General features: G+C 38.4%; 9 protein-coding genes and 1 non-coding gene across 11 annotated transcripts in view; 5 read left to right on the top strand and 5 right to left on the bottom strand.

The window, feature by feature from the left end:
* The first annotated feature begins 1,192 nt into the window (after positions 1–1,192).
* Positions 1,193–3,712, top strand: LOC110043797 (uncharacterized). 2 transcript variants are annotated; one of them, XM_089286590.1, is made up of 3 exons: positions 1,227–1,637; positions 2,197–2,457; positions 2,965–3,712. In XM_089286590.1, the coding sequence occupies exons 2-3, from the start codon at positions 2,220–2,222 to the stop codon at positions 3,048–3,050; spliced, it is 324 nt and encodes a 107-aa protein (XP_089142716.1). In that variant the 5' UTR covers positions 1,227–1,637; positions 2,197–2,219; the 3' UTR covers positions 3,051–3,712. The 2 variants fall into 2 exon arrangements, with proteins under 2 accessions (XP_089142715.1, XP_089142716.1); XM_089286589.1 differs by lacking the exon at positions 2,965–3,712 and having other exon boundaries at positions 1,193–1,637; positions 2,197–2,651.
* A 451-nt stretch (positions 3,713–4,163) lies between these two features.
* Positions 4,164–6,870, bottom strand: LOC110043762 (uncharacterized). The gene is made up of 3 exons (XM_020749265.2): positions 6,794–6,870; positions 5,698–5,977; positions 4,164–4,923 (listed from the first exon to the last, which is right to left on the bottom strand). Exons 2-3 carry the CDS (start codon positions 5,948–5,950, stop codon positions 4,805–4,807), a joined length of 372 nt encoding a protein of 123 aa, XP_020604924.2. The 5' UTR covers positions 5,951–5,977; positions 6,794–6,870; the 3' UTR covers positions 4,164–4,804.
* Positions 6,871–21,211: 14,341 nt separating this feature from the next.
* LOC110043645 (adrenocorticotropic hormone receptor-like) lies at positions 21,212–22,810 on the top strand. The gene has a single exon (XM_020749124.2). It carries the CDS (start codon positions 21,212–21,214, stop codon positions 22,274–22,276), a length of 1,065 nt encoding a protein of 354 aa, XP_020604783.2. The 3' UTR covers positions 22,277–22,810.
* Positions 22,811–25,708: 2,898 nt separating this feature from the next.
* On the top strand, positions 25,709–31,468 carry LOC149113945 (dopamine receptor D1-like). Its single transcript, XM_089286588.1, has 3 exons — positions 25,709–25,821; positions 28,333–29,212; positions 30,184–31,468. The coding sequence occupies exons 2-3, from the start codon at positions 28,517–28,519 to the stop codon at positions 30,676–30,678; spliced, it is 1,191 nt and encodes a 396-aa protein (XP_089142714.1). The 5' UTR covers positions 25,709–25,821; positions 28,333–28,516; the 3' UTR covers positions 30,679–31,468.
* Positions 31,469–32,850: 1,382 nt separating this feature from the next.
* Positions 32,851–36,894, top strand: LOC149113944 (small integral membrane protein 7-like). Its single transcript, XM_089286587.1, has 5 exons — positions 32,851–32,984; positions 34,040–34,081; positions 35,406–35,461; positions 35,736–35,826; positions 36,468–36,894. Exons 1-5 carry the CDS (start codon positions 32,953–32,955, stop codon positions 36,481–36,483), a joined length of 237 nt encoding a protein of 78 aa, XP_089142713.1. The 5' UTR covers positions 32,851–32,952; the 3' UTR covers positions 36,484–36,894.
* A 2,926-nt stretch (positions 36,895–39,820) lies between these two features.
* On the bottom strand, positions 39,821–42,520 carry LOC110044020 (phospholipid phosphatase 1-like). Its single transcript, XM_020749538.2, has 2 exons — positions 41,792–42,520; positions 39,821–41,064 (listed from the first exon to the last, which is right to left on the bottom strand). The coding sequence occupies exons 1-2, from the start codon at positions 42,429–42,431 to the stop codon at positions 40,796–40,798; spliced, it is 909 nt and encodes a 302-aa protein (XP_020605197.2). The 5' UTR covers positions 42,432–42,520; the 3' UTR covers positions 39,821–40,795.
* A 25-nt stretch (positions 42,521–42,545) lies between these two features.
* Positions 42,546–46,570, top strand: LOC110044028 (NADH dehydrogenase [ubiquinone] 1 alpha subcomplex subunit 11-like). Its single transcript, XM_089286586.1, has 4 exons — positions 42,546–42,722; positions 43,821–43,928; positions 44,786–44,905; positions 46,174–46,570. Exons 1-4 carry the CDS (start codon positions 42,620–42,622, stop codon positions 46,287–46,289), a joined length of 447 nt encoding a protein of 148 aa, XP_089142712.1. The 5' UTR covers positions 42,546–42,619; the 3' UTR covers positions 46,290–46,570.
* A 6,155-nt stretch (positions 46,571–52,725) lies between these two features.
* On the bottom strand, positions 52,726–61,158 carry LOC110043656 (hydroxysteroid dehydrogenase-like protein 2). The gene is made up of 9 exons (XM_089286584.1): positions 61,006–61,158; positions 60,757–60,920; positions 58,689–58,857; positions 57,397–57,441; positions 57,135–57,238; positions 55,707–55,808; positions 54,898–55,095; positions 53,818–54,066; positions 52,726–53,309 (listed from the first exon to the last, which is right to left on the bottom strand). Exons 1-9 carry the CDS (start codon positions 61,017–61,019, stop codon positions 53,110–53,112), a joined length of 1,245 nt encoding a protein of 414 aa, XP_089142710.1. The 5' UTR covers positions 61,020–61,158; the 3' UTR covers positions 52,726–53,109.
* Positions 56,420–56,675, bottom strand: LOC149113943 (small nucleolar RNA U85). The gene has a single exon (XR_016206637.1). It is a non-coding gene; the product is annotated as a small nucleolar RNA U85 (small nucleolar RNA).
* A 3,433-nt stretch (positions 61,159–64,591) lies between the features above and the next one.
* Positions 64,592–67,500, bottom strand: part of LOC149113942 (uncharacterized) — an 8,809-nt gene continuing 5,900 nt past the window's right edge. Inside the window, exons 4-5 of the mRNA XM_089286583.1 lie at positions 66,971–67,223; positions 64,592–66,330 (exon numbers count right to left, since the gene is read on the bottom strand). Coding sequence (XP_089142709.1) covers positions 66,130–66,330; positions 66,971–67,198 — 429 coding nt within the window. The 5' untranslated portion in view covers positions 67,199–67,223 and the 3' untranslated portion in view covers positions 64,592–66,129. The remainder of the gene's footprint in view (positions 66,331–66,970; positions 67,224–67,500) is intronic.

Raw genomic sequence — 67,500 nt, 5'->3', positions numbered from 1 at the left:
TACAGACAAATAAAACTTTAAGTCGAAAATTTAGCAAGAGAGTGAGTACAAATAAAGATTGATTGATTGATTGATTGACTGATTGATTGATTGATTGATTTACTGATTGATTGATTGACTGATTGACTGATTGATTGATTGATTGATTGATTGATTGATTGATTGATTGATTGAAAATGAATCACAGTCTTCATTGATTTTCGTTGTAGAGACCGTGACAGAGAACCGGTGCGAAATTTGGGCGTGTTCACGGGGTAAGGTCAAACTTCATGACTGGTCCAAAAGTGACATCTTAACGGATGTATCACAATTGCACTTCTAAACAACTGTTCTTTAATAAACATCCGGAATGCAGATTTAATTTAAAAAGAAAACTAAACTTGAATCATTGTGTATAACATTAACAATGGAAAGATGAACATAGCTGATTTAAGTGGCCGTATAAACGGGGTAAAAATTATGAAGGATTATCCAGTTTGGGATTTCCGAATTTGGACATATTAACAGCATGGCCGCATGAACGGGATTTTATAAGAAAACGTATGGGCGTTTCGCCTGGACATAAAAGGCGGCCATAATAACGAGGTGGCCGTAAGTAATTAATGCTTTCAACAAGCTTACTTTGTTTCGCAAAAATGCATAAACTATTCCTCTAGTCCTGTCGATACGACAGTTTCGACAAAATCATAAAATGTCTTCGGGAGAGCAGATCACATCACCGGACAATATCCAGTTAATGATTGCTTAGCTTTATTCTCCGATCTGTTTGCTAAACTTTGTATCAATTGTTTAAAGAGAATGTAGATTTTCATCAGACTGGCTGCAACTGAAAAATAATGCCCCGCTGTCTGATTCCTTAACGTGAGTATGAAAACCATTCTAGCTGCAAGGACCTGGAAACAGACTTGCAAGTGATAGCTTTTATGACTGAGTGATACATTAGCTTTGCGAATACTTGGGAATAAAGTTAAAATGTAAAGATTTATTAATATGGCAGTGTTTTGATCGTTAAAAACATTTGTTTCCGTACGTTTCTTTCATTTTAATGATTGCTAAATGTATTTTCATTGAGTTTCGCCGATTTTGTGTTCATATTTATATTAATTTATCATCACATGAGGTCTAACACAAACAAAGGCGGTAGTCGCGAATCTAGTAACCGTGATTGAAATAATTCATTTAAAGCCGTCCTTCTTTTATTGCTGTTCATTCCTGTCCATCACTTTACAAGCTGTCAGCTAATGCAGCTTTTTAGTTGACAAAGGTTTTGTCCTGATTTTAGTTTGCCATTGTGTCTTGTACGACTGATTAAATACGATTCGTGTTTTGAGCTTGGATGACAAGCATACAGTAATTGGCATCAGTTCGCCATTTCAATCGATCAATTCCTCGTTTTCCTTTCCTTCCGAATTCGATCATTTTATTAGTTATAACCGAGGTTTTCATTTTCCGCGGTTAGTAACTACAGCTGGCAATCAAAATAGAACGGCCTTAATTAATCGAAAAGCAATACGTGATACCTTACACCCGAAACTTGCTGAAAAAACAATAAAACACTCAGGCAGAAATTCAAATTTATTTCTCGTGCGACAAAAGCTGTGGACATCGAGTTGATGCCGGAGTCCCATATTTATCAGGTGAGATTAAAAATTATGCAATATTATTCGAAATAAGTTTTTGTTTAGTTTAAGTTTAGTTTAGTCTTGCTACATGGATGAAACTGAATGATATCCACACTGTATATATCATCGAATCTTACGATAAATTCTTTTTTTCTTCTCATACATTCCTAACACGCGGACTGAAAATCTTATGACACATTCGTTTGATTGAGACGAAAATACTATATTTTAACGGAATATTTAAGATAATCAATAGCAATGTGTATCGCGGCACAAAAAAGGAGCCGGGGTAGATCTTTTTGTGTGATTTTGTTTGAAAGTAAACATTGTAAATTGCGTGCAATTACGCCGTGGCGATGAATTTTAATCACAAAAATCTTTATTTACTGACCTCCTTTGTTATTTTTTTTGCTAAAACTACAATAGAACATACTGTTTATTGCTGTCAGATGATTTAGTTCACGCACTAATCATAATTTTTAACTTCGAAATATACACAGTTTGGAATGTTAGACAAAGCAATTGATACCACAAGAGTCTAGACTCATTGTTCATTTTCCGTATTTTATCACAGTTAAAATCCTTCAATCCTCTGACATGTCCACGGATGGTGATGTGCTGCACCCAGTCTCTGCTCGTTCGCGCAGCACTCGCTCCCATTCCCTCAAACAACAAAGTCAACCCATGGTCCTATTTAAGCAGCGTTCCAAACGCACCATGAGCCTGCCATCCAAGCCTGTCTTGCTGCCGCTGATCAATATTCAACGCTGCCATGACAACTGGGATGACGAGAGCGATGAAGGTGAAAATGAAGATGAAAATGAGGAAGAAATGGGTATGATAATTTTAGCTGTAAAAATGCATGATTCTGTCCTTAATGACAGTGTCAAACGAACACAAGAGGGTTTGGAAGAATTCGAGACAGTTATGCAAACCTGAGACGCAGTCAAGGGTTTGCATAACTTTCGAAAATTCTCCCAGCTCACCCGAGTGTTTAGATGAGACTATGAAAACACGGAAAAAGTCTTCTATTACTTTGATAAAAATTGCTATTTCTCAAAAATACGCGCGAATCTAAAACGTTACAACTGTGTTTACATACTCTCATATAAACACACCTATTGACCAATGAGAGCGCGCGTAGTATATCAATTATGTTATAAAAAAATTTATGTTATATGATGCTTTGTTGTCAGATTTTCGGAGCGTTTTATGCTGTACGCACAACGCACGTCAAGAAAAGACTTCCTTTCGTCCTATCTTGACCTTGGTTGTTTATTGATCAGATTAGTCCAATTAAACCTAATAGATTTATGTACTAAAGCATCTCATTTGATTTCAGCGTGGTACACGCCAGTTGTTGGATTAACCTGCAGTCTTGTGATGTATTTCTGGTCCTGTGTGCTGGCCTACTACGCCAAGAAATAACGACTACCGAAAGTTTTCAAGCGTTTGTCGCTGGCGTCTGTTTAACAGGGAACTTAAGCAATGACGACGGCCAAAAATTGGAGTTATATTTTACCTTTGAATTTTGCAGAACTGTTCAGTACGCCGAGAGGTTTAAAATCCTGATCAAATTAAAGATGTAACGCCAGCGATCAGTTCCAGAGGAAAATACGAAAAATTAGCCGTCGTGCCTCGCGTTCTTCAAAATAAGCAGAACTTGGTCATTTTACGTTGTTGCTTTGCAGAGGACGGTTACTCATTAAACCTCTTGTTTAGTGACGTTATAGTTGTCGTTGTCGTCGTGGTTTGCTTAATCTCCCTAATGTCTATGACCTTAAGCCTTGGTCAAACGGTGCATCAACTACCATCGACTATCATGCGTTTCTTGAGTGTCAAGAAAAGTTAAAGGAAATTAAACGTCAGCACGCTTGAGTTAACACTGAGTAAGCGCAAAGTGGACTGATGTAAGAAAATTAATAAAACTCTATGAAGTTCTCATACTTTATCATTCTGATAAAGGCAAAGTAGAAGATCACACATTCGTAGGAGGTCAAGATTAATAAAATTCCAGACAATATTACACAACAAAAAATCTTTATGTTACAATCAACGGTAAAATAAATTCACTTAGGTTGTGTTTGAAATATATTTTGTTTACTGAGCTAATTTCATATGACCATTTTCATCCATTCTAATAATTATTAAGCTTGTTGCAGTTCTGAATGTTAACCATTAACGTTAAAGGAGTAATTCAGGGTTTGTGCTTCTTGAAAAATTTAGCCTAAATTTTTCAAGTTCGTCGTTTGTAATCCGTGTTAATCTTCTCCATCCTTAACCATTCTTGTTCCTTTATGGTTTATTATTATCTCTTTGGAATTTTTCTATCTACTTCTATTTTCAGGCTTCCCTTAATTTGAAGGTAATTTTGCATATTGACAGAATAAATCAAAATACCGTGACTGAGCTGCAGTTAGTAATAGTGAATAGGTTGAACTGATGTTCTATTGTCTCAGGCTGGTTGAAACTTACGCGGGAAAACCCTATAGCGAGCAGCCACTAATCAGAAATAACATGTCAAGCCCTGCCAGATAACACAAAGATGACAGACAAACAGTACAAGAAATGAGTTCGCGAGAAGAATGACCATTTTACACAAACTCCGCAGGGAAATTGTCAGCGAAATCGAATGCATTCATACATACATTTTAAAACTGTTCCATATTTGTAGTCTGTTTCATGGTAAATTTGGCGGAAGTACTTACAAATCAGCTAACTATTCATTTTGAAATGGTAGTAGTTATATTTTTTAATTTATTTATAATAACAGGGGTCTTCTTCAAGAGATGATGAAGAGGTAGAGAGAAGGGCACTTATTTCCTTGGTAATTCCTCTTACTTTTTTTTTAGACATAGTACCCAGTTCTTCCGTGGATAATGTTACCACGCGCAGATGTCTACGTGGACGATGAGAACGCGGCTGTTCACGAGAGCAAAATTCCGTCCAATTTCCAGTCCTCCTGGGATTTCCAAACCCGGAAGTAACCTTAAAATAGATTGAGAGGGATTACTTTGGGAGTAAGGTCTATACAAAGAATTAACTCTCTCTCCATTCATTTTCTCTTGCCTTGGTATATACGTTTAAATTTAAAACTTACATTTTAGTTTAAAACAACATACAGCCCATGTACATGAAGCTGGAAAATGTTACTTCATTAGCTATCATTGACGACTCCTTTTCTACTCATAAGTGAAAATATCATAAATAACATTTTTATCGCCTGAAGATGAAGACAAGAGACATGCCCATGTATATAACAGCAGACTCACAAGTAATCCCACAATAGGGGTATACCAACCTGATGGAAAAAAAGAGAGTTTACAAGTTAACTGGCACAAATTCCAGCCACAACGAAGTGATTAAAATCATTTAATGATCATGGAATAAACTAAATGACCTTGTCATAGTTGTACTTAATATTGTTGTGCTAACTGATTCGAAACCGACAATGTAGGTAAACTCAAAATGACCACTGTGGAAAAAGTTCCAAACTGCGGAATGTTGACTAGTTAGGGAAGCCAAAAAGTTGAACTCACGTTAAAAGTGTCCAATGCAAGTAAATTTAGTGGCCATCCGTGGAGCCCGCTCGAATTTGGTCGAAACGTTCCTACACAGTCGACATTTGCACCCAACACGTGTTTTTTAAGGTGGTTCTAGGTGACTTGTATTTCAGCAAGGCAAAAAGGCAGTAAGACACAGTCGCCGTCAAGCATTATTTTAAACATCGCTCCCAGTTCATACTCGACCGTTCCTGGACGTGCACGTGACCTTTTATTAGTACGCGGTACACAACACTATTTATTTAATTATTAATTAATTAGTTAATTTATTTATTAATCTTATTATTTATTTAGTTAGTTTTCAATAATTTGCATTTATATTTTATCATCATTAGTACACCACACTAACAGAACATATGGTTTGAAAAGAGGAAAAATTCGTCTGTCTTGGCCTCGCAGTTTTCAATTCCCAAGAAAGAGAAGATATCCATAATTTTTATCCCATTGAAAATACGACAAGAGACGTCATCTTTCTCAGAGTACACTTGCAGTCTTCAGGAATGTTTACTTACGTATTTCGTCATGATCATAGTTTGCTTCCAAAACATAGTTTGCTTCCAAACATATTTGTGGCCGTTCCTCCGATTGTTGTTCACCAGTTACTTCAGGAGTTTCTGAGATAGCAGGCGGAATGATTGGTTTCTCTCGAGCTGGAAGACTCAGGGTTCTTCTGGAACGATGTGAGGTTAAAGTTGAAGAAGGGTTGAAGGAAGCGCGAGTTTGTGTCTCGCTCGTGGGCAGATACAGCGTGACGTGGTCTGACATTGCGTTACTTCCGGCTAGAATCAAACACTGTACAATAATTAAGAAGATGAGTGAGGAAGTTTGGTGAAAACAGAAACAGCGGCAACACAAAAAAGTATCTGAAGTAATTGTTACATAAGAGGTTTATAAATGATGGATAAGTGAACGTTAACAGAACCTGTAGACTACTGGAATACTGTGGATATTAATATTTCCTTCGTATTGGCCTTTTTTGGTCGTGGAGGTTTGCAATCTGCATTTCAAAATGATATTCCCACAAAAGGTCATTTGTCTACACAAATACGAAAACATTTGACGTCGTCGGCGTGAAATAATATCAGAATCTATTGCTACTTAGTCATTAAAGGCGATACCATAGAGGATTCGAGAGACAAATTTGAAAAAAAAGGAGCGAGAAAAGAATTGTTAGAAACAACATAAAGTATAACAGTACCAAGAAATGCAGCAAGCTATGACTAAAAGGGTGTGACAAGCTAGAGCGAGAATCAAAAATTATGTAAAATCTGCTCGAATGTGACAATATATATTTCTGATGTCTCGTTTACATCCGGGAATACTGGAGAAATTTTTTTTTCTCTCAATAGAATTGGATTTATATTCCTTTATATAAGCAGTAAATAAATATACAGCTTAGAAAGGGTTGTTTCGTTTAACTTTCGAAGAATTTCCCCGCCATGAATTTTTTAAACTTTTTCCAGTCTGTCTATCAACTATTTATTGCTCAGTATCCCGGTCTTTGTAAGAGAAACAATTGTTAAAAGAGGATTAATTATTAAAAGTTCACCACGTTGAAGTCCTCTTTTTGAAAAATAAAAAATATATATTCTTTAAAGATTTTCCTACCTTACAATGCTCAATACTTTCTAATATGTTGAGTTCGAAGATAAACTGCACTTTATAAGCCTGCCTTCTGCTTCAAGCATCAACCTCTTGAGTCAAAGCTCAGCGGAGCATATGTTCGTCGGAAAATATTCACAAGGGATATGACGTCACGAGAACAGTGACGTGCAATAAGCGATACTCATCAAGTAACAGCTGATAATTAATAGTATTACAGGACACCGCCAAGAAAATATCCGACATTTACTGAGCAAAGACTTTTATTAATCGTAAACAAATATACGTGTTTGTCGTTATCAAGCTAATGGCATCCCTGCGCGATTATTTTTACGGTCTTAATGCTCCATAATTAACCTCAGAAAGAGTTGAATTTACATTTAATACATCAGATAAGAGTTATATTAGTATTGAGTCACAAACTGAATCTTATGCAGCTTGAAAGTAAGTCCGGGTTTTCTTTTAATTAGCATTAAGAACACTTCATTTTTTAAGTGTCCACTAGCCATCGGCAACTGGTGCAATACGCCATTACCGAGTTGCCTTTTGCCTCTGTGTCAAAACTGGTCTTGCGAAACCATTCATATGAAGATGAATTCCGCCTACAGATTCGTTTTCATGCAAATCAAACTTATTTTCGCCGTCAAACTGAAAGGTTTTACACGAAAACTCGTTTTGAAACAGAGGCACAAGGTAAGTCGGAAATGGCCTATTTCTCACGTCTTACTCCCAGAAAGTATCAAACTGAACTGTCAATAAATTATTTTTATCAATTTTGTTATCACAGCTATTGATTTTCAGACCAAATCTTAATCAGCGAAACACACTTAAGCTATTGCTTAAACAATTTCTCAGAACAAGCGTTACAGCAGTGTACATGTTTGGCTTTTAGTTGAGAGAGTTCACAGTTTGGTCTAAGGACGGCAGGGATATTGTACACCCGATCACTTGTTATCACAAACAATACACACATACCTACATGTACTTTTTGATGAGGCAGGTCTGAATATGGCAACCTTAGGGCTGGTGTGGACCTGTCATAAATTTTAACCAACCTAATATTTTACAAAGGACGAAAATCTTAAAAATATAAAAATCTGAGTTTTTAGAATTAATTAAACAAACCTCTTTTTCAAGTAGGCCACGTTCGATGTATCAATACAGTGGAACCCCGCCTTACGACCACCTCGTTATTACGGTCACTTTATTCTGGCCCCAAAAAAAGCTCCGTCAGTCATTTTCTTATTTAAAGAACCCTTTTAACACGACCACCCCGTTAATGCGACCAATTTTTCATGGCCCGAAGGTGGTCGTATCAACGGGGTTCCACTGTATTCTAAATTGGCTCCAAAGCTTTCAGGACAAACTTCTATGTTTGGTGTTGTTTTCTTTGTATCCAAGTCTCTTTTGGGACTTGAAAGACAAAGGCAACTTAAAAAATTTGCAGTTTTGACCTGAAAGCCTCGGATCGATGTTAATATATTGATATATCGAACGTGGCCTATTGTATCTGGTCGAGAGACCTGGAGCCATTTTTAAGTTCTCCTTTAAAAAGCTGTAAGGATGAAGCGTCCCTGATGACTTTAAGCCGGATGGCATTCCATACCATGGGGCCCCTTTACCTAACGCTATTTCTGCCAAGGTCACTGTTGTACCGTATTAGAGAAAAGTCATTCATGCGTCTCAATTTGTACTTATTAACAGTGTTACCACTGGCGGATCCCGACCTTCAGCTAAGAGGAAGGGGGTGCGTTTTTGTTTTGCTTGCCCTGCCGGCTTTTCTTCCTTCTGTGATTTCTTCTTTTTTTACCCAAAATAAGGGGGGCCCTCCCCTAGATCCGCCACTGGTTACGTATCCCAAGCAGGGATGTGAGTTGTTAAGGTAAGGTGTTATTGTACACCTGGTACATAATAGAAGCGAGCCTCCGCTTGTAAATATAACTTAAAGGCTTCCATTTTACAATTCGGAGAGCGTCAGAATCAGGTGTTTCACTGGGTAGTTTGTGGATCAATTTTTCAGCTTTAATGTGCAATTGCTCCGAGTCATTAAATGTAGCCAAGGAACATGATCTCCAGACGGAAATGCAGTAGGTGATACTTGGAACGATACCTCTGTAATAGATTTCTTCAAGCACACGTGCATGCAGGCCTTTCATTGTCTTCAACATCATCGGTCTAAGCAGAATTTGCGATTGCACGTTAAATAGAAATCGTCTTCGCACTTTTAAACAACAGAAATTACAAGTAACTGGTAAGAAAATTGGTCCAGTCGTCAAAAGTTATTCCTGGCCTATTTACAATTCTTTCCATGTTGGTTGAGCTAAAATCTTTTTAGCCTGCGAACAGGCTCCTGGCGAGGACGGAAAAAAGATTCGGCGAGCGCGAAACAGAAGAATGAGCGAAACGATCGGGGCCTCGTATATCGGGGCCTCGTATATCGAAAATGCCAGAAATTGATGACATGAAATTAACATAAATGCAAACCTGATTTTTTTTATTTGTCGGACAGCGCCCTTCACCTCACTAATGGAAAGATTCTTTGTTTTAGGTGGAAAAGGAGGTGAGCCAGATAGTTTGGGGCGTGGATCAAAGCTTAAAAGCGCACGGTACTCATGGGTCAAAGCCAATTTGATTTGATAAAAGAGTCAACATGATTTTTTTTTCTTGGAAAGACGTCAATAGAACTGGCAGTTACTTGTGAATAATATGTATATTGTGGCTAGTCTAACACAGGGCTTATTCCCAACCAACGGACTCCGCACTGATCGAGACCTCTATGCTTTGGCAAGCTAAAAAATAATGACAACAATCTGGCCGAACGCATATAACTACGAAATGATGAAAATAGAAGTTGACAGTTACCTCCCTGGCGAATAACTGTTCCTTTATAAAAAGTCGATTTTAAAAGGACGTGACTTTGCATTGATCCTTCATAGTCATATTGTATGCTCTGTTACTTTCTTTCTTCGATGAATGTCAAGTCAATTTACCAATTTTTGTAGCAGACCTCCAGGCAATTCCACTTTGAATCTGTAGTTGATTTACAGTATTGTTTTGCATCAGTATGCATGTTGTCTTCATCTGCTTCCGCCGAGCTGTTCAGTTCTCCAACAATCCTCATAACTTTATTTATCTTGGTTAGAGATTCATCAGACAGCACAGTGTTGTTTGTCCCTGGTACAATGTCGAGGTCCTCTATTACTGAAGGGTCCTACTTAACTGTTCCAAGATATATTGAACTAGCCTCTGTAGACTTTGCTCTGAAAGGTGGATATGGTGGAGTTAAAAGTTCTTCCTTTGCTCATAAATCCGTAATATTCCAAGTTTCCATAGTAGGTAGGGTAGGTTAAGTCTGCATACAAGCCAGGTAGTCCACCAGGCCGGAGCTTATCCCTGTTTCTGTAGCATGTAGCGACTAGGAGTATTTCTACTCCCCCCTGGATGGGATGCTAGTCCATTGCAGGGTTTAATATCCTAAGCATTAAATTCGCCGGTACCCATTTATTCACCCGGGTAGAGAGAGGCACTGTGAGAGTAAGGTGTCTTGCCCAAGAGCACAATGTCCTCGGCTAATACTCGAACACAGACCGCTCGATCCGGAGACGAACGCACTAACAATGAGGCCACCGCGCCTCCAAGTTTCCAAAGTAGTCCTCCAGTAATTCATCTCAGTCGTACTGTGCAACCAACCGTTCTAACTGACTGAGCTTACTTTTTCAGTCAGTGATCTGCTCATGTGAACACTTCGTTCCGTGTAATACAATAATCAAGGTCTCGGTTAGTGTTATCAGCCTCAGCCTTTGGCCTCGGCTGATAACACTTACCTCTACCTTGATTATTCTGGATATCACAAATACCTCATCCAATAATGTTTACAATTTTAAAATATAACACTTCTGTAACATAACAATTCTCTTTTCCATTGGCCTGCTGCGAAGTTATTCTATTCTCATGAATTGCATGTATTATGTAATTGAAAAGTAGTGGAAATATTTTCGTTTTCAGACCTATTGAGTTATGCGGAACTGCCCCATCGCCTATGGCGTCGATTGCTGTAGGTACCTTTATTTCGCCTTCCTAACTTCAATTCGTCATTCTGCCGAGAAATTAAAGACGCTACAAGTAGGTTTCCACGTCGTTTAAACCCGGAATCTAATGGAAAGGTTTTTAAGAGTCTTGCCAACAATGTTGTAGTCTCTTAATAAGTCGGTGAAAGAACTCAGATTACCGCATAAACTCCAGTAGTTATGAAAAATAAAATTCTTCACTCACTGCCCTACAGTCTCAGTTAGGGGTTAACACATCATGCGCCTGACATTGAGTATTATGCTTTTTAGCGTCAACCCCTAAAAAGGGAACATACGCTCCTAACTCAGTGAGCTCAATTGTCGCTATCAAGCTCGTTACTGTGCCGCTAAAGTTTTGATACCCCCTCCCTTCCGCGAAACAAATGTAATTTTCCTAATTTGATAATACAAGGATGCAAACAAATTGTGAAACAATCAAATTGAGACAAATGCTGCCGCTAAAACAGCTACAAAAAATAATAATCGTTTTATCACAACTGCCACTTTTATGCGGGCAAAACGGTACTCTTAGGCAGAAATGAAGCCGGCATAATGTGTCAACCCCTGGTGTCAGTTTGATTTCATTCAGTTTCGATTTTTCTCTAGATCCCTGTAAAGATCATAGATCGGACTGATCAAGCGACATCACGAAGAAAGACTGCTAATTTTATACTATTTGATAAATCTTTCACGAACCGGTCATTAATGGACATTATTATATGGCTAGCTCCGTGAGCGGGCAAGATGAATCAAATCCTGCGCTGTGATTGGCTACCCGAGCGGGCAAGATGGAGCTATCTTGCCCGCTCGGGACTACCCGCCGTGTCCTGCAAGAAAAATTTCCGCGAAAGCCATATAATAAATCCTTTATTGACCAAGCTTGTTCGGTCAAGATGGCTGGATATTGGCCTCGTTCTTTTTTTGCGAGTTTATGGACCTCGACTCCGTCTCGGTCCATAAACACGCAAAAAAAGAACTTGGCCAATATCCAGCCATCTTGACCTCACACTTGGTCAATAACCCATACTTATTGTGTGGTCCGATGTTTGTAGTCGATATAACGTACGCTCTGATTGGCTATTTAAAATGCGGTATTCTGCCGTAATGCCCACGGGTATTATGAACGTTGCGTTTCTTTATAAAATTTACAACAGCTGCAAAATAAAGGAGTGACAATGAACACTGTGTGTGAGTATTATTTCTCTAACGGGCTTGAATTTCGTGACGAAAAGAACTTAAGTTTGTAGTACACACGACATTGACCAGCTTTTGGCTGCTGGATTCTAAAAACGCTCATTTAATTTTGATTTCCATTCCATTTATAAGCAAGATAAAGGTATTTTTGGACGGAATCAATCTGTATATCTAACTCTGTATATCATTCCCTATATAACTTTGGGCTTTGGAAAAATTATTGAACTGAAATTCCGTGATGCGAGACAGATTTAAAGGTGCATTTATAACCGGAGATTTAACCACCTTTGCCTCAATCATCTTTGGCCATACAATTGCCACATAATAGACTAGTTGTTAACCTCGAACGTTTGGTTTTTAAGAGAAAATTTCAAACATCGGTCTTGCTGCATTGATCTTATTATCGGTCGGTAAAAATAGCACGACTTCATAACTACCTATTAACTTTCGTTTGATAAGAAGTACTTAGAAAACAGTCCTAAGAAAATACGCGCGCTGATTGGTCAAAAATCATCGTGTTTCTATGACTCGATGGAAACACAGAACTAGCACGAGCTGTTGACGTAATGATGACGCGAGCAAAGAGAATTTACATTTTGATAATCAAAGTTAACAAGTTGTTTTCCTTTTTTTCGGCGCGTTGTTTTCTAAAGAAATAGAAAACATGTTCTCCGTGTTTGTTCTGCGGCATTTTGTAACAACTACGCATTTTGTAATACCTTACGCATTTTGTAATAAAAGTTGCAGCATTTTGTAATTACCTGCAGTATTTTGTATTAAATGCAAACGACGCATTTTGTAATAAGAGCTGCAGCATTTTGTAATAAACGTCAGTCTACGCAATTTGTAATAACGTGGTGACGCAAATTGTAATAAGTCTCTTCACACGATAATTTCACCAAGCATACAGATTGGCTGGATTCCCTTCAACACTGGCTTAATATAGTTTGTCAAGTGCTCTTTTTTAGCAGATATTGGGAGCTAAACAACCCACATACTTCTATGCAAATCTATATTTTCAATAAGCATGTGGCATAATTTTAGTCTGAGAGGTGTATAAATTTTGGAAAATAAAATTCTCAATTCCTTAAAAATTTCCTAAATCTTCATAATGGAGAATGGAATACCACCAGGTGAAATAGTTCCACCCATTGTCACGCAAATGTTGACGTTTTATTACTTTCTTTTTCGTGAACCTAACTTGATTCCAAGACTCGGACAAAAGTGAGAAAAAAGAACTTATCTAAAAAATCGCGTGCATCTACTGTACAAATACCCATGCAGATACTGTACTCGTATTCAGTTTAAAAAATCCTGCAATAATATAATAACTGATTTTCCATCAGGTTGGTGTTGAAGGGAATCCAGCCAATCTGTATGCTTGGTGAAATTATCGTGTGAAGAGACTTATTACAATTTGCGTCACCACGTTATTACAAATTGCGTAGACTGACGTTTATTACAAAATGCTGCAGCTCTTATTACAAAATGCGTCGTTTGCATTTAATACAAAATACTGCAGGTAATTACAAAATGCTTCAACTTTTATTACAAAATGCGTAAGGTATTACAAAATGCGTAGTTATTACAAAATGCCGCAGAACAGTGTTTCTATCGAGTTATAGAAACACTCGTGAAAGTTTGGGAGAACTCGAAAAAGCTGTGGAAACACTCGTCTGCGGCTCGTGTTCCCACAGCATTTCTCGTTCTCCCAAACTTCCACTCGTGTTTCGATAGAAACACGGTACATGTTTTCTATTTCTTAATTAATGTTATACTCCGCCAGTTGATTTTTCACTATTGACCTAGGGGCGATTTCCAGAACGAAACCTAGCACTTGGTGAGTGAGAATTCAAAAACGAGGAATAATTAAAAAAAAGAAAACGCAAACAGTTGTATCATTGCCGGTAACAGTGTGAAGGACGTAAGCCAGTTCATCTGCGTTTTTAAGTAAAACAACGGATATAAGTGGAATGAGCAATTTGAGGACAAACTGACATGCTCGTGTTTAAATACAGTCAGCATAAAACGTCAGCCAGCTGGGATTCTTAAATATGTTATGTTCAATTTGAATTATTTGTTCAGTTCAATAGTTTGTCGGACGCACTAGCCTTCTACCTATAAACGCTGCCGAGGGTAAATAAAGTTATATATTATTATCGTATAGTTAGGCATTCACTGAAAAGTACTCTACCGATTTAACCAAAGAATATCCTATTCATAAAATGGCACTAAACTGAGGCAGCAAATAACACAGCAACATTTTCTCCTGATATGTTTTTCCGAGAGGAATTTGTACAGAAATCGTCGTGGAATATAGACAAACTCGTTTTTCCATCAAACGAGTTTCTTTTTCTGATATTTTAGGCTAACACTGTGATTATATGGAAACAATATTGGCAGATGTAACTTATATATTCGAGTTGAAATTACCACAAAAAATTTGAGCGTTTTTCCATTTTGTTTTTACTGTATTCAGTTTCTGTCGGTTAGGTCACCAATTCGAAACTTAGAAAAGCATCTGTGTCGATGATTTTCCACCTCGTATTTAATCCGAATTTCCTCTGCTAAAGAGTAAATTAAAATATTTCAATAATTCACTTTTCACCAAAATATATTGCATAGAATAGTCTTGTCTTGCCAATTTTTGAACACAGAAAAAAAAAAAATCAACTGAAACAAATGTAAGCTTAGATATGAGTCGGATATAAGCAGCTAAGAACTTATAGTAATGAAGGACAAAAACGATTTGCGTAAAACACCGGCTGATATAAGTACCACTACAAATAACAAAATAAATGAATTTCGGATACGAGAAATCGCTTTTAATAACATATGCACTGGAAAAGAAGTTAAAGTGTCTTTATTTACACTTATTTACAGAAAATTAAAACACTAAGTAATTACATCTACCTCAAAGTATGTAGAAATTTTATCGTTGTTGGTAGTCCAGTCACTTTTTAAAAACATCTGTCTTCTAAACAAATACCTTTCTTTCCGACAGGTGCCTTTCCATTTATTTCTTTGCTGGGAACTTAAGATATAATATGGCTAAATACTAAAAGAATTGCCATTTATACTTTTCACTATGAGAGTTTCAACCATTTTCTTCCCTGGATTTGAATTTTTACGGGGAAAAATAAATATCAAAAACATTTTAATTGTCATCAAATGATTTAATTTCATTTCACATCCATTCTATCCGCCGGACAACTGCATGCCAAGCACACACCTGTCGTTAGATATAATAGTGGTAATTGATGGTTTGTCGGTCTGTTGTTCTCCATTCCGAATAGATAACAACTGAATTGATTATGCTCATTTTGTTTTGTTGATTGACCAAATTTTTATTTCAATAATTCGGCGCCTAAGATAAATGGAATGATAAGGATGATGTAGTATCAGACCCAATTTTCCCAGCTTTGTAATAATAAGAGAGAATATTTACCTATTTGCTGCATTGATAAAATAAAGAAAAGGCACTTCAAGTCAAGATAACAACACAATGTTTAGAAGTCGTACGTAACCCCTAGTTTGGAACAAAAATACGGATATATAGATTTCCTCAGAAAGTGGTAGATCACTATTGCATAACACTTTTATCGTGTGGTCTCCATGGATACGAATGATCACACAAACCTTATTGGATGGCCATTGGAGAACACTCCAAAGTTAAATAGACTCATTAAGGACAAAATGGCGGATGAAAACGTTTCCTCAAAATGTGTAAGCTCTTTGAACCCAGTTCTATGTTTACTTGTGTCCTAGGTGAAATGTACTAAACATGGCTGTTATTGGCTCTCAATTGTTTGAAAGGCCTTTGAAAAAAAAATGCTTAATTTAAGAAACTTTATTAGGTGAAATTCAGAGCTCTTAAAGTCAAATACAGTGCAAGGCTAAATCCAAGCAGAAGGAGGGCTCTGACCGAAGCTAACGCCAAGCAGTAGAAGGTAGGACAGAAGTATTTCTTAACGCAAGGCTTGCGTGCCTTATATATAAGAAAAAAAAAACGGGATACCTTCATTAACTCTGTATAAAGATACCATTATCACTCAACAAAATGTTTCTTAAATATCCCAAATGTGAATAACATGGCATGTTCAATCGACTTTTCCTGGATGAAAAACAGTCACCGAAAAATATCGAGAGGTACTGATTTGTTCCTGCCTCCGCGCGTTCCGAAAATCTTTATCTTACAAGAAAGGCCAGATTATAAAGCTCTTACGAAGAAGTACCAAATCTATATTACCTAAAATGTCAGTGACACTAAAATGATCAAAGTGATATGAGGATTCTGCCGAGGGCAGTACAGATTTCTCTGAAGTGATCGAATTAGAGTTTGTTACTTTGGTGAAAGAAGCAAATTTAATCACTCCCTGTTATAAAAAATATTTTTCCCGCTCACAACACCTTTTCTAAGTAAAGTAGTTGTTTCGCTTTTTAATGTCCAGCTGAAATGCGACTCTTTTCGAAATATAAATTCACTCACATGAGTTCTCTAAATGGAGTTTCTTTCTATCTACCCAATTCATTTATTATTTTATTTACAAAAACGCATAAAAACCTTTCTTTGATTTGTTTCACCCGCTTTGGGGGATTGAACAAGGTAATGTTGCGTATATTTATTTTTGGCTAAAACCTGCCCTGACCTTTAATTATCTTTCAACCGCAAAACTGGTTAAAAATTTACTTTATATTTACAAGATAATGAATTTTTAATCGTTTGTTATTCAGATTTTTTGCCTTTAGCGACGCAACTCAAAGAGAACTAAATTACTGACCAGAGGATAGCTTCTAACTACTGAAAATGCATTGTCGTTTATATTACTGAAAGCCTTAAATTTTTGGTTCCGAAGTTTTATACCTACAAGTTGTAGTTAGAACGCACTGAGAAAAACTCTCACTACTGACCATAGTTAATAGAGCGAATGGTTATGAAGCCTGGCAAGGGTCTTTGTTATATTTTTTTTGTTAGATATTTTGGTGGTTGACCCTGCACAAAACCTGGTTAAATACAAAAGGTGGTTATGTGTGCTCATACAAGCAACCAAAAGAAGAATTGCGATTATGTAATTAGGAAAGGACCTTCCAATATAAATCTTAGACTGTTTGCTTGCTTCTTTGATGTTTATCGGGCTTATGACCATTTCCCTCTTTTAACTATGGTACTGAAATCATGTTTGAAAACTTTTTTCTCGAAACATTTCAATTTTTCATTATGGGCAAATGCACACTGAAAAGGTCTTGACGAACCATTTCCTGTGCATGTGGATATTGACGGAAATATTGACGGAAATTACTTACGTTTGTTTGTATTTCAACATTAAAACAGCTATGAAAAGAGAGTGATCGAGAAGAAATAAACAACAGATGCTTCATGGCGTTTGGTTTCTCCGTCATTCATAGCAACAAAAATCTGTCGTTCCTTTTTTTCTCTCTCTCTCTTCCTTCTTTTTTTCCTCCTTTGCAACGAACTTATAAGATACAAACAAAAGTAACACTGAGTAACATATTGCAGATAATAATGTTTATTATATATTTTCTAACCCTGCTCTCAATACAACACTCATCTCTCTTTAGAAGTCACATCAATTTGTTTACTTAAGAATCATAAAATGGTGTCCTGGAAGCCTCAAAGATCACCAAAAGAACAACTTAGCTTTACGGGAATCGAATCATTTTAAGACGAAACCGGAATCGAGCAATTTAAGTTTTTAGCGGACAAAAATCTTGCACCAGAATAATGTTCAGTATATTAAAATTCTTTTTGAATGTTCTAAAAGCTAAAGATATAAATAGTTACCTAAAATAACACCAAAAGCAATTTCCCATAGGAACTCGAGAAAATAAATTTTAAAGTTTAGAGAAGTCGTGCCAACACAGATAAAATTTCATTGTCAGTGTCATGTCACCAGTACTTTCAAGAGTTTCATATGAACTTCAAAATTTCTTTTCGACATTTGGTGTTGTTAGAAATGGTCTCGTTTTAGAAGATATCTAAAACAGTTGCACAGCAGTTCGTAATACGATGCAAATAATCTTGGTACAAACTTTTTGTCCACTCGTTACTCGAACTTCTAGTGGATTCCTTTTTAATCGCTTTCCCCTAACTGACGACTACAGAGAATGAGAAACCAACCTTAGCTACACCGGTATACTTCAAGTATCTTGCACTATTGTCAACCCTCAGACTTACACGCGGGGGGAAGGAGTGGATGCCTGTCCCTCCCCCGGACGTAGAAACTTGTAATTATCTGTCCCCAGGGTTGTACAGAGGCAGGGGTACCTGGTTGTCTGTCCCCGCCGGAAATTTTCCTCAGAATCAGTTTGAAAAGGGGATAACCCTGTGAAGTTAAAACTTTGAGTAGCTGTTGATTTATCTCTCGTCAAAAGTTCATTCGTAAATTTAATTTTGGCATTCAAGTCAAGCCAAATCTAGTCCATTTTGAAAGAATTACTTGCTTCTTTAGTTTTCTTGAGTAGAATTTAAAAACCCTAGTGTCTTCACTTTTATTTTAGGCCAGTTTTCCATCAATGAACCTCATTTTATGGCTCTTTGAGAAAACGGTAAAATCAAAAATGTCGGATCTAGTGTGGCGTACTAAATGACGTCATGGAAAATGTGGCATCCTGCAAAGCAACTCAAGGATTATCTGATATAGGCAAAACATTTCAGATTTGTATTACTTCAGCGAAAAACAAAAAGGTTCTATCCAGGCCTCCATCCATACCGTGGTCCTTGACGGTACCACAGTTGGGGTATGACTTTGAGTGTAAGTCCTGGAGTTAACTTCCATTTCCTTTTTTCTTTTTTCGCAAAAATGTAAAAACGCTTATCAGTTATACTTTAATCATCAATTGCAAATCCTTGGTTTGCACGTGACGTCATTATTTTCTTAAGTCTAAACCTAAAGAGCCACCAAAGTTTTTATCCTTACCAGGCATAAGAGGGGGTAAATTTATATCTGTTTATAACTTTTCAGCTCAGTAGCTTGCTTCGTCTGGAAACCAGCGCATTTTGAATTTCAGAGTTATGGCGGTGCGTGACATAAAGCTACGAACGCGTTTGTCGAAAAATATATACTTATCTCGTGATTTTTAGCCTAGTCAGAAGTTAAAATATTACGAAAAGTGCTTATGTAAATGCTTGTTTGTTCAGTACTGATAATCAGTCGCCTAGATAGACAAAGTAAGTTCCAGATGTTAACACTATTTTCCGGCCGCCATGTTGGTGTCCCACGGAGATACACCAACGTGGCGGCTCCATACTGGGCCCTGTAAATTTGTGCAAACTAGTTCGACGAATATCTGAAGTTTAGGAAAACGCACAGACTTAAAACTTGGAGAAGTGTCTTCTTTACCAATTTCCTATAACATCACAATTTCCTAACTTTATCCACTAAATGGTTCTCGAATTATTTTTTTTATTGCGTGACAGTGCAACCCAAGGATGGTATGTTTTAGACACACTGTTCTTGCAATGGGATCCTGTAGCTCAGTTTTTGAGCTCTCACGGCTCTACTGTTCGCTAATTGCTGTAATTTTTTGTTATTTTTATAGGGATTCTACATTTATCAGAACTTGGCCAAAACCTCGAAAATCTGGTCGATGAGATAAAAACGAGGTAAGAAAACAAAAAATTGGGGATTTGAGCAGGACACATAAAAAGCTGGGATTTCGTTACGAGAGAAATGAAATCAAACAGTATAACACTTTTGCAGCAAAAATATTGCCAACCGAGTTCGAAGATCACAGTCCTTGTGAGGCAAATTGATTTAGAGCGGACATTGTTTGCTTTTTTTTTCACTTTGCTCTTGTTACAATTTTTTGTTCTCCTTGTTTTGCTATAGATAAAACTCTAAATTTTGTTCACTGGGATAGCTTTGGGTTGTTAATTGCACTGAATAACTCGTTATCTCAAGGGCGTCTTTCTTAATTACCAATCGGTCATGAATTTGTTGCTAAGGAAGGTTTCTAACCGTCACATTTTGAAAATCAGGCCTCTTAAGGATAAGCTTTCTTGCACATGTTTGTTCTATTGAAGAGCCCAGCAAAAAAAATCAAATATCAAATCACGGCCATATTTGACCAGTCACATGACCAGAAACCCTAAAACTTAAAAGGCATCTCAATCTGAAAATTTAAATCAGTGTTGTCAATAGATTACGAATGTCCACGTGCTAAATGCTACATATGGGTTTCATTATCATAAAGGTTATGAGGTTATAAACACCCGTATTAACAGATTTTTTTACAGTAGCTTTCCTCTTTTACTTGTAAACAGTAATTCGATACGTACGATTATAAAGAAGGTTAAGTTATTTCTGACTCATAAGAAAAATCGGAACCCTTCCTTTTTTCTTCCAAGTTTAAGGGATTTAAAATTCTAACGCACGGTTTGGGACTGGCACTAGTTACGCACGCGAAATCATATTTTTCCAAAGCAAACTTTACTTCATATAAAATTTACCTACAAAACGCACCAAAATAGCTTTCCTCTAAATATCGCCTTCAGCAATCCCTTAGCTACTGTCCGAAATCTGTAGTTAAGAAAAACCCACCTTTACCCTATTAAGACCTGGGGAGCGTTTGAGTCCTTCCACCAACTTTGAACGCTTTAACTTTACAAATTATGAAGCGGAATCAATTTGGTATGACCTGTCACTGGTCAATGACTTTGAATCAATTTACAGGCATGTTTTTCAAATTTTGAGTTTTCCTATTAAAGAAACACTGTTACTTTCCTGCGGTGTCTCGGATCAAATTAGCTTAAATTATTTTTATACTCAGCGTTTTGTCAAAATCATGAAGCCCAAGATAGAGGATTTAAGATGGCAGCTATCCGAAAATAATTAATGACATTATTTCTACGTCATATGACGTCAGCGTCTAAAGTTACAGACTTTAAAGGAAATATTTTTGGACGTGCTATACATCCTACAAATGCAAGTTTAATTGCAAAAGCTTAAATACGTTGATAGGTACGAAATTTGGGCCTAAACAGCTCCGTCCCTACGCTTTCAGAAAGACAGCAAAAGACCCTACCTGAATAAGATTTTAAATAAAAGCAGTCTTTCCAGTGTCCTTGTTAAAAGAGAAGAGAGTTTTATGCGTCTAAATAACGTGGCGACTTAGGCATCGTTTTTTATTGCAGGTTACAAGTATGGGGCTTGGAGCGAGTCACTGCACGGGTGTCTGGGCCCCTACAGAGGTATCCATAACGACTATGGTAATAGCCATCATTTTTGTGATTGCCACAGTACCTGGAAACCTGATGGTCATCTTGGCGGTTCTGCTCGATCCAAACAAAAATCTTCGGAGTCCATTTACTCTGTTAATCGCCAACCTTGCTGTGACAGATCTTATAGTTGGGGCCTTGGTAGAGCCCCTGTCCATAAATACACATTATCGAGAGGCCCAGGGTTTATCCATTAGCATGTCATGGTTCTCCCAATCTGTGTATTTTCTGTGCTGTACAGCGTCTTTGCTTAGTCTGGCAGCGCTAACCGTTGATCGTTACCTCGCGATTACTAAGCCTTTGTGGTACAGAGCTAACACGAGTTACTTGCGAGTTGGCATAGCCGCATCTTTGGTCTGGATCTTTTCCTCTTGTTTCACTTCGCTTTTCTTCTTCGTTGGCTTTGTGGCCTACGCTTTTGTCTTTGCCAACATTACAATGTTCTGTACCATCTTCATTTTCTTTTTCTCCTACATTCGTATTTTCCAATACGCCAAAAACCAAATTGCTCAAATTGACCAAATGCATGACAGCCAAAGTGAGCAGAACAAAGCACGTCAGCGAGCTATTGTGATGGAAAACAAGCTCACTAAAACCTATTTGATCATGTTGGCTGTCTTTCTGTCCTGTTATATTCCCTCCTGCATCATGATTTACCTCATGAATCTCTGTCATACCTGCAGCTGTGAGCTGATTCACTGGCTGAGAGATTTTCATTTTGTGTTTATCACTGTCAATTCCCTCATCAATCCTTTTCTGTATGCATTTCGCCTGCCAAACTTTAAAAGCGCCGTGAAGCGCGTGCTGTGTGGTGCAAACCAGGTTGCCCCATTACCCGCACCTCATTCTGCGCCAGGTCAAAACCACGCTGGCACTGGCAACGGAAGAAACCCTTCTCAGGTCCCAAGAATTAATCAGAGGGACATAGAAGCATGGGAGAATCAAGTAACAAGAGACACATCTGAAGCTACAGTGTCAGTACCAAATTAAGACTTTTGGAAGTTTTGCTCTGTGTTAACTTAAGTTGTGTTAAAGGAACTGTAGTGTATTGAATCAAGTGAAGTCGAATGAAGCTAAGTTAATTTAAAAATGAGAAACGAAATCTCTATTGGAAAATGAATTGTAAGGAATATTTCGGTTGAATTGAAAATTAATTTTGAAATACTTCGCGATACTTCAAGTGACGTTCTTTTAATAACAGACAGGCGGCAAAGACTCATGATTGGCTAAAAAGTAAAATAAAAACGTTAAGTAGACTTAAGAATTGCTTGGACAGTTGTGAGAAAATTGCTCTATCAGTAGTAATAGGAATTGCTGTTTGCGAAGGACTAGTACTGCACCTTCTTCTTCTGGTCCTCTCTGAGTTTATTGTAAAAGTACGCATATATTGTAATTCAGCGTGATAAAGCAAATGATGGTTGTGCGGCTTGCAGATAGATGATCTATTCATCAGATGTTTGCTTGTACATGTAATATTCATTGAATGGCAATAACTAATAAATGTTTAACCACTGTCCATTAGAACTTGTAGGACACTGTTGTTAGGGACTGCATGGTCAAAAAGTACAAAGGGGTTGGGGGAGAGGTGAGCTTGAGCATTTGAAAATGTGGTGGTTAGAAAACACATGACCCACCACAAAACTGAGTGACCCACCCGTCAATGAAGGTTAAAAATTACGTGACCCACCCCTATAAAACATAATCCAGCAAAATCATATTTTGAGTCACAAATTTTAGTATTAGTTACGTTTAGATTTATTTCTTAACAATAACACAAAATCATCTAAAAGAAAAAATATTTTTTCCCTTTACTCTTGCAACTTTAAGTCATTTACGTAAATTCTAAAAAAAAAACTTGACCGTAAACCTTTCACGCTTGACCTCCAGCCTCGCTACGCGTGGAACAGTGATCTAATTATTCAGAACTATTAACAACCCCGGGAGGCGTGGTGGCCTGGTGGTTAGTGCGCTCGACTCTGGAGCGAGCGGTCCGAGTTCGAGTCCTGGCCGGGGACATTGTGTTCTGTTGCTGGGCAAGACACTTTACTCTCACGGTGCCTCTCTCTACCCAGGTGTATAAATGGTTCCGGCGAATTTAATGCTAGGGGTAACCCTGCGATGGACTAGCATCCCATCCAGGGGGGAGGAGAAATACTCCAAGTCGCTTTATGCTACTGAAACCGGGATAAGCTCCGGCCTGATGAGCCACTTGGCTCGTATGCAGACTTTACCTATCTATTAACAACCTCGATACGCGTGGAACAGTTCTCCAGGAGGAAGCGCGGTCGAGTGGTCAGCGTGTCGGACTCCCAATCCAGCGGTCCTCGGTAGCCCCGAGTTCAAATCCTCGGCCATGCTTGTAAATAGCCAACTGGTTTGCCTCCGGCCAGTTGGGATTCTAATCAATTTGAATTATTTAAATTATTTGCCTCGCTACGCGTGGAACAGGGATCCACACAGCTAGTAAACTACGAGTCCCAGGCCCAAGAGCGTGAGTACGTCCCAGATCCATGAACATGTATCCCGTACCCTTGGTGCCATTTGGTGTTCTCGGCTCGGATGCGGCGCTTAGTCAAGGAACTCAGAGTAACTAAAAATCCATTACAAAGCAAATCTAACGCAGCATTGGAAAATTTAATTTAACTGAATTTAACCAATGATAAAGTTGACTGAAGACACCAATTGAAAAGTGCGCGAATGAAAGGTGAATGAAAGGTGACAATAAAAAAGACGCTTCTGTGCGTTACTGTTAAATTTGCTCACAGATTGAAAATGTACCTTAAATTAAAAGAAAAATTTCTTTGTCGCGTTCAGACGCCACCCTCGAATAAGCGCCGCACTTTAGGCGCGAAACATTTAATAAGCGCCGCGTCGCTTATTGGAGCAAATACGGTAACTTGACTACAAACAGACGAAGTGTAAGGTGACTTGGAACGACAGTGGTTCGTCATTTCTCGAACTCTCGAGTTTTGGAACCTCCTGGTAACTCGACCTAAAAATTCGTTTCCCTCTCCTCAGTCGAACACTATAATTTCGTTCGTTTTTGCTTTCGAAAAGCTCCGTTTTCAAAATGTTTTTCGTGCACAAGAAAACAAAACATTCTTGAACTTGAACAGGAATTTTAGACAGTACTTAATCGAACTCAGACAGACACTTGATAATGGGCCACCATTCTATTATTGACTTAGAGAAAAGAAAAAAATTAATAAACCTACGTTAAGCAGGACTTTAAAGCTCGCTTGGACACTCAATATCATAATGGTAAAATATTTTACAGTGGTGAAAGCGAAACAGACCGAGCTATAAAGTGTAGTATTTCTTAAATTTTAATAATGTAATTGATTTTTGTATTTTTTTTTTTCTCGAAGATATTAGCTCAATAGAGCTACTCTGATAATTAAGACAGAAGGAAAAGATTACATATTCACACAATATGGTCAAGTTGCTCATTTATTCTCGTGGGTGGAGCCGTCACCATGAGGGTAAAGTTTATTGCCAACGCCCCCATGAACCTCTCAACTTAGAGTCCAACCCAGCTGGTCGTGCCTGCTTTTATGTTTACACCACCGCTCTGTATTTGCATACTGAATTTGTCTGTTACTCGGTTTAAAAAAATATTCGGAATTTTTTAAGTACTCTGAACAATAAGTATTTCAATAGTACCGGTAACGACTGCGATCGGAGAGTATTTAAATTGTGAGAGGGCGGGAAGTCAATTTCCGCGGGTAATTTACTGAAAACAAATACGTCTGAAGAAACAAAATACTTATCATCTATGCACTTCAAGAGAATATACAGCAAACAATGCTGGTAAGTAAGGAATTTTCTATCGTTTCGGTTAAGCTTAAATAGAGTTTCACGAAATCATCAAATTTCGCAGCACATTTAGTTTATTACATCTTTAAGAGCAGCAGGGCAAAAATAAAGCTATAGAAGTGTTTTCGTAAAAAAAATTCCTTGACCATACCTGTCCATCGCTTAAATTCTCTTTGCCCTTTGGATTCAAAAAGTACTTGGATAAACAAATCCTATATAGAAATAGCTATAAACGTACAAAACTATCAGCATTTGCGCCAAATTGTAAGATAATTTGAAGTGGGCTCGCCGTCGCTCAAGCGTGCAGGTGTAAACAGAAATGAGTCAATTGATCGGTATTTTTTTTCTTCGACAAAGGAAAGATGAAAAGACGCAATCAACTGAAGGATAGAGCTTTCTACTTGAAGGGACGCGCCCGGTCTTTGTCCAACTTCTATTAATCGGCTAGCCAGCCATCAGATCAGCCATCAGATGATACAAGCCTCCACCGCACGAAGAATGCTGCTTCTTAATTTTGAAAGGTAAACATAAATAGAAACGTTGAAAAACGTCTCTGGAGAATATTCTTTTCATCTTTGCTTGGCAGTTAGCCAGCTGACATTAACATGCAGATTGCGCACTTACAGTGCAACCCACACCGACAAGGTTTTGCACGGGACGCCAAAATCACTGCGATTTTCAATATTATCCCCTTAATCATCACAGCCGGAGTCCTAATGGTTTGTCTTCGTTGTTGTTTGTACTGTGTACTTTTGTTTCTTGTACTTAATAATATAATGGACCGTCAAAGTTTCAGTTTTATTAAGCCTGGTCTCTACGTCGTATGGTTTCGTCTGATTCAAATTCAAATGAATTTATCATTTTATGGTCCGTAGCTAGACAAGGCGGTCGAAGACGAACCAATTTCGATTCGTCACATGGGGAAATCTTTCAGTGCGACGTAAAAATCAACCCACTGTTAACTGAAACTCTGAAATGTGTACAAAGTTTGGTTTCACTGTCAGAAAATGTACGTATTGTCAAATTTAATTTAGCCAGACGATGAATAATTTTAAATGGTATTAGCAGCGTCTAGAAAAAATACAAGCTGTAGCTTGCGTCCAAGCTTACAATCATTACAGAGTGGTAATGTGAAATCCAAATTCGCTTAAACTATCACTTCAATTTAATCTATGAATCGAAATTAACTTCTTCTTATCGAAAAGCTGATGTGAATAATTTCTACGTCTTTATACGATGTATAAACCAGGTTTAATTTTGTGTTAAAAGATGTAAACATGCTTCTCTTTATAATGTTTCATACGAATAACTAATTATGGTATTAGGAGTTGTGAAATATAACCCTGCTTGAGTCAAATTGCATTAAAAGCCCCAGTATTAACTAACCCTTCTTGAAGAAACAACTGGTCAGAAACGTTACGCAATAAGCCATTTGGAGCCGATCAATATTTGAGAAAATAATTGAAATATGTACGCCTGGTAAAATCCTGTAAACGCCACTATTTATATGCAGCTATTAAGGTAGTTATTCCGAGTGAGTTGTCTGTGCCGTGATTCACAGAACAGAAATTTTCAAAACCCTTAGCTAACTAACCATCTCAAACCGTTGAGAAACTATAGCTACTCGCTAAGGAATCCTGAAGAGATTTCAGTTCAAAAAAGATCTGAATACCTTGTTACCTAACAGTCACAGCCGAACAAGTTCTTAAGCATTTAAGCTCGTGTTTTGAATTTCCCCTCGCCTAGCTTACGGAGAGGGAAGGAGGACGGGATGCCTAACAGAGAGGTTTCTTCAAGGCATAAAACAGCTAACACCAATAGATTAAATAGCTAGATTTAGGATTGAGAGCGACTTGGTGTAGTTTTGATGTTGTGTAAAGATGTTTTCACTTGATCATAATTAACAACCAACGTTGTTGTCTAAGAAGTGAACTGTGCCATTCAGGAGCACGCCATTTATTAACTCCATCAGCTCTCACCTCATTTAAAACTCATCAGACAAGCATTCAGACATCGCTAATCCGTGATAGTTTGAGAAATGCAATGAATAAAAAACGCGTCTGACAGCTTTAAATCTTCGTAGAAACAACTGAAAATTAATGAACTTAACTTGAACTTAAACTCAAATGATATGGTCGAGAAAGCAACAAAATTTGAACTGACGAAGATATGAGTCAAATCTAAACATCCTGATATTTTTAAAAAACTTGAACTCAATAGTTCTCCCTTAAAGGGTGAAACGATTACCTGGCGAGTCTTTAAATACTTTTAATCTGGACAAGTTAACGTAGAGTTTTCCTCAATCGGCGATTTATAAAACCAATAAAAGAGTGGAGTCGCTATTAATGTCTCTTATCCTTATTTTCATTGCAATCTACCATGACTCAGTGGATTGCTGACTGTACAGTGAACCCAGAACATCTTTCACGACAGGTGACAACAGTGCGATCGATTAACTATTACTAGAATTATATTAATCAGCTGTACACAGTTTTAGACAAAAGTGGTAGTTTTTAACAAAAAACTACCAAACGTGTGAGAGAATATTCAACACCACATACTTACAAAACCAACGTACTGTTAGCGGGCTTAATTAAAATCTCTGATTTTCACTCACATAAAGAATGCTAGAAGATCGAGAGCGAATCGTGTATTTTACTGGCAAAGACTGAGATCAAGTTGTAGGAGGTACTAATTTATACTTGACTGAGCTGTAATATAAATGATGATGTGGTTTTATTTGGTTACATTCCTTCACGTAGTGACATTAATTTCACAAAGCCCCTTATCTTAGACAGGCACCAAACTATAATGGTTCACTTCGCACCTATTGATTAATTTGAAAAAGATAAGACTTCAAAAGCCAGTTTGAAAAGAGCCTTTTGAGCTTGACTGGACATTCAATATCACGTGTTTACAGCAGTAAAAACAAGATTGATTTACAAAATGCTTGTCCAATGAGTTGCTATACTTTAATGGATAGTTTTCTTCATCAGACCGGAAAAGCGATTATACATTGACACACTGTGGCCTCCTGCTCTCATACCCAGGTAGTACTTAAGATAAGTTACCGAAACGTCAACAAGTCAAAGTCCAAACGTTAATAAGTTCTATTACTTGTGCCCCAGATACGAATAACATTTTGGCAGTTACGCACTGTTGCGAAATGGAACAATTCATTCATTTCATTAACACATGGGCATTATTTATTTTCTCCCCTTTGTCCGCAGAACCTTCTTATAAGGCGGTTGAAAGCTTTCGGAATAGAAGAACTGATGAGGCATTTACCACTCTATATCCACCTGGCACGTTTGACTCAGTAACACCTAAAGAAATCGCGAATTCTCAAAAAGGAGGAAGGTACAGGCGAGATATACAAGGCAACACCCATTGAAACCAACTCCTCAAAATCTAATGTCATTTTTAAACACTTCCTCGCCAAAACCCGACAGCAACTTGTCCTCTTTGCAAACGACCAACCAAGAATCTTCCCAAGTGCAGCCAAGACGATCTTTAGCTGAGCTCTACTTATCCCTGGTTTCCTATGGCTTCCTTGTGATCATAATGCTATTTGGAAATGGTCTCGTCGTTTCAGCTTACATTCGGAACAAATGGCTTCGTAGGGCGGCCACACACACCTTCATCATCGGGTTAGCAGCAGCAGACTTTCTCGTTGGACTAGTTTCGTTACCCATTTGGATGCTTATTAGCTTATGCAATCATCACGGCCACCAGATTAATAACTATGCCTATCAGTTCTACATAACAGCGGACATATTTATCGGAAGCGCCTCCATCCTTCAACTGACTGGAATCAGCATTGAGAGGTCCCACGCCATTCTAAGACCATTCCAGCATCGCCAACTCCAACGAAAAACGTTTTATATCGCCGTAGCTGCAGCTTGGCTCTTCTCTGCTGTTCTGGCTTCCTTTCAACCGCTGCAGTACGGAACAGAATGGAAAACGATATACACCATACTGATAGCAACCGTATGTTTTTTCATTCCAGTTGTGGTGATCATCACTGCTTACTGCAGCATTTTAGTGGCTGCCAAAAGCAAGGAAACCTTGAAAGAAAATCAAGCCCATAAGGCTACTCTGGAGAGAGAGGTTTGTAGCTTCGATAATGTAAATTCTAGAGTCTGTTATACTGCACGAAAAACCAGTTTTAATGGATCGCATTTTCAAGAATTTCGTCAAGTGTCTCGAGGTCTAGAAGTGCTGTTAGCATTGTGATCTCAACTACCCGAAAGTACCTTTGAATCCGCTATAAAGATGCTGGCACATTCTTTGTGTAGTAGAGAGCTGTAGAAGGAAACAAATTTTAATTTAGAAAGAATAGAAAGTGATTGTAGCCGTTTTCAAGCGTTTAAGTGTCATTTTTACGACAAGTTACTTTGGTAGTGACGTAATATCAAACCTGATCTTGTAATAAAATAGGCAATCACAGTCTCTTTCTCTATTTTTTTGTGGTACTTGAAACGGCTTTATCGTGTGAGATCTACTGAAAGTTTTACTAAATTTGACCAAATTTGACCAAATTTCCACCCAGTTTTGTTGAATCCACTTTCTGTGCGTCTTTGTTTCTCATGAAGCTTAAGCGAGATTGTACGTTTTGGATATCTGAGAAGTTTTGCATTTGGTTTTATGCGATTTATTTTTTTTTTTAAATTGACATTTTAGAATGCTTGATAGTGCATGCATGTCCATAGTATTTGTCAGGGGCCAGCCCTTGGAAAAAGGCTCTGGGGAGGACCCTGGGGAGCCTATTTTTCCAAGTTGAAGGAGCTACGTCACGGTTTGCGCATATTGAAAAGTTTAGCCTCAATTTTTCAAATTCGTCGTTTGTAATCCGTGTTAATCTTTTCCATCCTTAGCCATCCTTGTTCCTTTATGGTTTATCATTATCTCTTTGGTGTTTTTCTATCTTATTAAACTGTTATTTTCAGGTTTCCTACCATTTAAAGGTAATTTTGTATGTGGCCAAAATAACTCAAAATATCATGAGTGAGCTCCTTGAAGTTACAAACCCAATGTTTTTTTTTTTTTTTCTTAATTCTCGCGCTGCTCTTTTCTTGCAGATTCGGTTGTCTTTGACCGTGGCTCTAATAACATTGTTGTTCGTTATGGCTTGGTTACCACTCTTCGCCCTTACAATGCTCGCTACGTTTGATCCTGAAGCCCTTCCCTCGTCAATTACTTTTGCCCGCCTTCTACACTTCGTCAAATGGATGCATTACAGTTCCAGTGCCTTGAACCCATTCCTGTACTCCTACCGGAATCCAGATTTACGCAGGACCATTGGTGTGCTTCTACGCAGGCTCATTTTGAGAAGTGGTCCAGGTGTGGATGAAGTGTTCAAAAGGCGTTCCAGCAGCATGTCCTCTATACGTTTACGAAAGCTGAGCAACACCTCAGAGAGGAGCCGAAAGACAAGCAATGAGAGCCAAAAAAGTACTTCAAGAACTCGCTCTGGAACCGTGCTGTCGTGGTTGAGTATAAAGAGAGACAACTCTCCCCCTTCTGGAAAGAACGTAAAGGAATATTCAGAGACGAAGGACAATAACAATGTCTAATGACAAGCATTACGGTTGTAGCAAAGAAATACTGCAACTCTTGAAGTCTAAACCTTGGCCCACTTAAGTGAATTTCGTCCTTTCTAATTCATTCTTAATTCTGCGTCGGCCATTTAAAATGTTCAAAAGACGATTTACTTCAACTTTGAGTTGACAGTCGGTATCACTCTCTTTGTCATTGCTTTTGTTTGTAAGTGCTTTCGTCGCTAATTTAGGTTTCCGTTCTTACAGGACTGCATCTGAGTTTATTGTCTTTCTTTGAGCTGTCCAAAAAAATGTTCTGGACGTATTTCCTTTTTTGACGCACTCTAAGCTACATACAAGACCATCATCTGGTACAAATAAGCCGACATGTGATTACTTTCTGCAGTCGGATTTACACTAATATGAGGTAGAAACATTTTCAATTTTGATATCCCAATTTCAGACTTTTAGCTACAATTTCCTTATTTTCTATTTTTCATTACATAAACCTGCATTCGATTTTGAGACAGCATTACATTTTCGAGGGCCAACTGCCAAAAGAGCTCCTTAACCATACAAGTAACTCATACAGGACTGGGTTCAAACCATTTACTATGTTACAATTAACTCAATTAAAATGACCAACATTGAATTGTTTGGGAGTGAGCGTGGTTAAAATAACGAAAGATCATGAATCAAGGCAGACTGTGAGAACGATAAATTTAAAAATTCCCATCTAAGCATCACGCTTCTACAATTAATTTTAAGTTATATTTATTTCGCACCTTTGTAGAATGGTTTTCTAATAAATACCGTCAGTTAAAGGTGGCGCTGGAGACACGTGATTTGAGTGGCTAGATTCTTCCCGTTGGATTAGGATTTCCACCATTTTAAACTCAGGTTCCTTTCATAAATTTTCATATATATGATAGCTTTCTAAGCATTAAAAATCTTAAAAGATTCTTTAAAGATTTTTAAAATCAGTGTCGGCTAAGACAGACGGCTTAGGGGACAAGAACCAGATTATGAAAACTTCCCGTTAACGCTTTAAGCTAGATATCAGGCTGTTGATTGGACAGTACACAACCCGGCCTTCTTTCACATGAGGTCGCAGGGGCGGATCTAGGGAGAGGGTGCAGGGAGTGCGCACCCTTCCCCCCACCCTGAGATGAAGCCTTCTTCTTCGTGTTAGCTCGTATTCGCTTTTAAAATTTGTTTATCTTACTAGTCAGTTACGTCTTTCTTTAGTGGTGCACCCCCTCCTGGATCCGCCCCTGGATCGTTAAGCCAAAAAGAGAACTTTGAAGAAAGCAAGAAAGAAAAATGCCGCACGTAATCTGTGAGTGGGGTGTGTGGTATGGCAAACACGTCAATTGCGCCAAACAGATTCATTGATAGAAGTCCCTCTCTATTTCCGGTCAGATTTTTACTTTCCAAGAGATGCAGACACGTCATAAAGGGAGTCTTATCTTGTTATATTTTTTTCCCGATTAACCGATTTGCAATGCTGAGGCGGATACAGGAGTTTAGAGAAGCGGGTTGAAAAAGAGGACCGCCCCTTAAAATTTTTAAAATAGAGATTCTCGAAAATGGGATCTCTGTTATTCTACATGCTATAGCGTCTCATTTTTTTGAGCAGGGGGTTCCACCGACCCCCCCCCCCCCCCCCCCACTCCTAGAAACCCCTTAGATCCGCCCCAGTGACTGGGACAGAATTTTCATGTCCGTGGTCGAGGCCTGAATAGAATGAATAGGTTTTTGGCCTTTTTTCCCTCGATCGCGCCAACTCTCCAATGTTTGCATGTTAACCTAATCCAAGCTGGCGGCCTAATTACTGTATACGGAAATATGTGGACTCGCTCGCACAAAATACACTGGCACTGCAGGCTGAGGTCTGAAATGTCATGAATGTTGAAAATACTTTTCAAACATCTAAACGTTATAAGATCAATAGGCCACTTTCGTTATATTAAAATTCAGCTTGATAGTGAGGCGCTAGGCCTGGTCGTTCAATTTCCTTTGTTTGTTTGTTTGTGTCCTCCAAGACTCGCTGACATGCTGAATTTTAACTGATCGAAAGTGGTCTACTCCATGTAGCCTACGTGTAGCCGTACACACCCTCCCGTTAAGTTAAAATGATGACAATTAATATCCCTAAAAAGTCTTAAGATGAGTGAAGTTAAATTCGCTTGGAGTGAACGACAGCAGCGGGGCATTGGTGCTTAGTGACTCGGTGGCCAGGCATTTCCATGTACATTGTAACCTGGCCAAGACGTGGAAAGAATATAGCTGGTTGTTGAGTTTGTGACTATGGCTTTCATTTCAGACATCCTTGTTGCTGGGTATGTAAAGTTGTAACATTTTTGAGGATACTAACCATAAGTTAGACAATAGCTTCGATGATTAAAATCCCGTCTTTGGGATAAATGCGCTCGTTTATGGTAAACTAAAGGTGAATTGAGTCCTCACTCGACACGTAGCGGTCACAACGAAATTATGCTCAGCTCTGTTTGGAAAATTTCAGACGAAGGAAATCACTGTACTTTCATTTAGATACACTACATATACATTTAATTGGTTTGTTTGAGGAAAGACTAAGACAGTGTCTACTCTTCAAGCGCCGTTTCAAGGTGCTTCACTCTGATAATTTTGTTGACAAGCTATGGCGAAGTGCACATAGAACGTACGTCGTGGTGCTCTTGACAATCCTGATTTGCCTGGGCCCTTGCCCATCAGGTGAAAATGAGAATGAAACGTTACTTGGCTGACAGGGAAGTCTTCTTGTCCTGGACGACAAGACAGCACTTTTTTGGTCCCTCCAGACAAAATAAGACCAGAATGCTTTCAAGTTCACAGTGCAGTGTTTATAGATTTGAGTGCAGTGAAACCAAACCTGAAGCACTTGTGCATCAGTCAATTCCAGCACTAAATTTAACAAATTGACATTAGTTTTTCATGTTACTGTCCTGTAATTGATCACGAATTTCGTCACAACATTGTCAAAGTAGCTATGGATCCATGAAGTGATAGGCGAGTGGATCCACAGACTAATTTGACAATGTTGTGACGAAATCCATTGTCAATAACAGGACAGACGCATGAAAAACTGACATCAATTTTGTTTTTTACGATAACAAATTGTCAAATTGTCCGCTCTCGCTTGTTGATACATGCATAGTGGTAAATTATAAATTCATGTGTCTGTCTGCTTATTGACAATGAAATTAGCCAGTGAGCACACAAGAATTTCTGCGGTTATCGTAAAATGTGTACTACATGTATAATCATAAGTCTGATTATAATCACAATAAAGCTCTTTTGAATTTTCTTTGTATGATTCTACAGTTGGTAATAAACACAGACGTTTTTAAAATATTTCTGTTTTATTTTTTTGCAGCACATTGTTGATTAATGCCTGTGCAGTACTGAACTTTAAACTGTGAGTAAATTGCATTGTTTTGTCCCTGGAACTGAAGTACGTTTTTCTACTGTACATGTCTGAACAATATACTCACTGTAAAATTTTGTCAGCTGATGACAGCTTTAGTCTTTTACAATATTGGTCAGATTGCACACCATGACACTGCAGAAACTTTAGGCAGCTTTAGTAACCAGTTTTGTTTTCTTTTTCTTTTTTTCTTGAAAAAGCAACATTTTACACTTATTTCTCTTTGACAGGACATTACACTGCAGCACTTTTCAGCAACTTTAGTAACCTTGACAGTGATACCAACTGCCACTTTAAGTTAAAAAAATCTACTGCTGTAACAATATGTTCAGTGGCCTCAGTATATGTTCATTGGTGTAGAGACGTTTTCCAGTTGCATATGAACTTGTAACTTAGATAATTTTATACAGACATTTGGTCACTTCACATTCATTTGATGTTTCCATAGTACAGCTACACATTTACCATATAACACACACATCACACAAGTTACTGGAGTGCTCATAACAGTTTTGTTTGGTGATTTTCCATTGTCATTAAAAGGTCTTAAAGGATGTTCAAAAGCACAGCTACAAATACCACACCTTTTGTCAGCTGAGAAGTATAACAAAACCCTTATTATTTCATGGCATGCTTGCAATCTGGGGGGATTTCCAGGTAAAAAGGACGGGGGTGCTCATCGGAACTTTTGAAAAGAACCCCTAAGAGGTACCGAAGATCCTGTTATGTGGGCGTGGCATGAAATGTTTCATGTCTAAAACAAAACATTATCTCTTGTCATATTTTTTTTTTGTCTCAATATCCTAAAAAGGCTCCCGCTGTGGATCTTTTGAGGCTGACCACACCAAGAGGGACCAAAACCACCTTTTTAACCCCTAAAAGATATGATGAGCAACCCTGTCTTTTTTAAATGGGAGTACCCCCCCCCCCCCCACCTCAGGGGGATTACAGTACGTGTATGTACACTGTATCATTTCGCCATGGTTATAAGTAAGAACAAGAGAGTTTCTTATCCTTTATAGAGTGTTTTCATTATGCCATTGTACTGTATTCCATTCTGGAGGTATCCCTCGTTCATTGGTTTGACCTGTGCTCCTTTTACATACCACATAAAGTTTCCTGTATTGTTCATTCCCCAAAATTACTGTCAATGAAACTCCTACTACAGTTATATGTTTATCTCACTGGTGTTTACTATGAAATCAAGCTAAATATTAAGTAAATTGAATAACATGTAATGGTGTATAGTATTTTTATTCTCTAGCAGTGATCACAATGACAACATTGTTTACACTCAACTTTCTTTTTGTCCTAGTAAAAAGAGAGACCCGACAGATTCATTTGGAGATGAGAATGAAGAGCCCACGCTAGGTAAAAGAACAAGTTTTCTCTCTGATAATAGTGAACATGCATGTATGAATGCATTGACTTGTACCATACGAAAAAGTTCAAAAATGATGGTACTTTACACTTTGTTAATTACAAACTTGACTTTACGGTACTAGTGCAAATTTGAAACTGGAAACAAAATTTTGAAATGCAGCTTACATGTAGTACATAAAACAAAATTTACAGGCTATTTGTTTAAATCAATTTTATTTAAATCAATGTTCATTAAAATAAGATTTTCCTGCTTTACCTGTAGGTGAAAAGTTTACAGAGTTTCTCCGAAATCTCCGTTACTTCAGGATTTTCATTGGTCTTTGGAACATAATAATGATGATATGTATGATTCTGTAAGTATCAGGTGGTTCTCGATTATGGCACACAGTCATAATTTATGTGCTCTCAACTATGTATACTTGCAAAGTGATGTTGTCAGTTGTATATACGTGTACATGCAGCAGTTTATGTTCTTTTCGCAAATGTCTTTTGCCAGTTTTCACGTGATGTTGTCATATTCCAACATAAAAAGTTACCCAACTTTCTGAAGTCTTAGTTTCATCGGGCAAGACTCTCTCTCAAATTTGTGGCCTGCCAGGGTTCTTCATGTTGCATTAGAGCATGTTTGGGCTTCCAAGCTTTTGCATTGCTCGTCATTAAAATGGCAGCCCGAGAAGGCCAGGGTAAAAAGACAGTTTATCGTAGAAGATTTTCTTTAGTTAGACAAAGTATTTAAAACTTCAATGGGTCAGAGCTTTAGAGTTACTGTTATAAGTTGTCGTCTTAAAGGCAAAACTGAATTGATATCAGATGTTTCTGTCACTTGACAGCCATCATGATAGCTAAGATTGAACATCTGCAAAATGTGTAGGCTCGATTGGAAAATGTACTGATAGCCTAAAAATTGGTTGACATTTTAACTGATAGCTGAGAAATTGCCGAAACTGAATTTACAACACCCCATTCAAACCCTCCTTTGTCATTACTTTTTCAGATTGTTTGGTTCATGACAGAGTTTCATGGATGCTTTTATTCTTGAAGGATCATAAAAGTCCTTAATGCATGTGTACACGCTGCTACACATTCACAGTGCTAAATATCGACAGGGGAATAAAGGACAAAATGTAAAAATGGCCTGGAGTTTGTGCAATCATGGGAGTTACCAAAAGAACACTTGAGGACAGTCGTAGCATATTATATAAAATAGCGCTGTTTAGAACATGAGGTCTTTTAGCTTTCTGGCTTGTATTATGTATGTAATATAGATGTACGTAACTTTGGAAACCAAAAAAAATTGTTGAAAATTCGAGTCAAAACTCATGTAACTTCTTACTGATGGTGCTTGTAAGTCGTTTGTCATTGCTTTATGTTGTAGGAAGATGTCTTCGAATAGAAAAAAAAAATTTGAGCAACAACACCAACTCTTCTTGTACTCATATATGACTTACATTTTTACTTTTAGGTGCCCAAACCAAATTTTTTTTTACAAGGAAGTTCTCCTAAAAGTTTTCGATTTGAACTAAACGTGGATTTTTTATTTTTATTGAAAAAAAAGAAAAGAAAAATGCTCAAATAACCCATTTCCGAGATACCTTGTCTCTGTTTCAAGACGAGTCTTCATGCAAAACCTTTCATATGAAAATGAGTTTGATTTGAATGAAAATGAACCTGTAGAGAGAACGCATTTTCATATGAATGGTTTTGCATGAAGACTTGTTTTACACAGAGTCGGAAATTGCCTATTAGCCGCCACTTAAGAACAACATTTGCACTAGTCTTCGCAAGGTTGTAGAGGGCTTGTGAAGTGGGTCAAGGAACATGTGACGTCCCTTTCTGTTTCAGAGGCACCTTCCACCATGGAAGACACAGGACACAGGAGCCATGGCAACGGTTTCTGAATCTACGACATACACCGAGACCTTGCTTTTGTGATCAACGAGAGGGTTGTACCAAAAAAGTAGAATTCAAAAACTCACACAAAATTCACGTTAACTTCAAATCGAGAAAAAAAATGTTTTGGGAGAACTTTCTTTTTTTAAAATGTGAAATAACAGAATCATGGTATGGGCACTTCTTGGGGGCACTTAAACAGACCAAGTTGAGAGACCAACGAACAGATAAATAAGCACACACACGCCAAAACAAAAAACAAATTAGTAATGGCAAACAATGAAAAGAAGCGTTAGGGGTATTTTAATAAGCATGCGAGGTATTATAGCGCAATGCCTCCTCAAAACAGTTCCTCAGTCATAGCTAACAATACCCGAACACAGAAACCACTCAATTCTTAATTTTTCACAATTGCCCTTAAACATGTGCCATTATCCTCTGTATTTTATCTTGGTTTGCCGCTCAATGGCTGGATATTTATTCACGCCTTCCTCTCTGTCAATTACCTAGTAGGCCAAGACTTACCAAGGGTAAAAGTCCACACAGCTTTAGAGTCAAGGTAACCAGTTCAATCTAGCCCTGTGTGGTGGACATATTACTTCTGCCCAAACCCTAGTGGCGTCATATTCCGTTTTATTTTTTATTTTTTTCAGTTTTTATTTGGGCTAATTTCTGCTGGGTATGTGCCACTGGCTTTTCAGAACCCCACTTTATTCTGTGGCCAATTATAGACTTAGCCACTTTGGACAAGCGTACATGTAATTTTCGCGATCCCAAATAAGTGACTTTTTGTATCTATCTCATAAACCATCAAATTTAGCTAGTTCATCCTAAAATGAAGTGATACATTTGTAAACTGAATGTAGTACGGTAACAACTATTTCTCCGCGAATCTTCCCATTTGTAAAATGCTATTTGCCAGAATTTTCTTCTGAAAATCCCGAAAATGTTTTATCCCATTCTATTGAAAATGTATGTGTAATTGCATTATATTGTGTGGCTCGAAATTTTGCGGATTCTGATATTTTTTTTTTTTTTTACTCTTTGCGGTTTTTTCTATATGATCCGCAAAAAAGAGTTCCCGCAAAACTTTTCTCCGCAAAAATGTACTCCTCTCCCGAAATTATATACATAAGAATCACACATGTAGACTCTTGGTAATGAAATTGCCCATAGTATACTACAGGTGAAACTGCTAAAACGTTTACAGAAAAGGGTTGTCTGAAGGTACGTACTATCAGCCACATTGGGGGTACATCATTGTGATATAGTGACTGACAACCGTGTAGTGCAATAAAAAAAAAAAAACGCTGAAACTGTTGTATTTCAAATAGACGTGAGTTAGTGAAAATCGCAAAAATTAATACCCAGGTCGGAGAACCAGTATTTCACAATAATTGTAACAAATAGTTCCCGTAAAATACAGACAATTGCTGATCTGCAGAAGCAATATAAACTCCCGCAAAAATTTCGTGGCACCGGCACATCGTCATTATGCTATTACTAGGAAGAACCCCGTTCCCCCAGGGCAACAGTGGGAAAATATTGCTCTTGCTACTTCATAGAACTCTTTTCTATCAATTCAAGATGATGCATTTTAAATTTCAACACGCAGTTTTAGCGTTCTTATAAGCTTCTTGTCTTCTTTAAGTTTTGGGTTTTTCTTTTGACTATTGGCAATTGTTTCGGGTCTTTAAACGTTCCACTTCTGGGCGCAGAGCATTTCTCGACCTCCCAGAGGGAACTCCCATAATTATAAAAAGCAATGAGATGCTCGTCAGGAATTTTGAAAAGCAGCCCTAAAAGGTGTCAGATCCCACTTTGTGGGCGTGGCTTGAAATATTTTAATAGGTACGATGTGCACCCCTGTCCTTTCAATATGGGAGTCCCCTCTCCCTGGGCTCGATCCCTTATTTGGCGAGCATGAAACGGACTGTTGTGAATAGTATGCTATTCACACCAGTCCCTTTAATACTAAGCGCGTATAAATAAGAGCTTTGCATATCATTTCAGCCTAGTTTGCGTGAAAATTCCTTTGGTTGTTGGCAGCCACAACATGTTGTTTCCCTTTCTCGCTTGTTCCTACATTGTATCAGGCTTCTCTTTTCCCCTCCCTCCCTTTCCCAAACCTTTTACACTTCCAACTCACTCTAGCACGATCGCATTTCTCTATCTCGTATTCAGTGAACGTGAAAGTGACTGTCGAGAAGAGCATGCTCTAAAATTATTACAATTTCCCTTCCGTGATTTTCTGGAACTTCATATTGAGGGGAACATTTTTTCCTCTTTGTAAAAGCCATATTAATTATAGTGTGTTGTACAGTGCTTCCCTCTCTTAGGTTTGCTGCTAAAGCTGTCAGTAACTGGACATCTCAAAACTACTGAGTAAAGAAGAAGTGAAATGAAACCCTTCATGAAATAAGGGTTGCTCATACTGCACAAACAAGTGCTATATGGTACATTATTTACCAAATTGTTTATGTATTTATAATATGTCATAAGTTAAATAAATACAAATGCTGACTTCAGCATAGTATTATTATTGCTGATCTTGAAGTATTACTTATATATAAACTAAAAATAGAATGTCTACAGTTCCCTTCTTCTAGACTTAGAATTAACAATAAGATAGAAAGCTCAAGATTCCTATCCCCTGAACAATTTTTGGGTTTTAAGGTTGTGCAAAGGTTTCAAAGTCATTTACACCATCCCGTAATATTCCCAGGAATATCATATTATCCACTAATTTTTCCAATTCTCTTTCCAAAACTTTGGAAAAGAAGAAAATTAATGCTGCCAATATTTAGTGAGGACATACATGTATCCATCCACTGCATACCTCAGCCAAAGCAACTATCATCTCATAGGAATCTCGAGTGAATAATCTGATTGTTTCTAGTATAATTATAACTAAATTTCCTTTAAAATAACAATTTCCAATCATTTCTCAATACAGTATTAAACTTCATACTTCAGTAAAATTGCATAGACTGAATTATTTATTCTTTTCTGAGTTATTTCAACTTTGCAATTGTGCACACACACTCCTCAGTTCATTTAAAAGTTTGAGGTTTCTAAGTGGCATAACAGTCAATTTCTTTTCATTAGACAAGTGTTATTGGGAATTGAATTATCACGAAATATTTTTAAATCTTCATCGAAATATCAAAGAAATCAGAAAATGTTGTAACTATGTGAACACCCTCTGGCCACTGCACTCTCAAATGGCTGATAGAACGGTGGAACCTTGATGTAATGAAGGGCCAGGGGACTGGCAAAATATGTTTGCTATAATGAGGTTTTGGTGTATCGAGGTTTTTTTCCATATATTTCACTATTATAATTATAATAATAATAATTTATAGTGTTTTGTGAAATAAGAAAGGAACTGGTAAAAAGGTCTGTTACATTGTTTGACCATGGTAATCTTCATTAGACTACATTTTCAGAAACTGTTTTACTGTTCCTGTCTCTCTGAAAAATTTGTAGTACACGGTCAGTTATCAGCACAGCAATAAGTACACCCAACAACAGACCTGCAAGGACGTCACTCCAGTGATGCTTGTAATCACTGACACGAGACAGTGAGCACAGGACACCCAGCTGAACCACCAACAGTTGAAGAAAAAACTTGAGAAACTTGCTCTGAGGAAAGTGGATCATGGCTTCCATGTACAAAACTGTGAATGTCACAGCATATGCTGCAATGCAAAAAAAAGAAAAGTTAATAATCATAATTGCACCTTATTTCAAGAAAATTAATAATAAAAATAATAATAATAATATAATAATAATAATAATAATAATAATAATGTGCTGTGTTTCTATTGAGAGTTTCCACAGCCTTTTTGAGTTCTCCCAAACTTCCACTTCTGCAAATTTTTGTGACAAAAAAAAGAAAACAACTTGTTTACTTTGATCATCAAAATGTCAATTCTCTTTGCTCGCAACATCATTACGTCTTCTCAACAGCTTGTGCTAGTTCTGTGTTTCTATCGAGTTTTAGTATACCAGTAAATCTACTTGCATCCTATCATGAATGCTATTCTCTGATTGGCTACGCTACTCACTATCGTGGTGTCTGTGAACAGGATTTAGATAAAGATAAATCCCCCACTAATATTTGAGCAACAAAAACCCTATCTTCATGGAAAAAAGTGTACCAAAGACATCCGTGGTCAAGTGTCAATTGATACCCTCGACACCGAACTATTGACCGGCTGTTGATCAAGTGTCGACAGAGTGTTGATCGATGTCAGTGGAGATGTCAATCAATGATATTGATGGATAGTATCAATCAATACTCGAACGTGGAACTGGATGCCTTTAGTACACATAATCCATCTTCATAAGGCCCACCTCCCTTCCTCTATCATACTACAGAGGTTTCACTTTTACAACTGATCAAAACTTTACTGGAATTAGTACCTGAAAATGAAGCATGTCCTGACGGGAATGACAATCTTCCCTCTCTCAAAAGACTAGGATCACCTGTACAGACATCATCCAAGATGTACGTATGACTACAGTTCATGAACACGAAAGATGGCGCTTTGCAGATTGAGAGAAAGTGAGGCCTTAGCCTTCCCACAGTGTATTTTCCAATATCAGTGACAAAAATCGTGGTGAGGCCTCCAAAAGCAAAGGAAACGAACAAGCTACACAGCCGAACAAGCAGAGAATTCAGCTGCAACGGACCAATCTTGAAGGGCACACCCTCGCAACGTTTTCCAGATCTCTTGTCATTTCGCTCGTTGCACCATTCAGTGACTGAAATGACCAGATAAGCCAACGCGAAGCCAACGGAATACAACACCGACGATGGCACAGTACTGTCTTTATAAGGCTTGTTAATGCTGTCATCGTCACAGTAAAACCCTCGGCGAAATGGAACAGCGACCAGCTTAAATAAGAGGCAAGCCAAACCAACTGCAAGCAAACAGGCAAAGTCAACACCGAGCCAAGTAAACTGGGGTTGCCTTTGTTTAAGTGGTTTTATTTCAGGCATTGTGCACTCAAGTTCTAGTGAGTGGCTATGGTCTTGAGAAGAACGTCTCTCGTTTTCCATGTCACCAGAAATTTAGCTATAAAATTCTGATAAAACTACTAAACTTTTGAAAACTCCTTCAATATTTGTGTGTACATAATTTTTGCGTGGTTACCAAGGTCCTAAGTGACCAGACTTTGCCCGGTTACCCAGTCAAAAGGCCCTCAGTTTCAGAAAGTCCAGGATTTGAACTGTTTTGCGGACGAAAAATGCCTCATCGTCCTAAATTTGACGAACCATGGATGGATGAACTCGACGGTCATGACTGTGTTCAAAAATCTGTCACTCTTGGCGTTAAAGCGGCGATGGTTGGTAAGTACTGTGTTCTGGATGTCTTGTACTGTGTGCATCGAAGGTTGTACAAAAATCCAAGTATTCTTGTACTGTTGTAGAATTTGCTTTTGGCGAGTTAACGATGCACTTCAATAAACTCAGTGTTTAAACTTGCTCATTTACTTTGTGGCGCTAAATGATAAAATTCAACTGTAATGTTTATTTTCTCCAGCTCGCCAAATCATGTTAAAATATTCGCCTGCCAAGCTAAGCTTAAGCTAAGGTTTATAAGTTTTGATAACTATATTGAAACTGCCATATGTAAACTTAGTTGATATCAGAATCAGAGAATATTAAGTTTGAACAAATGAAGCAATCGATTCTCCATATACAGTTGTGTTGAACCACATTTTGTATGTTGGTCATCAATTTCCAATTGGCATCAATGGGTTTGATCATTATAAAATTTGCCAAGACATAATCAGAAAGATAACTGTTGTCTTGTAACCTGTGTCACAGCTGCCCCCCTCCCCTAAAGAAAATCAGAACGAGTATCTCTGCAGGGGCAGATCTAGGGACGAAGGAATGTGATCTTTGCATGAGATAGTTGATGACCTTTGAGACTTCACAGATTAAAAACAGACTATTCTCAGAATAATTGCGTCACCTCCATGAATCTGGCTTTTTAAACTTCAAATTTTTAAATCTAAATCTCACTCACAATTAAAGTGAAACAGGTTTCCATTCTGGTCTTAATGACCAATTCTCAAGATCAAGATATTTATCAGACTGAGTATGACCAATAAAATAAAATAAAATTCAAAGTGCTTAGGCTAACAGTTTACAAACAGTTAAAAGTATTTATTCATACTACCTGAAAAAGAACAGTAAAGGAATTTTTTTCTCATAAACAGCTGAATCGCTTCAATGTGAACCTCTGAAAAAGTTCATGAATTCATGGTGTTTTGAGGTAGAACATGTACATGTAGATAACTTGGAATTTCCAACCTTTTCCATTTAAAAATCAACTCACAGCAATATTTTTTTATAATTTGATGTGCACGATTTTTTTTGACTACAGAAGAGGTAATTGAGCATTAGTGATGAAACTCATTTTACTGTGATTTTGAATTTCAGGAGTTTTTACCGGTGCTGCTTATTCTGCCTTGAAAATCCCTGATCCTGAGCCAACACCACTTATCCTGCAGTCCTTTATTAAGATGAAGAACCACTCTCTCTTTCTTGGTATGCTGACATACACTGTACATGTTCTTGTAATGTTAGTAATGATAATTTTTCACTCAGCACCCTACCCAGGCTATCCCATTCATAAGGCGTAAGATTTTCTTGCAAGTCGTTTTTGCATATCATGCATTCATTATCCCAGAGTGCTTTTCAATTTACAATTTATTGAGTGTCATAAACCAAAACCAAATCAATTAGACTATACAGCCAATCTCAAACCGTAAGGTTAAGTCTGCTTACAAGCCAAGTGGCTCATCAGGCCGGAGCCTATCCCAGTTTCTGTAGCATGAAGCAACTAGGAGTATTTCTACTCCCTCCTGGGTGGGATGCTAGACTATTGCAGGGTTACCCCCAGCATTAAATTTGTCAGTACCCATATATACACCTGGGTGTCTTGCCTAAGAACATGTACATAATGTCCCTTGTCAGGGCTCAAACCCGAACCGCTCAATCCAGAGTCAGATGCACTAACCACGAGGCCACCGTGCCTCCCAATCTCAAAGCACAGAAAAACCAAAACGAAAACCAAAGTAACTGCCTGATAATGTTTGCCTGATAACCATTATTAATAGTGCCCATAGAGTGTCTAGAGCATTTTTATTGTCACCCAATAAAGAAATACACTTCTCCAAGTTTTAGGTATGTGCGTTATCCCAAACTTCAGATATTCATGGAAAGTAAAATGTTGTGCACAAATTTACTGTGCCCAGTATGGAGCGGCCATATAATTTGATATCCCTTGGTGGTACGTCAATTGAGACTTGACAAGAAGCTGGGAGCAGTCAGTGTGATAAATTTATGGCTGGATACAGTTTGTTCAAACCCAAAACTTTTGTTGTTGTTGTTGTTTTTTTCAGGTGGAACGGTAACGGCATTTGCATTAACAACATGCACTGCTGCTTCAATAAGAGAAACGGATGACCCAACAAACTGGGCAATAGGTGGTGCTGCAAGTGCAGTGTTTATGGGACTGGCTAGTAAGTTGCCTCTGCAATCTCATGCTAGTGGTATAATGTTAAGACAGTGTAGTGTATACAGTTTCTGAACATCTAGTACATCTAAAACACTAATCAGGGCTTTCATTAAGTTTGAATTCACCTGTAGCCTTGATCTTCACAGCCGTAGCAAACTTGCTACTTTATGGGTAAACTGTATCAACTACAGGCCAGTTCACCTGTAACATCAAGGGTCCATCAAACATACTCAGCTGTAATTAACAGCCCTGCTAATTCTTTTAGCACCATGCTTTGTTCACTGTTGTTAAAATGCATCTACAGAGTACATGTACATTTATAGGTATGCAGAAAAATAAAGCATTTGATAGAGAAGCAGAAAAGCAGAGATAAAGCTGTAAACACTGATTTCAGTTCCTCTCCAAGAAGGGAGTTTGGGAGAGGAGCGCGGGCTCTTTTCTGAAACAGCAGCTGGTAATCAAGCCTATTAGAAAAAGTGTCAAACTCATTCAAACAGGCACTTAGTTCAACTACTTTAAAATCGCCCTGCCCCAACCCCACACCCCTTCAGTCCTGCTTCTAAGACTCGGATTTACTGAAGGAAAAAATGTTCCCACGTTGCCCTATACAGCCAATCTTTCCTTAACGTATGGTCCTCACAGAAGAGTGTACTTCAAAATGTAATAGGCAGTGAATTATGTCTTATCAGAGGAACACTCTTGTAATGTACCCTTCATTAGAGTTGATTCTTGTCAGCTCATTTGCAAATGTTTATTTTACAATATTTCCCTTGAATAGCAGTTATAGAGGGTCGCACAGGGGTGGGGGGTCTCTGGCACGGTTCACGAACGGAAAAAATAAAGGATCACAGACATAAAAAATTCGTTTTCCCGAATCACGAAAATAAGCAAGTAAGATCCTTTTTTAATGACCTGTTCTTACACTAGAAAGAGTGTTTGAAGAAAGCAAAATAGCGTTAAGGCTCCATATTGCAAAGCCGGTCACTCTCGATAGACGACTCTAACCATTCGGAGGACTTGCGTCTCAAAATCATGTAGAATAGAGTGGTAAAATCACGAATATCGGTTAATAATTCAGGTTCTTCACGGGTCACGCAAAACCTTCAGGTCACGGATCACGAAGAATAATTTCCTAAATTCAAGTTTCACTTAAAATAAAATCAGCTAATCACGCATCACGTGAATACCCCTGTACGAACCTCATTATAATAGTCAGTGGTATGTCTGAATTAATTTAGTTCATGTGTGTTTTTCCTCTTGTTTCGTTTCTAGGAAGTAGCTGGGGTATAGGGTGTATTATGACACCAATTCTGGCCGGTGCAGGAGCATTAGCTAAGTACAGTGGTGTGTACAAACATCCTTTCCCAACTGACAGAATGTACAGTTGATGAGCTATCCGGCATGACTTCATTGATCCTCTGACACAGTGTGGCACGAGTTTTGAGAATTGTTGTAAATAAAAGTTTGTTGTTGGTTGATCCTGAAGTTTAAAAAATTGTGTTGTTAAAAATCAAGAGGTAAAACACTGTCACGTTCAAGTAAGTAATGTCAGGAAGTTTCTTCAGTCTCATGATTTTGTAAACAAGGCCACCAGATTAAGAAATACTGTTCACAACGAGTTGCAGAATTTGTTAACTGTGGAAGAATAAAGAAATGTGACACTTTTCAATACCTTGAAGCATTGAAGCCTCGTGGAAAAAACTTTTGTGAATGATAACGGCGTTCGGAGCATGGGTATGGAAGTTATCCTGGACTGTCTTCTCCTGTTCAACTCCAATGTAGAGCGGGAAGGAGAGAGTCCTTCGACTGGACATGAAGGAGATGAAGGGTAACAGACTTCATCGCCCATGTAGGCCTTATTCTTAAGGTAGCTCATCTAAGCTATCTTCTGACATGGTACCCAGTTCCTCCGAGGATACTGCTTCCACGCTCGTTGTGTGATACATACTCGGTGAATGTTTTCGTGCAGGATACAAAGTCGCATAAAAACTGCTTAATAAGCTGTTATTTTTTAGACCCTCCTGGGATTTTCGAAACCAGGATCGAGTGATCTAAAAATGTATATAACTTGAGATGGATTTAACAAATAAAGAAGCCTAAGCCATGTACTACACTGTGATAAAACACGACGGGCATTTGAGAACACGAGGGAAATGTAGAAAACAAGAGCCGCAGGCGAGTGTTTTCTCCATTTCCCGAGTTTTCTCAAATGTCTGAAGTGTTTTATCACAGTGTAATACACTGGTTAGGCCTCTACATTTGCTTTGTGATATAAATTTTACACGCCGCGAGTAGAAACAACATAGCACACAGATCGACAAACTGACGCAATTTAATACCACTAAACTGCTACATCCCTCGTCTTCAAGACTTTCTGCTGCTTTGCAGAGAACTCCATCACAGATTTCTTCAAAGAAATGTTTTTCGCCATCCCTAACAAAAATGTTGACCATAGTTAATGTAGCGAAAAACCATGCAACATGCTTTTTCTCTGTTTTATACTCTGATAAAACATGGGTTTTTGACAAATCAGACCGTGCACAGGGTCCTATCTATATTTTAATACCTTAGAAATAAGGCTCGTCATCATCCATGTTCTCTCCCGTCAGTTTGCGTAAAATTCAACTTTTTTTTCACCGAAAACAAAAATTAGGGGGGCTGAACATAAACTAATTAGTATTTATTTTTCCAGTCAAAATGAATTACTCGAAGATACACGGATAATTTAACAAGAATAACTTCCTTATCAAATCTTAAGATTCTTAGTAAAACTCCGCTTTCGGCTAAACACTAAGGACACTCGAACCATGAACTCTTGATATTTTAATTGTTGCCCTTTTTGCTGATTGTAGAATGAGGGTTCTTCATATCAACAAACGTATTAGCATGTTTAATTTTAAACTAAAAATGGTGATCTTTTACATTATACGAAGAGCTCTCGTCAACCTTTGGTCAACAAGAAAAAAACGCCACCAAAAAAGATTTATCAAGTGTTCATTGCTTGAGTATCTTTACTGCAAAAAGTCTGAAGTCTTGACCATAACATGTTTGATGTGTTTCGAATCTTGAAAGTGCACTGGAGCATGCCACATTTCGAAAATCTAAAATCTTCAAACTTCGAGAGCTTGATTTGTTGTTATTGCAAGGAAAGTAGTTATAGAAATCGTTCTTGAAAAAATCAACTGGCCGCCAATCCACTGACCTGGAACAAAGCGTGACTTCAACCTGTAATAGGTGATAATTACTCAACATAATTGGGCCAACAAACTGGTGTTATTCAGTTTTTAACTTACTGGCTAGCCAGGACATTTTATTTTACTGTAACAGTAAAACCTTATGAAGAGAAGAAAATTCAATCTTTTCCTTCGAGGTTGGAGTAAATTATATGTAAATAAAAACTGAAGATCAAATTGAACCACGCAGAGAGATTATTGCTTGCATGTTTGGGTGTGTCAAGTACCTGCTGAACCCAACAAGTGACAGGTGTCAAACTTAATTGATCTTAAACGAACATAATTACACTATGAGGTCACGCTTTGGGGGAGAAATCTACAAGGAAGATTGTTTCTCGCCTCATGGAACTCTGCTTGACCCGGCACGGCCACTCACTGAACAAAAATCTGCCTGCATGCTCGTCGCCCAACAGGGTCTTTTATTGTAGTACGGTTCCCATCAGAAGTCTGATTCCGAGGGAGAATACAAATATGGCTTCGGTTGTATCTGTTATTGTGGGGCTTATTATCATGGCTTGCGCTTTTGCTGGGTTGATTGTGGCTGCTGACGAATGTACTAGGCATCCCTGAGCTCTGTGATACAAAAGATTATCTACTGCTGCACTGTGCAATAACTCCAATGTTTGGACTGGTGCTGTTTTATAGAAAACTGACGAACTTGATCGAAACCAATGAACTTACGTACTACCCGCTGTTGAATAGAGCTGAAATGATTGTGAAAAGACAAGTTAATTAACAACAACAACCGACTGAAAACGTTTCAATCAGTGCTGATACAATTCTTTCGTAAAGTTAATTATAAAGGACACACACAGACTCTTGCCTTGTCTATGACAACTACAAAAGACATCTTTCACTCTGTGTATAACCGACTTGCGAGGAACGCTGGAAAATGGTCTCCTTTCTACGGACTGGCCTTGATATGTCGAATGTTTCTGACTGTGCGTTAACAGAACAATTTTTACGTCTGACACTGCTCTAACCAAGACTTATCTTAGCAAGAAATTCTAAGAAACAATCTACGGACTAAGCGTAACTTGCGACTGTACAGCGAACTAAACAGTGTGTAGGTGGAGGTCTCCAAGTATTTAGATTGTTCTAATTATAAGTAATTTTCTAACGCATATTTTGTAGCATAAAAACTAGAATGATTGAACTGGGCTGAAAAAAATAAATAGCTATCATACCTTTTCGACAACTGTTTATATCGACTTTAACTATACAGTAAGAAATAAATCAGAATGATTGGACTGGGCTGACAAAAATGAATAACTACCATACCTTTTCAACAACTGTTTACGTCGATTTTTATTATATATTCAGTTAGTACGCGTGCTGTGATTGGTATATTACGTACTCCCCTAAAATTTAAATCTGTTTTTGTTGCCAAAATGTTTCGTGATTTATCGCCAAGTGTTCTTAACTTTTAGAACAAGTAAAAGTTTAAAACCTTCTTTTACTTCTGAAATTGTGTGTTAAAACCTGCTATCGACTTGAGAGTCGCTTAACAACGATTTCAAATTGACTTGTTTTGCTTTCGAGGTGCGTCAGAAATTTGAAGCCGTTCTGTGCGAATAGAAATCGTTTCCGAACCAGCCAGACACTCAGTAGAGATATCACAAATATCTTACCAACCTCGTTTTCTCGCATGTCCGTACTGTAAGTTACGGATACTCGTTTTTCCCCCCTTCGATTTACGGCCCGCGCGCTTCGCGTTTGGGCCATAAATCGATGGGGAAAAAATTCGGTCTGTAACTTACAATGCGGCCCTCGAACTCGGTTAGCAAGTAGTCTAGTATCTTAACTCCGCCTCCTTGTTCAGAAAACGGTACAGAATTATCAGGGGTATCTTTTTCTTTAGCTAACCGACTAGTCACGGGAAATTAAAAGAAAACCTCACGTGTTACCACATACACGCCGCTGCAATGACAGACAGAAACTAGGACGATTTTCCGCAAGTGTACGTAGTCTCCCGTCCATGTAGTGATCGTGACCGACTGACGGTAATGGTGTCATGCAATCCTCATCCGCTAACGAGTATAGATTGCGTGAAGGTCTTAATTACCGCATAGTAAGTAGCAAACTAAAAGTAACCCAGGCCTCTGAGCCCTCAATTGTAAGTCCTCGATCACTTTAGTTCATTTCGTTTATCATGGCACAAAGAACTTTTATCCACTGTATTTCTTAGTAATAAGCTAGTGGGGATGAAGCGTGGATGGGGTCGCATTTTCACGACTGGATTGACTTCACTGGGGTTACATTTTCAATGGAGTTCCTAGACTGGGGTCGCACAGTTTCGGGATTTTGGGGGTGAAATTCAAGCTAGTAGGGATTTAAAAATGGGAAGATTAAGGGTGATGAATTTCTTACCCCTCTACATGCAGTTTAACAAATGTGTCACTTCATTTTAGGATGATCCACAATGGTCGACAAGTCCTTAGGACACTGCCTTTGAATGAATAAATTAATGAATGAAAGACTTCATTTAAGTGTCAAAGGGTAGGCAAAGGTAAAGCCTGCATACGAGCCAAGTGGCCCATCAGACCGGAGCTTATCCCGGTTTCTGTAGCATGAAGCGACTAGGAGTATTTCTACTTCCCCCTGGATGGGATGCTAATCCACGGTACCCATTTATACACCTGGGTCGGGGTAGGCAATGTGAGAGTAAAGTGTCTTGCCCAGGTGTCAAAGGGTATTTAGCTTTAAAAAAACTTGGGGACACTATTTACACATTAAAACTATATCTTAGCCACATAAAATTACCTTTATTTACACTGATTTAATTCGGGAAAACTTTATTAAATAAATAAATAAATAAGTACGTGAACTTAGCATGATATAAGAACTTAAAAGCTATCAAATATATATAAAATGTAAACTTTATAGCGGCTTAGCAGCATATGTCACATTTGTTACAATTATCTGTTACGAGTGTTAGGTCTTTGCTCTTAACACTATTCTTATAACTCTTAACATTACGCTTCTTCGACCATTATGGCCTAATTTGTTCCAAAGATGGGGCCCAAACAATCGTAAGGAATGTTCTCCATAATGCACTGTGCGAAAACCTGGAATATTAAAATCAGCGTTCCTGAGATTATATCGTTTCGGGGCAGTATTGAATAGTTCTGTTATATACGTGGGCACAAGTCCGTAATTACTTTGTACAAGAAACTGGCGATGTTTTGTATAACCGTTGTTGGCACAGACTTTGTAGACCTGCTCTTGTTAGTAGCTCACTGTAGGTCTCCGATTTAGATTTAAAGACTGCCCTGAGTGCACGCTCTTGAATTCTTCAAGTTCCCTTTTCTTCTTATCGGAGGATTGGTAAAAGTGCTATACAATATTACAATATGTTAGGTGGGGCAAAATATTAGACCTGTACAGCTGTAACTTTGCAGACCATGGGATTAAATTACCTAGTCTCAGTAAGAACCCAACCTTACAGCTCGTTTTCTTGCAAATATTACTTGTAGTTTGACGATCTGTTTCTTCTACGCTCAAGAAAGGACCGCAAAAGATTCAGTGATATTTCGAAAAGTCGTATACTTAACATTAGCGGTGCAGGGTGCAGCGAATTAAAAGCTTTGCTCATATCGGTGATTAGTATCACCCAACTAGTGGACTAATGCAAGTCCTGCATTTTGATTGGCTACGCTACTAGAGGACTATTAGTAATAGTCCTCGAGTAGCGAAATTGGCGTAATCGAGCGTGACGCTTTCTTTCGTTTTATTCCCAGATAAATATTTCTTCAACTTGCATTTGCTAACTTTATCATTGCCTTTTCTGTCCGACTAGCCGGGTGATACTAAAACAATTAGACCCTTCGCCCTCAAGGGCCACGGGTCTAATTGTTAAATAGAACAGTCACGTACTCTTTATTATCCGCAGCCATTTTCCAGTTTCGCAGCTGTCTCTCTGTAGGCAGACATTTTCTGGTGTAGATGTGGATTCATGATTTTCGTGAATTTTGGGGTCGACGCGAAAAAAAATGAAGATCATTACGGGGTCGATTTGGGAATCATTTTAGGGTTGGGGATCATTTCGGGGACCATACAGTGCTCCCCCTCCCGGGTGTGGAACGCTTCCACGGCCGCCTTATTAGTGGTGTTCCAAAATTTGAATATGAAATGTTTACATACCAAAAAAAAAAAAAACATTTACCAGAGAAAAGAAATTTCATTGTTTGCAAATACCTGCATTGATGACATGATGGCACGTGAAAATGCTCTATAGTGAGGGCTGGAGAAAGTCTTACATACCTGTTCTAACTTAAAAGGCCCGACAAGCCTCGAGATCGATTGCAAATTTCTCGCTTTTCAAATTTACCTTTGTGAAAAGTGGCGATAAGGAATAGAAGTACTGAACAACCAAATTCATTCGTTTTCCTTCGCAGAGTTCCCTCTGCGTTGCAGTTCAAGTGGGGTCATTCAAGTGGTGGTTTGCATTTCTCATACCTGCAAAAGCCCCGCCTCATCCCGCCAGAAGAGTAGTCTGGGGTAATGCCGGTGCAAGAGAGGTTGCCTTGTAGAGAACAAGAGAACAAAACAAGAGGACAAAACAACAGCCGTAATTAATCAGCAATTTCCATTACCATTTTCAGTAGAGCTTTAATAACTTGTCTTCATAGAAATGAAGTCCCAATTTCACAATAACGTTTCCTAACGTTACATGTCAAGTTCAGCGTCCTCTTTGTGTTCAAAAAAATTTCAATGACCAAGTTCTATCTTCCCTATACCATCTCATAAACTGACGCGAAAAGTGATGTGCAATGCACGGCGATGAATTAAATTCTTACACTTTAGCAGATCACCTTTGAAAGAATATAAACGACAGACGAAAGTATGTTCATCTTAAAAATATATATACCTAAAGAAGAATCTTCTGAAGTTCTTCCAATATTTTGCAATCACGATTTCCGACTTTGCGTGACACTTAAGGTCACAAGAGAGGAGTCACGCATTCTCGTGTTGGTTATAGTTTGGATTTCATCTGTCCCATGAGCTTCTCCAGTTTCATAGCCACCATCATGTCGCCTTTAATCTTGAGCTTTCCTGCCATGAATGCCTGAGTTGGATTCAACTGACCCTTGAACAACGCCACAAAATCATCCGAGTCCAAAGTCATGGTACAGCTAGCTCCACCCCCCGGATAAGAACCACTGCCGCTGCTTCCTGTTGAGAACACAAAAAACATGAACACGTTATGCTCCGACGAACATTATCACGATGGGGTCACGAGCAACGCAATTTTACTCATAATTTGAGGCAAACAATGGAACTAAAACTCGCTGGAATCGCTTTGAAACAGCCCTAAAACGCTACGGAAACACAACTAGCACACAGGAAAATCGACGTTCTTATCGACGATTTCTTTTCTATGTTTCGAACTGTTAAATACTATCGCCACACATATCTACACTGTGTTTAGTCTGTCCTAAGACAGGTTTATTTTCGCCACCCTCTTGCGTTCGGACTTTTTCAAATCCCCTACGGTCAATACTTTTGCTTGCGATTTCGATGAACTCAAGAGAAGTAGAGTCTGTGGACAGACTTGCTGTGTTACGCAACTACAAAGCTACAATAGGTTGACCTGTTGGATGACAAGGAAAGCTCTAGTCCACAATGGTTGTTTGTAAATCACATTGTATAGCAACCGAAGCGTTGGAGAATCGTTTTTTACCTGAATTGTTCTTGAGATCAAGATACCACACTCCAGGCTCTTTCCCTTCCAAATGAAATTCGAAAACTCCATTGACGCTCTTAACGAGTTCTTCATTACAAAGGCTTTTGATCGTGTCGAACAATCCTGCAACTCCCTCTACCTGACTCCCTTGAGCGGCACTCTCCGTGCTCTTCTTGTGTGCGCCGATCATCTCTTGAGCAGACGAGTCCTCGACGTCCAAGAAAAAGTCTGGTATGAGTTTGCTTCCTGTGGATGTAACGCATACAGCTCGTGTCACTCATGTGATTTAACGTGATGCATTGCGTGACTACGTGCAAATAACCTGTGATCAGCGGTTCTTTTCGTTGGGATAGGGTAGGATCAACCACTCTCTTTAACACAGTCAAAAAACAATCACGGTTTGCAATTTGACTACCCGTAACGACGAACCCCCTCACTTTGCAAGAGGTGGTTGCAATAAGAACTGGCGGCCGCTTCTTTGCGTTTTCGAAGTGCCTCTGAAGAGGATTTAGATAAAGTTTCGAACGACTAGTAGATTTGTATTGAAACAATTAGATTATTCGCTCTCAGTTTCTATGCGTGATAATTGACTCGGGCTGCGCCTTCGTCAACTATCGCGCGATAGAAATCTCGAGCTAATAATCTTATTGTTAAATAGAAACATGATTTTAAACCAATCAGCACACATAATTTCTTTGGGCTATTTTCTAATTGCTATTACAGAACCCCAAGTAAAGGACCCTGCTCTAGACTAAATTATTTAATATAAACAGGCCTCTTTTCCGATAAAATTAACTATACACTACTCTAGACCAAAATGTCTGATTTCTATACCCTATCCCAGAATAAACTGCCTGAAAACCATACCCTTCACAGCGGCACACACCCACATAGCTTATAAATATATGAGATAAATGGGAGTAACCCCCCCCCCCCTTCAAAAAAAAGATGTAAAAAGGCTTGGGACGTCCAGATCAGTTACCCATTATGACTATCCTCTTACACCACTCCACCTCCCTTCATTTCTGCCCAGCTCATTTCTGCCCAGCTCAGACCCCATCGCTGAGTCAAGCATACCTGGGACACAAGAATACTGCTCAAAGTCAGTCACTCCTACTTCCTTGAGGACATCCTCATCAATAAGAAATTCCCCTGTCCTGGCCCGACTGTCCCGTGTCATTACAACATACGCAGCATCAGCCATGATTTGATCTGTACGGCTGGAAGCCAGAGCTTCTTTTCCTCCAAGCATCTCCATCGCAGCTGTAGCAATAGCTACATGTATTGAATCAAACAATCCATGCATTTAATCCCAGGATTAATGATTTTTGTCACCTTTCTCTTTAGGTGAGCTGTATAAACTATGATGTGCTGGCCTAAAAGTAGTTCTCACTAGTCCCTCCAAAATTTTCTTGCAAGCATAATTGGTTACAATACACTGTGCTTCTGTAATTTGAATGTACTTAACTGTCACTTGCGTGTTGGGCAAGCAAAGGGCAGAATCCACTAGTAGGATAGCAAAATACACAAGCCCTGCAGGGCTATCAGACAAGGGTTATCAGACTTGACTTTCTTTGCATGCTGGAAATAATATACAATTGCTAGGTATTCTGATGATTGAGTTTGGTTACATTTTTTGAGTCTGTGTGAGAAAGTGGGTGGGTAGTGCATTTCTTTGTTTGTTGAGGGCATTCATTTGTTTGTTTGTCCTTTTTAACATTTATGCAAGCTCAGGGATCTAAAAAAAAAAAAGATGACAAACGTTCTAGTCCATATAGAGATGAGGCTTGAGCTCCAGACTCCAAAGCTACAAAGTACCAGGCTAATCGTCAAACAGAAAGATATATAAGTACACAGATTGTAAGCAAGTAAGTGAAGTATCCTACCTGTTTTGGGCCACAGGGCATTAACTGCAATTCCATCATCCTTGAATTCTTCTGCCATACCAAGGACACACATGGACATTCCATATTTGGCCATAGTGTATGCTAAAAACAAGCCAGTTACATGGTCAGGGTGCAAAGAAAAGCAATTTTCAAGCTCGGCTTAAGGGTATACTGTACCTGGGATATTCTATCCCAAAAGCCATTCTCACTTAGTCTAGCTCCTTAAAAAATTCTTAATGACATGATTGTTAATTAAGAATTTTAATTTTAACCATTTAAAAAATTTTTAATAGTTATAACTTTCTACAGGGCGACTTTCCATGAAATTATCAAGTGCACTTTACATCATAATAATAAAAACTAATCCCAAAACTATAAAAAGATGTAAATTTACAAGGGTTGCTAAAAAATACAAAACATGTTAAAACAGATAAAAATTTAATTTAAAAAGATAATTACAATAATCTACCTCTTACTAACAGTACTTCAGTCTGTAATGTGAATTTCTGCTAAGATTTTCCACACACAAAAAACCCTTTACTTGGCTGGCCATTGGGCAGGCAAATGACAGAATGCACTAACCCAAATGCAAAATCCACTAGCCCCAGGCCATTGGACACAACTTTCCTTGCACATTGATGGTGCATTTGAGCCACAAAATTATGCAGCTGATTGGCACCATAATACTTAACACATATACCAGTAATACCACCAGCCATCAGATTACTAAAGACTGCATCAGTTCAAATTGCTGTATCCACCATTATTACAGAGTGCCTGTTCTCTAGACACTTGTCGTGAATATTGGGCGGATATTTCTCTTGGTTTGATTTTACAATGGGTACCCACAGGAGAGAGTAACCACCAAGATTTCAAACCATAATAACATAAAAACTCTGGTTCAAATTCCTTCTCAGAATGAAGGCATCTGATTAAAGTCAGCAATAACCACAAGCATCATCACTTGGCTGGTGTGACTACCGTTAAGATTGATAAAGCATTGGTAGCTTTTTACAAGGCAAATCAGAGGCAATCAGACCGCATAGAGTGTACTTATAAGCAATAAGAGTGCATTGACAATCCAAACTGTATTATTTACACTTGCCCTGCACACTTAAAGCTACATCACTTTGAGCTATGTCACAGTGCCTTATGCATCTTGAAAAGTTAAGACTAAATTTTTCAAGTTTGTTGTTTGTAATCCATGGTAATTATTTTTATCTTAAACCATCCTTGCTCCTTTTTGGTTTATTATCTCTTTGGTGTTTTTCTCTCCTAGCAAACTACTCTTTTAAGGTTTCCTTCAATTTAAAGATAATTTTGCATGTGGCCAAAATAACTCAAGATACCCTGACTAAGCTCTGATCTTTAAAACATATTGATGCCAAAACTTTATTAGGAAGAAAATAATAATATTTGGTAACCTACCTACATGGCTCTTGAACCAAAGGGGTTTCATGCTTAAAGGTGGACTAATGTTTAAGATGTGCGAGTTCTTTCCATTCTTCAGATATGGAATACAGGCTTGAGAGCTGACAAATAGAAATGAAAAACCCAGTCAGAGATAAATGCTACAAAACTAATACTACAATGTCCCTTTGAAAATTGACAGTATTTCTCTGGTGTACTCATAAATGACCAACTAGCTCAACTACATGTATACACTTAATTTTAAGTACAGGAAACTTACCACAAATATGTGCCTCGAGCATTGATACTATTCATGAGGTCATATCTGGAATAGAAATAACAGAAAAGTAGCAGAAATTATCTTATGAGTCACATATAGCACTCTGACAGTAGTGGACAAGAGTTTGTACAAGTTCAGCCAGACATGGATATTATTAATTAATACACTTCCACGTAGTTGTGCTCAAACCTCCAGTAAAGGCCACTGCCATACAGCGGGTAACCTCCGACCATACCCTCCCTCCTTATATATATTTAAAAAACTGCCTGAATGCAGGTTATACAGTGGGCAAAGACATGACTGTAACCTTCTAATAGTTATACACTTCCCTACATGTAAAAAGACCTCAAAAAAAAAAAAAAAAAAACAGGGACTAATTTTCCACAGTGGCCATTTGAGAGAGGTTCAACCATAATTCATTGATAGCCACAGTAAGTTTATAAGGGTCAATTACCAATAATTGACCTGCACTTAAGGAAGTGCAAGAGTTGCTTAAGGCACAGTTCTAGCTCCATGCATGTTCTCCAAACTTCCCAGGTGCATCATAACTCAGCGACACACAGCTAAACCAGGAATCAATGGTTTTGTATAGGCATTGCCAATGGAAATGCAATGCAGAGTTACCTTTGCTCATGCCACAAGCATGCATTGCTGTATTATGATTTACACTTGCACACATTGAGTTTGATAGCATGGTTTTGCCAGCTATGTGTGGCTAATAAAATGCTCTGACAGTACACTGTAGTGCTCATAAAGCTGGGAATAAGCATGATAGAAGGATGAGGCACATAGAATGGTTTACACCTCAGGAACAGCAGCCTGAGTGAACTGAAACTTCCAGGATACCAGTTGTCAGTAAATAATATAATTTAATGTTCAGTGATACTGATACAAATGAGTACTAGACTACGAGTTAATGAGCGAAGTAACATGATCCAGTTTTTCTTTCCCTCTGAGATTTTATTGGTCACATTGCATGCAGTAATACGATGTACATTATTTCGTATTATAAAATTATACTGCTAAAAAATTGAAAACTTTCATTTAAGATAATGTGCACAATAATTTAAAAGATCACTAATTATTAACATCTCTGTTGTAAAGGTGGGATAAAAAATGCTGAGAATTATATACACAATGCAAAACTAGGAACATTACACAACATCACTTCAGCTACAAATGTGCAATTTTATATTATGTATATATATTTATGACACAAGACAAGACTCATGGAGCTCATAACGACTTTGTACTAAAAGCAGAACTGTTATTGACTACAATCAAAATCCCACCTTTTCATTGGTGTTTCTAGTGTTCCTGTTAAGCTTATGGCACTAGCATTGTTAACAAGTATATCGATCCCACCAAATGTCTTCACAGCCTTTTGCACTGCCTCGGTTACAGCACCTTCATCACGAATGTCCACTGCACAGGGAAGACACTTTCCACCAGCCTCTTCAACTATTTATAAGCACAAAAATTCAAAAGAACAATTACAGCACTGTCTTGTTTTCTCCCTACAACAGTTGTACTAGTTGAGTTACATGTACCTAGTAGAAAAAACACACGACATGGACCAAATTAAGAGGTTTCCTAAACATTAATAATGCCAATAATGGAAATACTGAACACTCATTTGAAATGTGTATGGTGTAGGTCAATTTGTTCTTTAGGTTAGAATGATTTCAATCTAGATTACAGCTGTAATTTGTTTCAACCTAGATTAATTTTTTGAAACTAGTTTTTCCCCCCTTTTTGGAAGGTTCTTAACAAGAATTAAATCCACACCACCCACACCCCTCAGTTTCTAACCCTACCCTACCCTGGCAGGGTATCATATCAACCCCCCAACTTAACCTAACCCTAACACTAACCCCTCACATCATTGCCCCACACCTGATTTCTGACTTTGAAGTTCACTGTTACCCTCAAAATGTTATAATCACCGTCAAATGTTATACTAGACCGTACAAGCAATCGTTACAAAGTTACTCAAATTTGTTGACAGTCTAATTTGGTCCCAGACTCCCCCTTCCTCCCCCTAGGTTGCAATCGTTCTGACATAAAGAACAAATTCACCTACAACATATACACAATTACATACACATTTGTGAAAGCACAGTTGTTTCCCTTGTTGTTATTTGTAATTTGTTTTCTGTTTTAATAACTCTTAACACTTCACCAGTATTTGGAACTTGTCATCTACAGTTGTACTTCTTTGAGAGGGGGGATCCCTGGATGTTATGTAGAGGAATAAGCAACTGAGGGAACTTTGAAACAAATTTGACCCCTTGACAATTTGACAATTGCTTTTATAATCTTTAGCATTATTATCATTTGCACTAAGGGTTAGGAAGCCTTTGCTGCTTTACGAACTTTGATGAAAACTCACCCTTCACCCTTTGCTGCATCATTGTGCAGTTCAGGCCCCAGACTGGATAACGTTATCTAGTGGCTAAGTGTTAACAAAACAAACCAGACTATCTGCTGGATAGTGATTTATCTGGTGGATAGCATTATCCACCTTTTGAGCAAACCAGGCCAGGAAAACATCCATATCAACCAGGGAAAGTCATGGGAAATTTAATGGCGATTGTGGTTCTCAAAAGGTTAAAAAAGGAAGTAAATAAGCTGGAAATGGGGGAAGCAAACCATAAAAGAAATGAGCTTGCAATAAAATTCAAAAGTTTCATATTGTAAGGTGCTCTCTAATTGGTTGTGTTGCTCACATTCACCAGAAGAATCATATGCTGCTGGTACACAAAAGGCAATGGAACGGGGAACAATCAAAAGACCTGCAAAATTATGCTGGTAGGTTATGGCTCAACTTCCTCCTCTCCACTTTTCTCATAGCCCTAACACTTGTTTCTGATAAGTTCCAACTGAGGCTGAGTTTACCTGACACTTGGTACGGGAGCGCTGGTGCACGGACACCAGCACAAAATAGTTTTGCGCTCAGACACTGGTGCTCCAAGTAGCCAAGTACCATTTAGTGCCCGAGTACAAGATCAAGACCTTGAAACCGGGCGCAGGCACTGTGCCCAAATTCTGGTGTGGGCACAAGGGAACAAAAGCTGTGTTAACATTAGTGCTCAGCGAGACCAAGTTAGTCTGAACATAGTCGTATTAACACAGCCAGCTGTGCAGGAAAAAATTTCTCCTCTCCAGGAAGTCGATGACAAGTTCATATTAACTGGTTTCGGCGGCATGCATGAAGTTACTAGGAACTTTGATCTCCCACAGTCACGACGCACATTGAAGTCACATCAACTAGCGCAAGTCATTCATGAACATTCGAAGTCTTACAGTATACATTAGAGCTTGTGGTCTAGTTTCCTCAAAGCTAAACGTTAATTTTACCTTCTTTCGCTGCAGTGTATATAGTTCCTGGTAGTTTAGGATGAGGTTCGGTGGTTTTAGCGGCAATAACAATGTTCGCACCATCTCTGGCCGCTTTTAGTGCAATGGCTTTCCCAATTCCACGGCTTGCGCCGGTTATAAAAATCGTTTTACCGGCTAATTTTCTAAAATAAACAAACAGATTAGGGATGAATGAACTTAAACTGGGAAAAAAGTTGAACAGAAGTATATAAATAGTCCAATTCTTACCCCGTGTTCAACATTTTCCAGGGGAGTAAAGCAGCAAGCGCGTAGAGTGACGCCTCCGATACTTTTGGCCAGCACTTCCACAGAGAGGCAGATGGTACGTAGTGTAAGATCCGTAGTGTTTTCCTAGCTCCTTGGCCTAAATACTTCGTCGCGGTCAGTCGTTTGTTTTACGAATAATCTAAACTGAGACAAGACAATTAAATGAAGACGGGCAGAGATTTCAAGATTGAAAGCGCAGAATTTTGAAAACAAACAAACAGAAAACAAACTGAGACATTCATGTTCACGGACAAGCTTTCACTATGAAAAAATAATAAAAAGTTACCCCCAGTTTTCTTCAATATTGCATATGGCTCAGGGGAAAAAATGCAAGTCAGTCTAAAACATACAGTCTTTGTCACCAACACTCAATAAGCCCCCGACCTGGAACTTGTTTCAGGGCTACCATGGGAAGAGGGGAAACCATGCAACAGCACGCGCATGACAACATAAGTCCAAGGTAATTGCACAAGTTACAAGAATATGGGTGTTCGAACTAAAAGCAAAACAAGGGGAACATATCACTGAACATTACAAACCAAGAAAACAAGCGTGTAACAATTAAACCGAGCGAAAGGAACAGTACTGCATAAGCCCGGCATCTGCGAAGCTAAGCAACCTCGACAAAAACATCACTGAATAGTAAAAAACGTAGTAAAGCGTGCAACCAAAAATGGCACTGAACAAACCCGATGTTTGTGAGGCAAAGCATGCATACAAGAACATTACTAAATATAAGAAGGCGTGCAAACTAAAGAGAGCCGAGGGAATAGCACTGAACAAACCCGATGTTTTTGAGGCAAAGCACGCATGCAAGAACATTACTGAAAATAAGAAAGCGTGCAAATCAAAGGGAGTTGAGGGAATAGCTCTGCACAAACCCGATGTTTGTAAGGCAAAGCACGCATACAACTTCAAGAACAATACTGAATCACGATAAAAAAGCGTGCAAAATAAAGGGAGTTGAGGGAAAAGCATTACACGCATACAAAAACATCCCGAATATAACAAAACCTGCAAACTTGAAAGGAGTCGAGGGAAAGGCACTGCACAAACCCGGCGTTTGTGAGGCAAAGCAAGCATAAAATAATAAACAGTTCTGCAACTTCACAGTAAAAGCGTGAAAATTCTTAAAAGGGCGTGTACGGGAAGGGAAACATAAAAGCCAGGCAACGGAATATGGGACATTACGGAATAATAACGACTAAAAGCAACATGAACAAACCACAAGAAAAAGTTCGAATTCTGTTGTACCAGCGAGGGTGCCGGATTTGGGTTTCCATAAACTGGATCTGCTGTGCGCGTTTAGTTCAGTTGAAGGAATCAGGAGCTGTGCAAGCAGCACGGACGAGAACTTGATAATCCGGCGTAGGGTACATAACACGTGAGGTTACGAAGCGAAGGATTCTTACACGAACTGGGCTGAAATGAGACGCACAGCTCTTATTTATACTCGCTTAGTAAAGGACTGGTGCGAATAGTGGGAGTGAAAAGCAAACGACCGTAACTCCTCTAACAACTTACATTGTTGTGGGACTTGTCGCTCAGCCTCTGCAAATCGTTAGTTATATCTTTATGCTCAATGGTGGGATTGGCATAATTTGTAGCCGCCTAGCCAAAAGAACAAGAGTTACTGCTATGGCGTCGTTTAATCATTTCGTTTTATTATGACGAGAGCGTTATCTCGCTATAAAACACTCGCTTACGAGAACGTGGTTACTAAGTTTGTATCATCGTATCGGCCTCCGGTCTTATTTATTTTATTTTTTTTTTTTGCGTAATCTTTAAAATATGCAGAGATCTAAACAAAGTATTATCTCCGTTACTGCAGCAATAAAAGCAAATGCGAGAGAAAACAGCAATAGTGATTCGTTCCTGCTTCATCCCCAGGGGACGCTGCATTTGGCTGGTAACAAAAAGAGTGGTGCTTGATGGCTAGCCGGGGGCGGAACAGGCCCATAACTCCACGCGCACGTTGCTCGACACAATCCTGAGCCTAGAGTTTCTCCGGCTCTGCGGTCAGCGGTTGGGTTGCACCAGGGGATATGGGAAGGGTAGAAACCGTACCGTGTTCAATAAATACTCAGTTGAACAAGTGAGTGTTAATCAGTTTTGTTTTATATTACTGGAGAAATGCAACACACTTCCCATGTTTCTATCGAATTGCTTTCTTATAAATACAATCAACTATCTAACTGTTTTAGTAGAATTCTTACTAAAATTTACTTCAAATAACGGTTTCCAATTATTTTCTTGACGTATTATTAAACTTTGCGCCTAAAAAAGATCGCTCGGATTGACTTATCATTTAAAATTGAAGTTGTGTGCTCGCGCATCAGTTTTTTCAATAATTTCACCTTTTTTAAAAGTCAAGAAACCGTAAATGTCCTTCGTTTAGACTTCTCGGGAATTTAATTATCCATTTGCATCGAAATTTTCCTCTAAAACTTCGGAAGAAAGAAAAAAATGTCGTCATTTCCTAGACGACCTCCAACCACTGCACACTAATGGCTGATAGTGTTCAATGGCTCAGCCAATCAGATTACAACATTTGCATTAGTATACTAGTAGACTTCTACTAATAACCAATTAGAGCTCGAGATTTCTATCGCGTGATAGTTGACGAGGGCGCAGTTCGAGTCAACTATCACGCATAGAAATCGAAAGCGAATAATCTAATTGTTTCAGTATAAATCTACTAGTCGTTCAAAACTTTATCTAAATCCTTCTCACACACTTCGAAAACGCCAAGAAGTGGCCGTCATTTTGTTAACAAGGAAACACTGCTATGCTACTCACTATCTATCACAGAATAGATAGTGAGTAGCGTAGCCAATCAGAGAACGGCATTCGTGATAGAACGCTAGTAGATTTATACTAATACAGATTAAATCACTGCAGCCTGTGGGATGTCCCGGTGCATTCATGTATGAAAAGGCAATGGCTATCTTTCAAGAACGCTTCGTTACCTAAGCGTAAGACTAATCTTCTTTAATCTTTGGCTAGAGAAACAAAGAGATCTTTGCGAGAGTTTTCATGTAGAGATAGATAGTTGTACGTTTATTCATTCGTTCTCAGATGAAAACCACAATTCTTTCGCATTGTAAATACATAATCATTGTGCCATGTTATGAAAACAAGGACCAAAGAACACTAGGGATGCAGTGAAAGCTAGTGAAAACTGATTGTCTTTTCGCTGTGAAATCATTTAACTCAACGTTTGAAGAGATCCAAACAGAGTCAGGGAAAGCTAGCTACATACTAACTATGCAATAAACACAAACTGACAATAATCAGCTTACTTGTTCAGTTAGCTGAGAAATTGGAAGACATTTAACTAATGTTTCAAAATCGTGGTTAGGAGTCGGTGTACATGTAAAATATTGAAATTTTCTGAATTTAGGTCTTCGTACTGTAATCAATATAATTTCTTTAAACACCATTCTATTGAAAAATGCCTACACATGACGCAATTAGACTATTTATCTTTAGAAACGTTTTTTTTTTCCAATAAAGACAAAACAGAGCCATTTAACCACTGAGCACATTTTTCGATTCCAGTCAATCCAGTGACCAACTGTATCAGTTTATTTCAAGTTTAGCTTTCAGTCACACAATATCAATTACAACATAAAATCAAATACCGACTCCACGGCTTTCTTAGCAACGACTACCGTTGCTCTTAAAATATGCACTGTTTCGTTTGCCTATTTTACAAATGTGAAGGCCTCCCAGGGATTTGGGGGAACAAGGGAACATGAGTATTTACTTCAAGGCAAAAAGGGATATCCCTAGTATTAAAGAGAACTTTGATAAAAAAATTTTAGGGAACAGTAGAATTTATTTTTAGGGATAAAAAGAAAAAAAGTGACATTTTCAAAGGATCGAGGGAACATGCCAAACCCCCGGGAGGCCCTCAAATGTGTCACCAACAAACAGGGTAATTCCTTCTCTTAATACTACAACCTAAGCTAACATAGGCTTACGTTATGAACATGCAGTCTGTCTCACTAACCAACGCATTAAATCCGTACTTGGCGAATAGGGGACTTATGTCCTATTGTTAAGCACCTGTACTTGTACGAATCTTAAAAATAATAATAATAATAATAATGATAGCAGTAAATTCTTGGCAAAGGCGACCCTGAGTCCATATTCTAAGTACAGTTTCGAGCAAGCGGTTAACTTTATTAGTAAAAATGTTTACCACAATATTTGTTTGGACGGCTTGTTATCCCGTGCAAAAGCTTGCACGTTCTGAAATAATTAGTTAAAAATGTACCCTCCCTGCTGTATTTATAGTGAAATAAAACTGAGGAGATAATATTTGAAAGAAAATCGGCATATGGCTAATTCAAGATCTAATGTAATCTACGGGTGCAGGAATATAAATTATACACCGTCCTTTGTGGATACAGCTTTAGATTGCTAGAGTTTAGAACATTAAAGAAATGCAAGAAACTGCACTTCCTTTTCACCCAGGCGTACAAATTAATTTAATACCAGTAATACAAGCGGACTTGGGGCAATGTTAAGAACAGTACCAACCTCGTTCCCAGGGCCTTTTCACAAAGCAAGGGAAAAGGCCCTGGGAACGAAGCTGTAACGCTACTAGGAAGTAACGATGCAATGAAGTGACATTATCCTATTAATTCTAGTTCTACCAGCTTAGTTTTACCAGGGTCGTAGCCCGAAAAAAATTATGACTTAGGCACTGTCCATGAAATAATGATATCCATGGTTAAATTTTCTTCCTATAGGCATTAATACAAGATCTCAAACCATCATTGAACGTGCAATCGGACTCGATTCGCGAGGCTATTCCACTAGAATAATTGTCACGCACACAGGAAAGAATGCCGCCTAATGATATTCATAACTCAACTCTTTTAACAACTTTGACATTCAACGATTTTTATTCTTGATAATGATGTTGGATAAATCGAAACGTCGAATAACATTACTCCTTATATTTCTTAACTCAAAATCAGTACCGTGACTAAGCTAAGGTGTTTAAACAACGATTTACTTTTATCCCTAAGCACAAATATTAGTTTTCTAGGCTAACCACATTCTTGGAAGTTTTCAGGCTCGGTTAAAGTGAGTCTTCAGGTGTTTTTTAAGAGCGCAAGACTGAATAAAACGTTTGCCACAGTTCTGACACCGATAAGGTTTTTCGCCAGTGTGAATTCGCTCGTGTGTTTTAAGGTTTCCGCTTTGAGTAAAACCCTTGAGACAAAAACGGCAATGAAATGGTTTCTCACCCGTTTGGATTCGCATGTGAACCTGATAGAAAAAAAAGGACATTTAGAATAAAAAAAAAACTAAATAAAAACAGTAACTATAGTTAGTCAACTAACGAGTTAATCTCCACTGTCACCTCTCATGCAAAACTATTAGTAAAACACCCGAAAAGTTTAACTTTTTGGTGAATAATAAGCCCGCAATGGCGGATCTAGGGGAGGGCCCGGAGCGCCCGTCCCACCCCCTCCCCTCCCCCCCGCGTTATTTCGGGTAGAAAAAGAAAAAATCACAGAAGGAAGAAAAGCTGGCAGGGCAAGCAAAACAAAACCACCCCTCCCCCCTTTAATAGCTTAAGGTCTGGATCCGCCACTGAAGCACTTCTGGCCCCAAGGGAAACAATGAGTTTTGTTTTGTTTCCAAAACTCACTGTTTCCCGTGGGGCCAGTTATTAAGTGTTTTGTTATAACTCCAACTCAAAAGTAGAGAAGAACTACAAAAATTGACTGCGTAATTGATTGGTAAGGCAAACAAATTTTAAAAGCGAATACGAGAGAAGAAGGTTTCATCTCAGGGGGGGGGGGGGGAGAGGGGTGCGCACCCTCTGCACCCTCCCCTTATTTAGATCCGCCCCTGGCCCTGCTTGAGTTTGATACGATTTGAATATAGTTTCCTTTGAACATACCTTTATCGATCCAAATTTAGAAAATGTTTTGTAGCATACGGGACACTGGGCCTGTTTCCTTGCATTATTACTCGACAGAAGCCTTTCGTCTCTCGGACGATAGCCGGTAATAAAAGGAGAACGAGGAAGAAAGCAAGCGTACGGTGAAAAAGTCGCACCACGAGTGTGTAATGGAGAGGTAGGAGGAAACCCAATTGCTCTGGAGTCGCCATCAGTTCCATAAAGCATAGGGGCTTGCGAAGAGCTGCTGTGCCTGTAAAATACCACAAAATTTTGATAATTAGCTCTGAACTTATATTTATTCATAAGGCGTATTTGATGGACTTATTTTCGAGGACGGCAAATATCGGGGAGGGGGAGGGAAGAGAGGCCATCATCGGGAGGAGTGGGGTATTATGGGGGGAGTGGAGAGAGGGGAAGAAATTTTTGCGCTTCAAATTTTGGTTTTTTCCCTCCAAGTGTGCTGTAGACGTTACGAAAACAAAACCCCCCAAACAACAAAAATTACAAAAAACGAACAGACCAAAACC

The sequence above is a fragment of the Orbicella faveolata genome, unplaced genomic scaffold, assembly GCF_042242905.1.
Source record: "Orbicella faveolata isolate gen_17 unplaced genomic scaffold, um_ofav_v1 contig_14, whole genome shotgun sequence".
Classification (NCBI taxonomy): Eukaryota; Metazoa; Cnidaria; class Anthozoa; order Scleractinia; family Merulinidae; genus Orbicella; species Orbicella faveolata.
The sequence above is the reverse complement of the archived record's forward strand: the minus strand, read 5'-3'. Positions and strand labels throughout refer to the sequence as shown.

Excerpts from the sequence above, each read along its gene's own strand:
- LOC149113944 (XM_089286587.1), top strand. The coding sequence starts at position 32,953 with ATGGCTTTCATTTCAGACATCCTTGTTGCTGG. Across the intron at positions 34,082-35,405 it reads GCAGTACTGAACTTTAAACT|TAAAAAGAGAGACCCGACAG; the intron begins GTGAGTAAATTG and ends TTTTTGTCCTAG. Across the intron at positions 35,462-35,735 it reads GAATGAAGAGCCCACGCTAG|GTGAAAAGTTTACAGAGTTT; the intron begins GTAAAAGAACAA and ends CTTTACCTGTAG.
- LOC110043762 (XM_020749265.2), bottom strand. The coding sequence starts at position 5,950 with ATGTCAGACCACGTCACGCTGTATCTGCCCACGAGCGAGACACAAACT. Across the intron at positions 4,924-5,697 it reads CTATGATCATGACGAAATAC|GTTGGTATACCCCTATTGTG; the intron begins GTAAGTAAACAT and ends TTTTTCCATCAG.
- LOC110044020 (XM_020749538.2), bottom strand. The coding sequence starts at position 42,431 with ATGGAAAACGAGAGACGTTCTTCTCAAGACCATAGCCACTCACTAGAA. Across the intron at positions 41,065-41,791 it reads AGGACATGCTTCATTTTCAG|CATATGCTGTGACATTCACA; the intron begins GTACTAATTCCA and ends TTTGCATTGCAG.
- LOC110043645 (XM_020749124.2), top strand. The coding sequence starts at position 21,212 with ATGGGGCTTGGAGCGAGTCACTGCACGGGTGTCTGGGCCCCTACAGAG.
- LOC110043797 (XM_089286589.1), top strand. The coding sequence starts at position 2,220 with ATGTCCACGGATGGTGATGTGCTGCACCCAGTCTCTGCTCGTTCGCGC.
- LOC110044028 (XM_089286586.1), top strand. The coding sequence starts at position 42,620 with ATGCCTCATCGTCCTAAATTTGACGAACCATGGATGGATGAACTCGAC. Across the intron at positions 42,723-43,820 it reads CGTTAAAGCGGCGATGGTTG|GAGTTTTTACCGGTGCTGCT; the intron begins GTAAGTACTGTG and ends TTTGAATTTCAG. Across the intron at positions 44,906-46,173 it reads AGTGTTTATGGGACTGGCTA|GAAGTAGCTGGGGTATAGGG; the intron begins GTAAGTTGCCTC and ends TTTCGTTTCTAG.
- LOC149113945 (XM_089286588.1), top strand. The coding sequence starts at position 28,517 with ATGTCATTTTTAAACACTTCCTCGCCAAAACCCGACAGCAACTTGTCC. Across the intron at positions 29,213-30,183 it reads AGGCTACTCTGGAGAGAGAG|ATTCGGTTGTCTTTGACCGT; the intron begins GTTTGTAGCTTC and ends CTTTTCTTGCAG.
- LOC110043656 (XM_089286584.1), bottom strand. Across the intron at positions 55,809-57,134 it reads TTGGTTCAAGAGCCATGTAG|CATACACTATGGCCAAATAT; the intron begins GTAGGTTACCAA and ends GCTTGTTTTTAG. Across the intron at positions 55,096-55,706 it reads TGCCCTGTGGCCCAAAACAG|CTATTGCTACAGCTGCGATG; the intron begins GTAGGATACTTC and ends CAATACATGTAG.